Source organism: Wolffia australiana, chromosome 19 (assembly GCF_029677425.1).
Source record: "Wolffia australiana isolate 7733 chromosome 19, ASM2967742v1".
Lineage (NCBI taxonomy): Eukaryota > Viridiplantae > Streptophyta > Magnoliopsida > Alismatales > Araceae > Wolffia > Wolffia australiana.
Genome location: NC_135853.1, coordinates 2,849,706 through 2,921,794, shown reverse-complemented (window position 1 = coordinate 2,921,794; position 72,089 = coordinate 2,849,706). Strand labels below are relative to the sequence as shown.

The 72,089-nt window shown below is 40.9% G+C and overlaps 3 protein-coding genes and 1 long non-coding RNA gene across 6 annotated transcripts; 2 read left to right on the top strand and 2 right to left on the bottom strand.

Annotated features, from left to right (window-relative positions):
• Positions 1–117: 117 nt before the first annotated feature.
• LOC144715406 (U-box domain-containing protein 62-like) lies at positions 118–5,930 on the bottom strand. Of its 3 annotated transcripts, XM_078590312.1 has the most exons (10): positions 5,779–5,926; positions 5,644–5,697; positions 5,136–5,571; positions 3,319–3,595; positions 2,465–2,546; positions 1,898–1,955; positions 1,539–1,627; positions 1,186–1,284; positions 1,022–1,092; positions 118–428 (listed from the first exon to the last, which is right to left on the bottom strand). In XM_078590312.1, the coding sequence occupies exons 3-10, from the start codon at positions 5,560–5,562 to the stop codon at positions 338–340; spliced, it is 1,194 nt and encodes a 397-aa protein (XP_078446438.1). In that variant the 5' UTR covers positions 5,563–5,571; positions 5,644–5,697; positions 5,779–5,926; the 3' UTR covers positions 118–337. The 3 variants fall into 3 exon arrangements, with proteins under 3 accessions (XP_078446438.1, XP_078446439.1, XP_078446437.1); XM_078590313.1 differs by having other exon boundaries at positions 3,319–3,472; positions 5,644–5,930; XM_078590311.1 differs by having other exon boundaries at positions 5,644–5,916.
• A 3,439-nt stretch (positions 5,931–9,369) lies between these two features.
• On the bottom strand, positions 9,370–13,507 carry LOC144715407 (uncharacterized). The gene is made up of 2 exons (XR_013584628.1): positions 12,501–13,507; positions 9,370–9,836 (listed from the first exon to the last, which is right to left on the bottom strand). It is a non-coding gene; the product is annotated as an uncharacterized LOC144715407 (long non-coding RNA).
• A 25,315-nt stretch (positions 13,508–38,822) lies between these two features.
• On the top strand, positions 38,823–61,406 carry LOC144715553 (mitochondrial 28S ribosomal protein S29-like protein). Its single transcript, XM_078590483.1, has 7 exons — positions 38,823–39,301; positions 39,377–39,540; positions 41,075–41,286; positions 42,609–42,863; positions 42,956–43,042; positions 47,830–48,002; positions 61,155–61,406. The coding sequence occupies exons 1-7, from the start codon at positions 38,913–38,915 to the stop codon at positions 61,261–61,263; spliced, it is 1,389 nt and encodes a 462-aa protein (XP_078446609.1). The 5' UTR covers positions 38,823–38,912; the 3' UTR covers positions 61,264–61,406.
• LOC144715554 (uncharacterized) lies at positions 59,258–61,146 on the top strand. Its single transcript, XM_078590484.1, has 2 exons — positions 59,258–60,511; positions 60,592–61,146. Exon 1 carries the CDS (start codon positions 59,811–59,813, stop codon positions 60,426–60,428), a length of 618 nt encoding a protein of 205 aa, XP_078446610.1. The 5' UTR covers positions 59,258–59,810; the 3' UTR covers positions 60,429–60,511; positions 60,592–61,146.
• Positions 61,407–72,089: the final 10,683 nt, after the last annotated feature.

Below are 72,089 nucleotides of genomic sequence, written 5' to 3'. Positions count from 1 at the left end.
GACACATCAGATACCCCAGATATAGCGTTGAGACATATCCTTGGAGAGATATAAATTAGGCCACAAGAGTGGCCCCCTCGGTCCATTACGCCTGTACAGCCCCCCTAACACATATCATAACCAATTTTTGAAGAACATAAAAGACTGGAGATTGCAGTCATCCACAATCATCTAGAAGAACATATGAAATCACTACACTACCTAGAAACAAGTCAAGTGTATATCTTATAAACAGAAAACAGAGGTGAAGAGCTCATATCAGAAGCTCAAGAGGTGGCTCTGCAGCAGAAATTATGAATTCCGTTGCACATGCCTGCAGAAGGTTGATCCTCTTAAGCTAAGCTGAAGCTGGGCCATCACCCACTTTGGCCAACGAACGACACTGCAACTTGAAGCTCTCCATCGTATCCATGGTTTTGACAACATACCTAGCAGCGGCCAATGATTTGAGAATAAATTAAAAACTATTGAATATAAAATGAAGCATTCACCAAATAACATGACCCATCATCAATGAGAAAACTTAATAAAAATTGAGATCGACAATTATGAATTTTATGACGAGGTCTTCAAACCCATATTCAAGTAAAGACTAATAAACTAACACGACAAATCATTGGTGCCAGAGAACTATCAAATGAGGAATTTGATACTTCAAATTTTGAGGGATGCAAGTGAGAATAACCATGAATAACATCCACCCAAAAAAACTTTAAAAAATAGGAAGTCAAGAATAAAAAAATCTGATAAGGACTTAAAAGCCCTCTGTAAGCAAAGACCAACATAACCAATCATCGATACCCAATAGCGCTATCAAATGAGGAATTTGATAGTTTAAAAACTCATGGAAGATATAATAAAATTTTCACCAAATAGGAAGACCCGTCATCACTAAAAAAATGACAAGTCAACAATAGTGAATTACGTAATGAGGACATAAGGCAATTTGCAGGCAACGCCTATAGGCTCATAGTACCAATCATCGATGCATAAAACTATCAAAGGGGGAATGTGAACAAACCATCCATTTGAGCATTGTTCCGTTACAATCCCAATGCGACCAGTTAGATGCGGCGGCGTCCTTTTGTTTCCCTGTTGGCCGAGGCATTTCCCGAAAAATAGAATGATGAGATACCGAATGATAAACAAGAGAAGTCAAGTAGTGGCATGAAGCAGGCAGCATACTTTGATGATCACCGTGTCAGAGACAGCAACTGGTAACTGGTGGACCCGTTTACTCTTTGAAGGATCCGCCAAAAGAGGATACCCATAGTCGAACTTTGCCTAAAGGAGGAATAAAAGTTCAAGCCCCCTAAAAGTGATAACAGTTACTGTTTGTGGATGATGATGGAAATCATCATCATCATTTAAAACATATCTCCATCATCGTCATCATCATTGTCCTTCGATTGAGAGACGACAACAATTTCGTCATTGTCCTTATCATCCCGGCAAGGACGAATGATGATGACAACCCGTCGTCATTGGTGATGGCGACCACTATTGGCAAGGGACTAGGCATTAAAGTAAATAAACACCTGTCCAGATCTGTCCCACTTTCTTTTTGTCGGCTGCGGAGTCTGGAACTCTTGCTCTTGACGAAATGCTCTCACCGCTGCTCGAAGGACTGTGTTTCCATCAATAGTATTGAAAAAACCATCAAGCTTTTTTCATCAAAAATAGTAATAAATCATAGGAAATCAGAAAAGAAATTTAGAAAATTCAGAATATAATTGCTTCATTACATATATAATTTCTTCAGTTAATTATCTTACAATAACATAGAATATGAGTAATTAATGCATAAATATATGAATGAGGCGAGTTAGACTGGGGAGAACTTCCTCATTTAGAAAAAAATAAGGACAGGCAGAATGAAGTTCAAGAACGGGCTTACCCAAGTTAGGTAACATTTTATCCTCAGAAATTGGCTGCTGACATTTGTAACAGTGTTTCTGCACGGAAGCAGGAAAAAAGTGAGAATCTATTGGAAACGTGAATGAAAAGAATAACCAATGGTTTCCAACCTCACCCAAGTTCCGGAGATCCATACAAAATATTTTACTAAGAAATCGATAAGCGCTTGTCCGAAACATACAACATAATGAAGACCCAGCATACATATTTTCCTTTAGAAGCGAAGCAGTGGCAAGTATTTTATCAACTAAAAAATGAAAAGTGTAAACAGTGTACCTTGAGAAAGATTTTCCTATAAATATATATTAAGCGCTAACTAAAAATGGAAAAAACCCTGTAAAATTTGTAACTAATGTGAGATGGTAACCACAAAAATGTATAGAAAATTTGCATTGAGCCCGGAGAAGAGCTCTATACAGCTATGGCTCAATGCACCGAAAATAAATATGCCATACAGGATGCGCATATCTTGAAGCTACGCTTATAAGTAGAGTGAGATGGCTGGAAAAAGTGAGAGAAAGTTCAAATTTTAACCATGAGAACTAACCATTCTTAAAACATGCTGCATCCCAACGCTGCCATAGGAGTGCCCACATAGCAAGATCATTGCATCATCCATAAGCGTCCCCCTGGAAAAAAAAAAAACAAATTAAGGAGACCTGATAAAATATTAAAATTATTAAAATTTTAAAATTTAAAATTTTAAAGACCGTTACACGTGGGCTAGTTGGGAATCAGGACAATGCCATGGAGAAAGATGAGTCTACAACACTTGAAACCAGGGTAGACCCGGCACACAAGATGTTCCCATGAAGGGAAATGAACAGATTTTTAAAGGGAGAAAAAAGACCACAATGCTCTTAATGGACTAAAGAGACCAACATGACCACAAGTTTGGCAAAGAGAGTCGTGCATAAATCCATCGAGCCGTATGAGTTCTTTAGCAACGAATTTGAAGAACTCAGATGTAAGAATAAAATACAGTTCAAGTTAGTTCTCCACGTCCCAGGATGAGGTCGTCATCCTCACAAGTTGGTACGATGATTTCATCAATGTTATCCAAGTCATGAACAATTCACAATGCCATCAAGGATCTCATCATGGTTGTCATCATAGCTCACACTAATGATGAGGAAGAGATTCATCCCTCCATCTTGGTCATCGTTGTCCTCGTCACAGTCCACTGGACAAGTGAGGCGACGAGGACGGCTTCATCTTCACCTTGGTACAGACGAATGTCGAAGACAACAATAACTGATCATGATCGATGACGGCAAACACTAAGTTCTGTCTAGGGAGTTCCCAGAAATTTTAAAAAAAACTCAAATCATAAAACCCATGATAAAATTAAAACATAAGATCATTCGCAGCGCCCGAGGGCAGCAAGAATTGGCAACTCACGTAATGGGATCGGAGAGGTGGGCGCGGACGCACTCCTCAGAGTCAGTTGAAAACGAAATTCCTTTCCCTCTGCTGCGATCGAATCTCTTCTCCCTCTTGAATTGAGCTCTGTTCTTCGCCCTTTCCTCTCCCTGCGTGTTATAAGATTCTGTTCCTGAAAGAGAGTTTGGGTCGTCGTCATCATCAACCGAACAATCTTGTTTTCTCTGCTGGGCAACGAAATTCTCCACGCCAGTCTCGCATTTTCCATCACTCACAGAAACCTGTCCTCTGCGCCCTAATGAAAGGCATCAAATCTTCATCAGAAGAAGAATGAGGCATCAGATCAGTCATCATCATCCTCATCATCAGAAGAAAATGATGATGATGATGTTGATGATAACAATGATGATGATCAGTCGTCATCATCAACATCAGTATCTTTTAAAAAAATCATCATCATCCTTATCATCATCATCATCTTATGATGATGATGATGTTGATGATAACAATGATGATGATCAGTCGTCATCATCAACATCAGTATCTTTTAAAAAAATCATCATCATCCTTCTCATCATCCTTATCATCAACATTATCATCATCATTTTCTTATGATGATGATGATGATAAGGATGATGATGATTTTTTTAAAAGATATTGATGTTGATGATGACGATGATGTTGATGATAATCATGGCGATGATATTGATGATGATGATGGGGATGATGTTGATGATAATGATGACGATGATGTAGATGATAATGATGGTGATAATGGTAATGATAATGATGATTATGATGATAATGATGATGATAATGGTAATGATAATGATGATTATGATGATATTAATGATAACGATAATGATAATGATGATTATGATGATATTAATGATAACGATAATGATAATGATGATTATGATGATATTAATGATAACGATAATGATAATGATGATTATGATGATATTAATGATAATGATAATGATAATGATGATTATGATGATATTAAGGATAATGATAATGATAATCATAATCATAATGATAACGATAACGATAACGATAACAATAACGATAACGATAACGATAATCATAATCATAATCATAATCATAATCATAATCATCATGATCATGATAATGATCATGATAATGATCATGATCATGATAATGATAACGATAACGATAACGATAACGATAACGATAACGATAACGATAACGATAACGATAACGATAACGATAACGATAACGATAACGATAACGATAACGATAACGATAACGATAACGATAACGATAACGATAACGATAACGATAACGATAACGATAACGATAACGATAACGATAACGATAACGATAACGATAACGATAACGATAACGATAACGATAACGATAACGATAATGATAATGATAATGATAACGATAACGATAGCGATAGCGATAACGATAACGATAACGATAACGATAACGATTACGATAACGATAACGATAACGATAACGATAACGATAACGATAACGATAACGATAACGATAACGATAACGATAACGATAACGATAACGATAACGATAACGATAACGATAACGATAACGATAACGATAACGATAACGATAACGATAACGATAACAATAATGATAATGATAATGATAATGATAATGATAATGATAATGATAATGATAATGATCATGATAATGATCATGATAATGATGATAATAATGATAATGATGATTATGATTATAATAATGATAATGATGATTATGATTATATTGATGATGATGAAGATTACGATTATATTGATGATGATGATGAAGATTCGGACGACGAAGATGAAGGATCCTGACTGACTTACCGATGGAAGAATGAGAGGCAAGAAGATCAGGGGTTTTCTGACCCAGCACCTCCGATCTGCCATGGAGGCTACTGCCACCATTGCAGTGGTCATCATCGTTGGGATTTCTCTGAAACAATCGATCCTCAACCCCCTCCAGATCATCGCGTTCATCGTCGTCTTCATCTTCAACTCCATCGGAGGGATCTCTGATGGGTATCCCATTACTCGCATCAGCATTCCAGTCCCCATCATCCATTGCCCGAGCAGACAAATCCTGAGCTCGACGCGCCATCTCTCCTTCTTTCTGAAACAATCGCGCCCCACCACCCGCAGAGAACATCATCTCCTTCTCTGAGACCACTGAACCAGGCGTCATCTTCAAGCTATTTGAACCCCCGGCATCCCCTCCAGCGGAGAACTGAGGAGACTCGCTGTACAGAGACATACTAGAAAACTGCGGGAAACCCACAGAAAGAAGCAATTTTATCGCCTGAAACACGATCTTAAGCGATAATCAGCACAATACCTCAGCGGGCAGTGATCCAAACCCTCGAAGATGAAACTTTGACGCGCATCTGATCTGGGTGCAGGTAATTTCGATCTGGGTGATCAATTAAAGAAGCGATTTGACTAATCAAAGCTTGGATTGAAGGAATTTAACCGCAGAAGATGAAGAACCCCCTTCGCAATCCCCCTCTCCGGAGGTTTATCTCGCCCTCGAAAATGCTTAAGACTGCAGTTCCTCTTGCAGACTTCCCATCAATATCCCTCTCTGTTTTTTTTCCAGAGACCCTTAAATTATAGTAAATTGGCCAAATACTCCTCTTCTGTCCCTAGTTGGAGTTTTCTCATGGTACCTACCAATTTGTCAAAAGTCAGCTTATCTGAACACTGTTTTACATTTGAACCCTTTGCCAAATGAGAGAGGCCCAAAGTATTTAGAGGAATGTTCTTTAAAATAGCCCTCCATTATTAACAACAAGAGAAGTTCATGTCTAGTGTAAGAATCCAGATAGGGCAGTCTACATTTAGGTCAAGCTCAATCGGTAACGCATCATGCAAGAGATCTAATGGGAGATCATGCTGCTCCATTGGCTATCTATTTTTCCCCGTCGATTAGGATTTTTATCGTAATTCTATCAATTTCTTAAATTTTTTATCGTGAAGGGAGATCAGTCCTTTTGTCAGCTTACCTTAACATTATTTTACATTTAAAACCTATGTCACCTATACACATTTGAAAAGAAATGATGACATATAGATTTAGACAACCTTTTAATATATTAATTAAATATAAGTTGTGGATTCATAAATTTAGCCCAAAAGTTTTAAAGGCAAACTGAGTCAGCTTTACAACAAAAACCAATCATAGATTTCTGTTTTCTCTTGTGTACTTTCCGCAAATCTTTCTTGAACTATTTTCCAGAAAAAATCATCACACGAGTAAATTTTGGCAGAAAGTTGGTCAATCCAACCAACTTCAGTATTTTATTTTTTACCTTTTATTCTAAGAAATAATCATCATCCAATGCCAATGCCCATTTAAAGATTATTACATGAAACTTTTCTTTGAATAAGAAGTAAAATACATGTCATTGTGCATTTATTAAGCACAATGTTTAAAATATCCTCATCATGTATCTTCTCTTTTACCGAGGCCCTTTTTAAAAATAAATATCAATAACACACTTAAGGATTTTCTTTAAAATCAGTGATCAAGCCAGTCTGACTATAACACAAGATAGTCAAGCACAAAATATAATCAAGTAATCTGGATGTGATAAGGACAAAATAAAACAACCATATTGACTCTACGGCCAAACACCTGAGAAGTCAGCATAAATTTAATTCAGCCTCATGAGTTTAACTCCAGCAAAAACAAAATTAAATCTCTTAAAGATACAAATTAGAATATACCTATTGGGCAATGTATTTATAATACAATAATGATAAATAATGATCATATTTTGCTGGGATCTTTTGAATCTTATATTAGTTCTTTAAATGTGGATCATACTCAAAATCAAATACAAACTACTGAGTCATTGCACCATGCTAAAAGCAATTTTGCTACAAATGTGTATACTACTTTTATACTGAACATCCATATCGCAAAATATATAAATTTATAAACATCGTACATGGAGCTTAATTAAAAATAAAGGGTTCCAATATGAGTTAGCATATCTGGATAAAATAGGTTCTGAGATCACTTGACTTCACAACTTGTAAGGACTTAAGAAAGGAAGAGCTTTATTATATCATACGGTTGATAGGTGATACCTATTTTCTCTTATTTCTAGACCTTGCCATTATGCCTAGTAATTCTTTATCAGCTACACCGATCATTCTAACCTAACTCAACCTCACTTTCCTCTCTCTCCATACAATATGCTTCCTTCATATATTATTTATTAATGAAATAGTTCGATGCCCACACCCTTGTTCTGCTTGCATTTTACACTGGCACTCACCAGAGATATTGCCAGATGGCTGGGAAAAAATGGTTATTTCTATATTCAGAACCAATTTCAGATTTAACATTTTTAGGCGGGTATCTTCCCAAAATTGTGGTGGTAGAGAAGGCATGGACTCCACGACTTCTATACCTCAAAGGGAGGAAAGTCATCAACTATAATAATAACTATGTATGATAAATAGATAAAAGGTGCAAGGGTAAAATTTAGAATCATATGATGAGTAGGTTTTGAACTTTAAGAAATGTAGTGCATGACTCTAGGAGCATTTACAAGTTGGAGAAAAAGACGAGCAAAAGGACCGACTTTAATATCAATTAAAGAATTAAATCAAGTAAAAAACAAGTGAACCTGAATTTGTGTCTCAGCCTCTAATATCCAAACAAAAGTTATGCTGCTTCTTTATTTAATAACCTCATTCATTAGTCACATACTCAATGCATGCATTGGTGTGGTAGTGCTATCATGAGCCACTCATTCATACATCGCCAGCTATGAGCTGAACATCATCTTATTTCCTTAGGATGTTTAATAAATGTAGTATTATGTTAAAATAACATTATCATAATCAATGCTCTAATTTCATAGAAGCATTTCCCATCCAACATGAGAAAGCTTCAAGGAAGGCCATTGCGTATCATACAAATTTCCGACATCAGTTTGAAAATCATAGGTGACCCACTTCTTATTATTTTTTAAATAGTATTATGTTCTCTTCTCTTCTTGTAGCTTATTTGGTGCTCATGCACTCAACTCACGACCTAATCCACTCCTTACAACCAAATGACGAATCCAAGCATGGAAAGAGGGACTTTAACCCTCAACCTTGACCTTGGTAAGGATATACTCTACCATTAAGATACTGATTGCAACTTTTTTATGAACAAATGCAATATGAAGAAATTTACATGTCACTTGATAGGGAAAGCTTATCTGGTGGATGACAACAATCTCTGATCAAAATGCAGGCGTGAGTAGCCAGTCAGCTGTTGAGGGGATGACATGGATAGGAAGGTGATGATGATATTTTGAAATTCATGTCAAATAATAAAAATATATTATTTCAGATTTTTTTGTGTATTATCACAGTGATAAAAAGGGGTAGGAAAATTGTTTCAAATAATGTTTAGCTTCTTTTCATATTTCTTTTTTCTCCAAATCAGATCTGAGTTTTAACTTCTCAATAACATTTGAGTAACCTGATCTACCTTTGAATGATCTGAGCTTTAAGGAAGGAATAAAATAACTTCATTTGTTATTATAACTGGGCTGAGTGCATTCTATGATAAAAAAGTTGTCTTCATCACCTTGAAGTAGTTGATTTAATCTTTTAATTTGTTTTAAAATATGTTTTTATTCTATAAATATGTTGACATTCTATAAATAGTAGGAGTAGCACATGAGTTCACTCAAAACCAATTTATGCTTGACATGCTCCCCTTAACTTCTTTCTTTCAAACAATAAGAAGAGGGTTACTCTGAATTTGTCACATTGTTGCATGTAATTAATTTTTTTTAACTTAATAGAAACTGACTTCATTTTAATCTTTTAAATTGACTTATTGTAAAAAAAATTTAAAATTCTTCTTCATATTCCTTATACATGAATATACTCCTAAAGTTATACGTGATGTTCATATGAATCTTAATTGGCTTTGTAAAATCCTTTTCTATGTTACCTTTTCTCAAAGCTTTTGCATCTTTAATTTATGATTTACCTTCATTGACTCTGAAACCTTAGGATATGGATGAATAGAATTGATAACATAAAGATGGATATTCTTTGACTTTGTAACATTCATCTGAATCTAATATAGAAAAAAGACAGAAGGTGAACAAAGAACAATACATAATAAAGACAACATGGTCTGCACAAATGCCCAACCTCTAAATGCATTATTAAGGGCATTTATGGGTAAGGAAGAATAAGAGGGCACCTAAGGAGATATTTCGATAGTTATCTTGCAATGAGGGCTTACTTTTCATATATACTTATCAAAGTTTTTACATAAGTCATTACACTAAACAATATCCTATACCATCTAGTCACACTTATGTGTGTAAGCCTACAGGTCTATTTACCCATCTTTTATGGGGAAAATTTTGAGCCTTGTTGGTCCCTTCCCTGGTTGCCTCCCCCAGGATTATCATATACAATAAAGAAAAGCTAGTGCATGTGGTGTGAGGTCCACATATATATAGATAAGATTTATAGCCTTAAATGAGTAAATTGTCAGGTTCCCTGCAATGTGAGAAAGGGAAGGGATGAAAAGGTGTATAGGCTATGTATGAAAGAGACAAACTAGGGATATAGTTGAATGGGTAACCACCCCTATCTTAGGCATCACTGCCTCATGACCCAGTCCTAGGCGGAACCATTAATCACTCACGGTCTAAGATTGACCATCATCTAATGACCTTGAGCGAGCGGAACTGGTATAATACCCCAATTTGGGATGAAACAGGATAACATTCTGGTGGAAGATGAGAGGCCATATACAATTTTGGGAGGTTATGCATTCTCTGTCACACAATAGTAGTATTTCATTATGCATCATGTGTGAATGCTCAAGATGGCATTGACAACATGGATCTGAATGAAATAGTGTGTATACATACCACATAATTGGAAAATAATTTATGGAGGAATATAACCATATATTGCAATAATACCCAAGAGATGGTGAATGTGGGTGAGACACATTTTATTTGTTAGTGATTGTCTCATTTGGCATTTGATGATCATCAATTAAGTATCCTTCTTCCTCAAGTGACTTTTGTGGTTTCCTTAGTTGTTTCTTGAATGCATAAGTACCACATACTGTAGGTCCCTAGTTTGTGGTCTACATTTGAGCTAAGCTCAATCAATAGATCATCGTGTAAGAGATCTAAAAGGATATCACATTTCTCTGAGAGCAGTCTAGTGTTTAGCATTAGTAGTTGTTCCATTTTTAGATGGTGATAATCTGGAATAAAAATGTCAGATCAGTTGAGGAGAATATTTGCAAGCTAAGTATCATCCTAGGCACTAATATTGTGTCATAACACTTACTAGTGTATAATCATTAATTTATCCAACCAATGTCTCCACCATGTGCACCATCTATTAGATCATTCACGTTATCTATTTTGCAAGTCCAATCACCATATTTGGATGACATGACGGAGCTTTGGGGAGCTCAAAGTTTGTACCGGCATATAATTTTTTCCTAATGTATATTTTGGACATAATTGGAATACCCACATCTAATCATTGAAATCTCATTGTACATGAAATCCAATGGTGGCATTAAGGGTTATCGAGTTGGTCAGTGTAAAGGAAAACTCCTAATATATTGTAGAATAGCTTGATATATCATGTTCATCGCTAAGATGTGCATCACTAACACGAGGATATGACATTGCAATTAGATGTACCTCTTAAGAATGATATCTGGAGTTTCTATCCCCCTAGTTTTTTTAAACTTCTCGAGTAGGGCATCAAAATAATGGTGCCAAGTGGGCCGGAGAAAGATATTGCATCCACGGTAGCCAAAAGGTAGGTTTCCTAGAGTGTACTATTGTCGTTGAAGGCCCATCATAAAATTACTCCTTAAGGCATTATAGAGATGATTAGAGGCCCCCCTTGTACATAAAAATAATAAGCATCATTCCATCAATGATTTTGGAGTATGTAATCATCATCAAAAAGGGAGTTTGAGATAACCATAAAAACTCTCTAATGTGGTATGATTAAATGAGGTCTTGGGTGATTTTTCATGAGAAGGATCACTTAGAAAACCTCTTTAACCAAGATGAATAGAGAATGTGATAGAAGGTTACCTTGCCCTAGACCTCGTGCGATTGTGAAGAAATATGTAGAGTTTTCATTTACAAAAATATGAAGAAGTAATTATCCCTCTTATAAGCACGGTATGAGATTTCTGGCCTCATTGGTGAAGGATGTGAAATTTCCATACCAAGTTTTAAATAATCTGGTAAGGAAATCCATTATATGCAGTCAAAAGCATTCTTCATGTAGAACTTGACGATGACATTGGAGCCTGGTATGTAGTAATCAAAGGGATGGGCTAGCTCATACATTAGTAAGATGATATCGTGAGTTTTCCTATACTTAATAGAAAACCATGTTGTTCTATTGAGATAAGCCCATCAAGAGAAGTCATCAGTCTGTTTTTAATGAGCTTAGCCGTCATATTTTAGTATACATCATAAATATTGATGAGTCAAACATTTTAAAAATTAGTAGGATTAGATATTTTCTTGATGAGTGCAATAAAAGTTGGTTTCCAACTCCTAGAAAAGATATTTCAGGCATGTATTTCCTTGATAGCTTGTAGGAGATCTATTCTGATGATGTCCCAGCACACATCAAAGAAGTCAGGAAAGGAGCAATCAGCCCTTGGTGCCTAGTTCCTACTAAAAGAAGATACATTGTCCTTGATCACTACTGTATGATGCAGGACGTCGTCAAGGACGTTGTCTGGTCGTCACCGAGTATGATGGCTCGGCGACGATAAATGATGGAGTATCGGATAACGGTGGTGTTGTCGTCCGACGGTACCTTAACGGGTATGTAACTATGTGAAGATGAATGCCCTACGTGTCGTACGTGCAGGCTCCGACTCGAGGGAGGCGCCGAGCTCCAAGCTTGGACGGGAGTCGCCGGGTGACGGCGACGGGGGCCTCTCAAACCTCGTCGGAGTGACGAGGACATCTACGGCCGAACGGAATCTATCCGTTGGGCTCGCACATAACGGATGTACTCGTCCATATCGGTAAGACACTCAAAATCGTAGTTTTCTCTCGTTTAACCTCACTCACCTACCTAGCCCGAGCGCGGTGGGGTCGGGACGAAAATACACTGCAAGGAGTAAATAAACGAGTGACGGGGAGTACGGCGTACCTCGTCGGCGTGGCTCATAGTACCGGTTGGCGGTCGGAGCGGGTTCGATGAAGAGCGCCGGAGAGATCACGGCAGCTCGACGAGCACTGCAGTGTTGGAGCGGATGTAAAGGATGAAGTAGATGAGACGAGGAGCTACACACGATGGTGTCCCAGCTCGAGCAACTCTGCCGGCCCGTCCCGGCGAACTGAGGATAGCCGGTCCGGGCAGTCGTCAAAAGGTGCGAGCATTAACGACCATTGGTAATCTCGGACGTGCAGTTGAACCGTTGGCGAGTCTGGCTATCTGGAATCCGCAGCTCGCGATTCGCAATTCCCGGGCCTGTGGAGTCACAATCGTGTTGATTTGTAGAACAATGGGGGGTCCGAAAAATCCCAAATCTTTACTCCCCTGACGATTGGTTCACCGTCAACGTCCACGACCGATGGAGTCTCACGGTCAGGTCGGGACCCTGAATTGGTGAACTTCCGGGCCGGCTGATCCTGACCAGAAGGGGTCGGCGGTTGAGTTCCGGCCAAGGGGAAAGAGTCTGCGATGGATGGGTTCTCGTTCAGAGGTATCCGCGTTGCCAAGCTCCCGTTCAGCAAAGAAAACGACGTTCAGCCAAATTTCCAATCGATGGCGTTACCAAGCAACAATCAGAATTCCTGGCGCGTTGCCAACCTGGAGTTTCAATCCAGGAGAATCCTCAAGCCAGGGGTAGGAACCCTAATTCGGGTCAGCAGTAATCAGACGACGCCAATCGGGCGGTGGATTGCCCGTAGACCGATGGAGGTCGCGAGGCGACCAAAATTACCGATCGCGGCCGAATTTACGGCGGTCGATCGAGGACATTTTCCCACCAGAGGGACCCCTGGTAGGAGGCCGGTGAGGAGGAGACGGGGTAGGGGAACGGAGTCCTTTCTTCCTTACCCCCGTCGGCAGATCATCCCTCCTGACGCCTTCAACCAAGTCTCCTTTCTTCCTCCTTGTGTTCTTCTCTCGATACTTGTCTTGAAATTCCTTTCTGGTCTGAGCATTTGGGTGCCCACCCCTCTTCCATTATAACTGGGAAGGGGAATGGGCCCCCAATGTGGGCCTAAAAAGGAGCCCATTAGGGGAGCCCTTGTAAATGGGCTCCCCTATTACAATCAAAGAAAACATAAGGAAATAGAGAGGAAATCAAGGAAATGGGGGAAAGAAAAGGAGAGGGAGACATGGGGGGAAGGGTCAACGGACGGTCCGCTCCCCGTTGACGAAAAAACGTGGACGAACGAAGACGTCGCGTGCACAACAAAACATGACGAAAACGAGACAAACGAGAATGGAAAAGACAAAAACGCGAGAGAGATAGACGAGAAACGAAAGGGTAACTCGAGCAGCTTCGCTCGGTCTTCAACGTCGAGGACGCGCGCGGCGCGGATGACGTTGATGATGACTCTTGATGGCGTGCGCCATCACTGTAGCAAGGATGGACGTGATGGCTATGTTTTACTAAGTTATTACTAGGAGAAGTTAGCATAATAATCCTCTGATTGCATGGTCTACTGAGACATGATAAGAGTAAATTAGTATTCAATTACTATATCCTACAACTTATGATGGCCACAAATATACACATCTCATAGAGGTGTATATCTGAATGTGAGCAATGTGAGATCTAGACATGAAAGAAACCCATGTTTTCTCATCCCCATACAACCAGTTGATAAGGGATTTCTGGAGATAATAAATATCCAATCATCATACGGTTGCACTGAACTACCCAATCATGCTAACCCACCACTCCCAAGTTACCTTTTCCCATTGATCATATAGAAGTCACTTGACATTGTCTAGATATAACTTGAGGCCTTCAACATGGATGTGAACATTATTGAGAGTTGGGCAAATGACTGCAAGCATGTAAGGCTGGTTGGGGCTTGGTACTGTTATCATGATGTGTTGGGAGTCCTTAACAAGTAACTCTTGGGTCCAGTACAACCAGGTTTGATGTCTGGAGGTATAACATACATTATACATCGCAAACTTACATAGGGAATGTCAAGCATAATCATAGATATGATAAGCCCAACTAGACCAAGTCAATGCTTATTTAATGAGAAAATAAGGTGGGACTATGTGTGAGAGTTTCCCAATAGGTACAATGATAAGCCTAAAAATGTGTGTAAATATGTCATTGATTTGACGTTTAGACTTATACAATAAAATTTATAAATACCCTTAATCACTAATTATAGAATATAGAGCAAGCAAGGGGTCAAACGACACGGAGGCAGCAAGAAAGAATTTTTATCCAATTTTTAATGAATTAATTCAAGGATGAATTAATTTTGCAATTAATAAACCTTAATTATACTAAATAATGTTTTTAATTAATCAAAATCAAGTAAAAACTTAATTTTGATTTTAAATATTTTGGTCAAAAAGCTCAAGATAGAATGATTTCAATTATAAGATCAGATTGATTTGGATTATTAATTTTCAAATTATTATTAAATTTTAAGACAATTTTTATGAATTAAAATTGGGAATTTAATAATCAAGAAAGGATTTTGAAATTAGAGTTCAAGATGGACGAATTTATGGATGAAATTTTATACTTAGGGTTTTTATATATTGAGTTAAATTTCCAAACAATAAAATTTAAAATATAGAGAGAGAAACTAGGCGAATTAACCTAGAGAGAGAAAGTGAAGAATTTGGGGAAAATGTGAAATCCGACTCTAAATTAAAAATCTAAAATTTCAGAATTGTTTCAAATCTATTTAAAACTAAAGATTAACAATCAGATCTTGAATCAGACTCAAAATGCAATGCTTATTTCCTTCAAAACAACTTCTAGGGCATGTACATTTCACCCATGCCTTGGCATTTTAGAATCGTTCAAGAAGAAGTTCAAAATACAAATAAAAAACTTACAACTTTGAATGCAGGATCAAGATCTGTCGACTTCCAAAGCAACTCCTGTGTCCTTCCTGGCCAAATCCTTGGGGAGAGCTTCAAAAAGTGAATTTTCCCCTTTTCCAGACCTCTATTTAAAGATCCAACCATAGGGAATGTAGAGGGGGGAAAAGACAAACATGCCCTCAAAATTTCAGCTCAATCTGACATCTAGATCTCAAGATATCGTCATTTTACTGGCGCTTAATCCACCGTTGGATTTCTTTTATCTTCATTAAAAAATGGCATTTTTCTATTGGCTGGAATTTTTTTCTCGTTTTTTAATAAAGATAAAAATGGCATTTTTTTCCGCCTTCTCGTATCACGTTCTGACACGTCGTTGTCCGCATCCGCAGCGTGCAATCATTGCTGAATCAATGCTCTTTTTGAATGGTTTAAAATGAGCCACGTCGCCTTGTTTTAATAGAAAAAAAAATAAAAAAGACAAAAGAGAACTTTACTTTTAGTTATATTTAATTATATGCAGTCGATTTCCGCATGCATTTAATGCACACAGCGAATCGACTGCGGCTTTCATGATTAAAAGCTCGCTGCAATATTTGATTTATATTCAACGCACGTGTGTCGGTTGCCGCGTGCATTAAATGCACACGGTTAACCGACTGCACTACGAGGAATATTCATGTTTAATAAATGCACGCGGAGATCAATTCTCCGCATGCATTTATTGCATGAAAAAATATAAAAGTAAAAAAACGTACCTTCTCTCGCCGTCCGCGCCACGTAGCTCCATATGATTAATAATTTGCTCATTATGGTATCGCGATTTGCAATGCCATAATAAGTCAATAATGCTCTCTCTCTCTCTTAATAATATTTTAATAATATTTATCCACTTATTTGCCCAAATTTTGGGTGAATGACGTGAATTCCCCTTGATATATATATATATAAATATATTATAAAATGCCAAATAAATAGCACATGTATTATTTAAATAAGAAAAAATTATTTCTTGGCTAAATATTGGTCAGAAAATTATATAAAAATGTGGAAAAATTCCAGAAAAATTGGGAAAGCCCTTACCAACCTTTACCCAAGTATTTAAGGCCCTTTAAAAAATATTTCTTCAATGAAATGAGGTTAAATACCATATAAAAAATGATAAAAATTAGAAATAATAGTAAAATCGAAGTGTAAGTCATGTATCTTCATTTTTATATGATAACATGCAAATATGGTCATTAAAGCACATAAATATAATCTAAAATTCATCAATTAGTCATGTTATTTTGCAAGTTATCGTACAACTCCAAACAAAACTTAGAATAAGAGGACTTAGTGACATGATCTATAGGCCATTAATTGAGTACAATATGCATGTAGGGACATTGTTGAGTGGTATAATATATCAAGGGATGTATGATCTTTAGAATAACCTAGTTGAGAGTCCTGTCAAAGGTGTATCATGTGAGGCCCTACAACATAACGTTCTAGCTGTATAAAATTCCTATGAAAGGTCAACAAATTGAAGCTGTCATATAATAGGAATGGGATTAAATGGTGAGATAGAACTAGTCTGATGAGAAAGTTCGAAGGGGACTTGTCATACTAATGGAGTTGGGAAAAGAAATGGGAGGTGTGTTAGATGGATTATGAGGGGTGAAGGGGATGTTCAAAGGTGAGAAGGATTGATGCAGGATGATAAGGACATATTGTGATGGGATGACTGATGGTTACCTAGGGTTGGATAAAATATAAAACAAATCAACACCATCTTTTGAGTCTTCAAATTCAGAGAAAATGATACTGGTTCAGCCCTTTCCACATCCGAGAGCAGGATTGTTGTCTTAGAACCACCGCATTATAACAGTACTCCAAATCCTAAATCCTGAAAAAGCTTCTATGAAAAAACACAATCTATTCCACTAATATTATCTGCTACGTCCGATGGCTGGGGAGAAACACACAATAAAACATTGAAATGAGTAATGTGATTCACCAATAGAGGGAAGAGTGGACCTCTAGTGCTAACATAATGCGGTGAGGAGATGCGGAGCCTTCATTGCTGACTAGCGGTGTGGATGAGTGGCTCTTTGAGTGCGCTGGACATGGATAATGATGTGGTGAGTCTAGGTGCAGTAGGTGCGAGCGATGGTGGTGCAATCACAACCTGATTCTAGTTAGTGCGGTTGACAACATTGCAACGATGGCAAGTGAGTTTACAAGCGAGAACAGAAGACAAGCAAAAGGCGCGAGTTTATGAGCGGGCACGTTAGCAAATGTGAGTTTACGATCAGGCTCTAGGAGCAGAAGTGGGATGGGGGTGACGGTGGCGTGGGGTGATGGCAGCACTGGGCAATGGCGGTAGATAATGGTGGTGCATGATGGCGTGGGGTGACAATGGGGGTGACGGTGGTGCACGATGGCATGGGGTGGTGGCGGCTTGCAAAAGCATGACTGATGGTGGCTCACGACATCATGGGATAATGATAATGATGATGACGGTGGTGTACGGTAACCCTCCTCTCTTGGTAGGGACAGTAGAGAGGGAACCAAGGCAGTTATTGAGAAGATAATTTCATAAAAAAACAACCCCTTGTTCTTTACACCAATTGCTCATCTAGAGGCCTTCAACGAGTGAGAAAATAACCCTAATTTTAGAAATTTTGGATCCTTGACCTGAGGTTGATGATGATGATGTGTCATAACTCGGGTTGTCTCCTCTTGGGGTGGCATTGTCGCATCAAATGGTGGAGCATGGTCATGTGCTTTAATCACTAGGGAGTAACCTATTTTGGGAGAGGACAAAGTCATGGGTGAATGTCAGGCTCAGCTATCATCACCCATGGTACATATCCCCTTATCCTGGTTGACTATTGTTTATAGTAACCTAAACATATTTTGAGGTGCAGACAACCTTTCCCTCATATGAAGCCGAGGGTGATAAGTCAAAATTTAGAGGTTTAATGTCATTGTTTCGACTCAGACTTAACCAAAAATACTTATGAAAATTTTCCAGTTCAATACTCTATAATTAATTAGGGCAAGTAAGGGGTCGATCCACAGAGGGGCAGAAATTTAATTTTGGAATTTTCTTAGGCTTGAAATGAAGGAAATGAGTTTAAAAATGAAAAATATAATTTCCGGATTTTTGGTTAATTTGTATAATTTTGTATTATTTAAATCTAAACATAAATACAAATAAAAACACTAAAAAATATTTAATGATAATTTTCCTAATTTTAATTAACACCTGAAATAAAAAATAAATATTTTTTAGAATTTTCTGGAATTAAATTCACAATTGAAACCACTAGAAATAAAAAATGAGAGTTAAAGGTTTTAAAGAATTTTTTAAAATGTTAAAATCACTAGAAATGAATTATAATAATTTAAGAGGAATTTTCTGATTTTTTAAAGATTTTTAATATATATATATATATATATATATATATATATATTAAGGCCGGTTCGACCCGGCCGGACCGGTTTGAACCGGTTGACTCCCTCCTGGACTTAGCTGAAAATTAGCTAAGTCCTCAGGGCTGCGTCGACCCCTCTTTCCTCTGGGTGCGCTGCTGCAGGCATGCACAATCGACAGGCAAAGGTGATGGCGCGTCACCACCGGACGTCATCGAGCCAGCAGCAGAGGAGCAGCAGGACTTCCCCGACCCAGCACCCGAGGAGCCGGCACTACCCAGCTCGCCACCGAGACGAGTCCAGCCACCACGGCGAGCCGCCGCAGCAACACGGGATTCCGCATTCCGTTACTCGGCATGACGCGGACGCCGACCACCGGAGCACACCGACACCTTCGGTTACCTTATTCTATAGCTTTTCGGTTTTATCGTGTTGTCGTGTAGCGGGAAGGATCCATATGAGGAACTCTTTCACCCCCTTTTATGTTGGGCCTGACAAGCCCGTTTTCATTATTTCCTTTCCTTTCCTTGTTTGTTTTGTTGTTTTTGGACTTAAGGAAGGGCCTATCTTCACCCATATATAAGGGGAAGAGGTGGGCGCTTCCCCTTACTTGACCTAAATTTTGAAGAATGGTATTTTGAGAAGAAGGGTCAGGTCGTGGAGAAGAATAGAAGAAAGAAGAAGAAGAGGAGAAGGAAGAAGAAGAGGGGAGGAAGAGGAGAAGGGGGAGAGGGAAAGAGGAAGGCAGCCGCCGCCGCCGCGCGCCGCCGCACTGCGCCGCGCCATGCGCGCCCGCCTGCCGCCGCGCCCGCCCGCCCGCGCGCGCGCGCCGCCCACAAGCGCCGCCGCGCGCTCGCCGCCGCGCGCCACCGCGCCGGCCGCGCGCCCGATCGCGCCGGCCTCGTGCCGCCGCGCGCCGCCCGCCGCTGCGCGCCGTCGCGCGCGCACCGCCGCGCGCCACCGCGCGCCAGCGCCGCTGCGCGCCAGCGCCGCGCTTATCGCCGCGCGCGCCACCGCCGCGCGCCGCCGCGCGCCGCCGCGCCGCCGCGCGCCGCGCTGCTGCCCGCGCCGCCGCGCGCCATGCGCCGCCGACGCCGCGCCGCGCTGACCGGCGCCGCCGCGCCGACCGCGCGCCCACCGCCGTCGACCACGCCTCCCCGCATCGCTCCGCGCTGACTGCGCACAACCGCCCCTCCGCACCAGTCAACCTCCGGCGCACCCGACAACTCCCTCCTCCGGAACCAGTTGGTGCGAAAATCCCGTCGCCAGCGCGACGAAGGTACTCTGCTTTCCCTAGCCTCTTTACGTCATTTATTTCCGTCAGTATTCTTTCGTATTGCCTCCACCGCGCTCGGGTTAGATAGGTGAGTGGGACAGATTGAGAGAACGACGAAACAAAGACGAGCGTCTTACCTGTCGTGCAGTGGGCGCGACGCGTGTGAGCATTCCAGTGGGAGTTACCCCATTCGACGGCGTGCGCGCCCTCGACCCACCTCGGACGACTTGGAGGGCTGGACCGACCCAGCTTGGCGACCCCGTCCCCGCTCCGGGTTGGCTCTCGTAGCTTGTCGGCGCATTGCACGTACCGTTGTAGAACCTTCGTCCTCGTCATCGTCATACATATATTTCTGTTCTCCGCATATCCATCGGTTGACGTCGTGGACGTAACCCGATTAGTTAGCGATACGACACCGAGTTCCTTCCTTCGGTGACGGTCGGACGCCGTTGAGACGACGTCCGGCATCAAAAGGGCTGCAGGGTTGCGTCAACGCACGTGCATTGCCGTGCGGCACACATGCGCTGCCGTGTAGCGCACACCAGCGCACAGCAGCGGCGGTGATGGAAAAGAAGGCCTTCAAGTTGTAAAAAATGATATTTTTGGATTCCAAGAGGGACGAAGGGGAGAGATGATGGAAGTTCTAGAGAGAGTCAGGAACGAGTCTAGAGAGAGAAAATGAAGAAGGGGTGTAAAAGGAGTTTGAGAGGGAATTTGAAGGTGCGAGTGCTGGAGATTTTTTATGAAATTTTAAGGGAACAAATTAGGGATGTGGATGAAGGTCTATAGAGAGAAAGAGTTGATTCTTGAGAAAGAAAGTAGGGAAAACAAGTGTTTAGGGTGAGAAAGCGATGGATTTTAAGGGGAAATGGATAGGTAATGATGGGAAAATGGAAATCTAGGTTCCTAAAACCTCTACGCAAGTCTGGAAAGCCTTCAATGCTTCCTATCAAGTCTGTATCCTTCTATTTTTCCAGGATAAGGTGTTTTTCAATGCAAAAAAGAGAAGAGATTGAATGAAAACTTCAACAAACGTACATCAAGCAAGTAGAACAACATGGATCCTGAAAATGCCTTGTCATGTTGGACCAAGAATTGCTTGAGCACATCCAGAATGAAGGAAAATGAGGGTAAAAAAGAGTATTTATACATAGAAATAATTACTAAAATACCCCTATGGGCATTTTCTATTCTCTTTTCTTGCCATTTTGCCTCCTTTTCTCCATGGGTTGAGAGATTCCCCTTGTGATTTTCAGCTTGTTTCTTTGAAAGGCTTTTGAGAGCCCAATGGGCAGGTCAGGTCATGGCCCATCTCCCTATGATTTCTCTTTTCAAGGCCCACAACACCATTTGATCTATTCAAGCCCCTTTTGAGAATCACTAATCTCCCAAAAATTATCCAACTCCTTAAGAATTGTATCTTCTCATTCCTGTAAATTTGTGCACTTTTGGAAATATAGAATACTCATTAGTAATCAAACTGTTTGACTTCATAGAAGTCAAGGAGGTTTGTTAAAAATAACCATAATGTGCAAAATTGGAATTTATAGCTAATGCATAAATATTTAGTTAATTCAAATAATATCATGATAAATTCGGAATTAATAATACCAAAATCATCTAAAATGTATGTAAATATACATGCATTTATCATGTTATCAGAGGGCCCACTTTGGTGCTACCTCTTTGTTCACCACTATTGCGGTGAGGTGGGCACTACTAAAGTAGCACATGGTGCCAATGGATGTGAAAATTATTATCATCAAACTATGAGGTGTCATCAACATGGCCTTTGGATCTGGGTTCATTGATGATTATCAGGTTTTTTTAAACTCATTTTAGGGTAAGGGTCTAAGGAAGGCATGATTATACACTTGTAGTGTGTAAGTCACCATTTGGACATATTTGTGATAGTATGACTTACTAGTGTGCACTAGTGGTAAGTTATCATACATAATAGGCTAGTATATCATCCCATCGCCATTATGCATGAAGATCAAGCTCTGTAAAGGTGCTAATATATCAACCTGAGACATAGACAGAAGCACATATGGGGCATTTTAACATGTTCACATTTTGTCAAAATGTATAAATATTCCAACCACTTTGTCCAATGACTTCAAGACTAAAAGAGTGCACATGTGTACGCTTAGTCTGAATGGGGACATAGAGGGGTAGTCTATCTCTTGTGTCGAGTGATGAGTATGTATGTTCAAGTCTATTATTTCCCAAGTTGTATGGTTTCGGTGCATCCTAAAATCCTCCTCTAAAGTAAAAGGGTAATTAAGTGTTGTGGTGATTGGGAGCTCTAATCACCACTCAAATTTTAATGTTTCTTGGGCTAAGTACATTTTCAAAATTTCTTTGATGAGTGGGCATTTGGAGGCAAACTGTCTCGCTAAGGAGAAATGGAAGGGCACAAGTAGTTGTGACATTACATCTTTGGAAAACGAGATTGGTCTTACTCCATCGATTTAAGTATACCTGTATAATACGGTATTGTCTTTATAAGCAAGAGATAGGTTAGCTCTTAGTGTCACATCAACATGAGTAGGGCTTTAGTGTTGTATAACTTGCTGGGCCCAATACATCATAGGGATCCCACACAAAGATCCACTTGGATCCTTAGGCAAAGAGGAGGCAGTGTATGGGCCAACTGCTCCACCATGTGAATAATCTAATTGGCTAACCTGGTCACCTTTGATAAACCATTATGAGGGCTCAACTAGGTTCAAGATGACAACAATCAATGAGTTGAAGACATTAGTGATATTTGAATGTTGAGTTTTGTGCGCTTGATTGACTGTCCAAATATGATTTTTGCGAGGAAAATCATTGAAATAACATTAAATTAAAACAAAAATGTGGGATGATACTGATAAGCCGAAAATAGGGGTGAAAATTATGGATTTTTAGCCCTTGTCGTTGTGAATTCTAGCTTATGCAATAAAATTTATAAAACTCTACTTATCATGTATAGTGATAAGTGTGAGTGTCGTCCAAGGGAAGCAAGTAGGAAGTTCAATGTGATTATCTTTTTGGTGTTTTAATCCTAATTAGAGTGAATTTGATCTTCAACGAGGATCAAGTCACCCTAATTAGATGAGAATTGAGAAAGGGGGGTAGAAGAGGTGAGAAGAATGGAAGAAATGTGGGCTCTAGATTGAATTAATTGATCCAATTGGATGGATCAAAGAATTCAATTAGAGAGGTTGGTAGGAATTTTTAATTTGGTTTTGGTTGATTTTTGCAAGTTGATAATTCAGAACTAAATGGGGTAATTGAGTATCCTAAGAATTAAAACTAAATTTTTTAGAGTTTTCTTTTGGAATGCAATTGAATGCCCAGGTGAATTCCTCAATTTATCCTCTCAATCCTAATCAGGGCTTGTACATGCCGCTCAAGCCAAGCGATTTAGAAGTTCAGATCAGAATAGAGATGAAGAAACAAACAACTTAACCTATTTCATTCAAAATGCATAAAAGTTTAAATACAATGAAAGGAAAAAGTACCAAAACTTTTGATCCAGGCTGGGGCTCCTCTCTGTCTTGCAGCTGTGATAGAGAACCATCAAGAATGAGCTCTCCCTCTCGAAATTCAGCTTTTATACTTAGGTTACATGGTGAAAATCACCATTTTACCCCCGTATAGTAATTAATGTTTGTCTATCAATGTAGGCTGAATCTAAATAGTACAGATAGAAAGAGGGGATCAAGACGAACAGATCCATAAAAAAAATCATCTCAATCGGACTTCAGGATCAAAAGTTATTAATAAATCAATTTTAAACCAATTTAATCCATTGGATTAAAAATTGATTTATTTATTAATACACGCAATGACGTGTCGACGTCTCATTGGCGACAGCATTTCAAATCTCTTTGGCGGGCACCCTCCCGTCGCGCCACGTACCCCTGGCGAGAAAAAAAAGAAAACAATTAGAATTCACAAGTGCGGGTTTTGCATACATAACGCTACGCACGTAAACGTGCGTTTTTTACTAATTTCTTCCACTCCGTTTTTGCCACGTCACCGCCCGTGCGTGCGCGTTGTACGCGCAGCGCGGGTGGTGAACTTACCTCTTGCAGCTGACGTGCACGTGACGCCATTGGATTCTCATCCAACGGCTCTCGTTGCGCCACGTCGGCACGTGGAATGGACTTGGGCGGTTTTTTTTAGCGACGTCCCTGACAACATAATCTCTTGCAATCCGACGCCGCCCAAAGAATATTTAGAAATATACCCCTTCTAGCATTCTCTCTCCTCTGCTTTTCTCTAAAATATTAAAACAATTAATAATACAATTGCAATTAAACCCTGAACTCTTTTAAATTAGATCTTTACGCCTGCAATGGCGACCGAAAGCTGTTTTCATGGTCTTTTTGCAACGAAACGTTGCAAAAAGAGCCCGAAAAGTTCAGAAATTGTAAAAATACATTTTTTTCTATTATAAATATGCATTTTTTTCTTAGAATAAATGCATTTCCTCTTGAAATAAATCCCAGAAAAATCCTAAAAATTCGTAAAAAATTCTAGAAAATTCTAGAAAATTCCCTGATTCATTCCCATGCTGATAAATGTCGAAATAAAATATTAAATATGTCATTTTCATTCAAAAATAATTATTTCGAGCTTCAATAAATCCTTAAAAATTCATATAATTAACCAAAAATTATGGAAAAATCAGAAATCACTTGAAAACACTATTTTCATGTAAATATATGATAACAACCCCATTTTAAACTCTTTAAATGCATAAAATTGTGCTAATAACATGAAATAAAGACAGAAATTAGGGTGTTATCAGATACAAACAATTTTTTTTTGCGACTTGATTCCATCTAAAATTTTCCCTAGGAAAGTATCTTCAGGCTGTTAGTCTTCTCACCATCCCACATCATTGGGAAGGGATTCTAAGAAGGGGAGAAGATGCGGGGACCCACATATTTTTCGAATGAGCATAGAAACCCTTGAAACTTTAATATATCGATCGAGATCCATAGATATTGGTAGTATGACCCTGAAGGTCCATGTGTTAATCTAGCAAATAACTTGAATGCCCCAATAATATTTATTAGCTAACCATATTAATTAACTATATCAACATTTAAATTAACTAATTAAGGAAAGACTTAACCCAATCTTTTGGAGAAGTTCACAACCCTTGCAATGCCCAGTGATACCTCATGATCTAAAAGATATATAATAATTATATGTCTCTTCTACATCCAGTATTTAGTAAGTAATACGAGAGTAAAATTTGGTCAATCTATATTTAAAAATATTTTTAGACGTGTTTTGAAATTTTTGTATTTTTCAATTATTTTAAGGTATTTTTAAGGAATAAATTCAGTAAAATGAAAGAAAATTACTTAAATCTATTTTTAAATAAGTGATTTTTTAGATTTTATTTTTAGTATATATGTATAATCTACACAACTTTTAGCAATTTTAGGTGTCTTTTAAAGAAGAAAATCATTTCAAATTAATCAAAATATACTTGGTCACCACCCTTGTGATAATACTTATGGATCATTGTGGTAGACGGGATGGAATTTGCAGGCGGTGGTGTGCCAATGAGGTAGTAGAAAAAAAATGTTTTAAAATTTGCTGCATGAGAAATTTTTAAGCATGGTTTGATACATTAGAAAGCTTGTCATCTAGGCTACCTATTGAAATGTTTACCTAGGAAAACATATGAGACAATTCAAGGCATTCTTACTAGACATCACACGAACCTTGTTGTCAATACCCCCAAAGGCCGAGTGGTGCTTTTTCTACAAGACTCTTGATAAAAAGTTATCTCTCTCTCTATCCCACACACACTAATAAATGTCATGCATCAAATAAGTCTAATGCACTAGGATGGTAACAACAAGTTGGGATCATAATTCTAATATCGGATACAAAGAGGGGAGAGTACTTTAAATTTGAGTGCCCTATCTCTCTGAGCCTTTAGATCTTATTCCTGGGGTTTGGATGGATAGGATAATCAATGTCTTTTGTAGTTGTACATTCCTTCATTCCCATGTTTAAATGTGAACTTCTTAAATTCAAATTATGGTTTAGCTCCACTATTATAGCATTTATTTGGCATGGTTCTTAAAAGGGGCTTAATTAAGCTTGAAAAATGAATTAGTTATGTATTGGGCCGCTTTTTATAATCTATACCATGTCTTGGGATCTTGTTCTGATCCATGACATGGCTTGGCTTCTTTTTTCTCTCACACATATCCAAAATTCACTATTTTATTCACCTAAGTCTTTTATTTCAAACAAAGCTCCAAGAAGATGTGAGAAAATTCCCTTGACTCTTAAAAGTAAAGTGACCTTAGTCTCAAAAATAAATAAACATAGAACTTAAGAAAATATATGACAATTTTCTCATTTTAACTTTAGTGATGAATAATTCAAGTGAAAACCTAAGATAAGTGGTAAAAATGATATACATAAGCGTATTTCCATTGACCAAATTTGATGTTATTAATTATCATATATGAATAATCCTTGAAATGTGTAAGACTTAAATGGATAAGAGAATGGTTAAACATGAATCTTGAATACATCATTCAAGTTAGAAATAATGCATTATAGAGATCAAAGAAATTTTTTTCCCCAATTTCTTCACTATCATTGAAAGGGAATTAAATGCATCCCTTTCCTCTATACAATATCCTCTTATGAAAAGGGAGGTCGATCCCATCTTGATCTATCAATCAAATTTTCATACTTCTTTTTATATTTGAGATAAGACTTATTTGAAACCCACGGTTAAAGACTTGTAGCTTGTAGTGAAAAATGTGGTCATCAATGCACAATATGACTTTGGTGGCCGCCTTGATTCATCTTCCAAAAAAAATGCACAATATGTCTTTCATCTCCTATATCTTAGGACCATTTACATAGTTATAATATGAATCATCACAATTGACGTTTAAGTATAAAATGAATCAGGGATTAAGCATATCAATTCAATGAAGTATTTCCCTAAAGATTATGCATCATTCATCCAGAATGTCATTACAATAATGCGTACAATATCAACCATACTTACCATATAAGTAGGATGAAATAATGAAACTCTTTTTATGATATTTCGATGTCTGTCTTGAGGATCCATTGAATAGGAACATTTGAAATACACATTTAAACACTAGAGATCACTATCTTATGATTTTATCATTATTCACTTAGTCATTACTTGTATTCAAGGACTTCATTTAAAAATTACACCATAATAATAATAAATAAACATTTATTTCAATGAACTTAAATATGCCATAGAAATGTGACTGGGTTGGCAGCCACATAATGTCTATCAATGAGTTCATTGTTGACCATGATCAATGGGCTGATCATGGTTAGTGGGCTTATTCTGGTTAATGGGTTGCCATGGTCAAATGTCTGCCTATGGCCAATGAGCTAGGCTGATTAGAGTTGAGAACTATTAGTTAGTTGACAAAGGATACACTAAGTATGGTGTTGTAAATATAAGTCAGAAGATGCTTACATCCATGTTAACCTCATAAGTGTTGGTCCTATTAGTGTTGACTATTAGCCCATGATTGATTGAACTATAATTGAGAAAATAAGATGTAATAATGTGTGGTTTGATTAATCCAATCATCACTGAGATAAAAAGGTTGGTTGGTTTAAATTGGTAGAGATCAGATTGACCAAAATGATATGACTACTATCAGTAAGGACAAACCAATCAATATTGATCGAGGGGCAGTCATATCAATCCAACTAGGCACAATTGGATAGATCAAGTCGATCAAATCTACGCCAATTAGGTCAAGTGAGTCGACCATGATAATGTGCCATGATGTGTTACCAGGGAATTATTAGAGCTATATAGTTGAATTGATTCCTATAAGATAATTTGAGGGGCCACGTGAAAATTTTCAGTCATCTGTTTAGTGATCCTTCTTAGATCGGAAGATCATATTAGAGGGGTTAATGAAAAGATTGATCACATCACATGGTCAAATTTTGGATCAGAGAATGATCCAATGGTGTATATCAAGGAGGAAAATAAAAAAGGTGGGATTGTGAGAGTTGGTAGATTTCTAACACCAACCATGGATTTCATGTATAGCGCATAAATGTGGCAAGATGGACAACCAAGATGAAGTCATGGCTAGGATCAAATTTAATTTCAGCCATTTTAGGATGTACTAAATGGAAAAATTATTTTCACAGAAGTGTTATCTAAAGTGCTAGATGTGGCAGCATTCAGATTGTCCATCGATGCAGGCATGGATAATGCACTCGCATAAGCAATGTTCCTCATTACATTACATGCTATCTAGAGCTTGGGTTTTGAGATATGTAATAGGTAATTTAAGAATTTTTATTTCTAATTTTCACTATTTTTTCTATGCCATTCAAGGATATACTTAGGCTTAAACCATTCATCTTGACAAGAAGGTTCTATTTAAAATTTAAAGATATGAAAACAAAAATTTTAATTTTCTATTTTTAAAAACTTACCTTTGATCCAAAAATTCCAAAGATGATATAATTCATTTATATGTAATTTGTGGTCAATTTCTTCAAAATTTAAATGGAATCAATAAACAATATTCTAATTTTAGGAGGAATGACAAACAAGCTGACTAAAAAAGGTTACATCTATTTCACGTCAATGAAAACAAGGAGTACCTATGTGTAGCAGTAAAAGAAAGACATGTAGGCATATCAAATAATCTAGCTAACAAATGAGTATACAAATGTATTGATAAAGAAACTCCTTTGTAATATCACCATGATTCTCAAAGTCATACTTGTTAGCCATACCAAACTAAATGTGATGAGTTGTGGGGTTTTGAACTAAATCTTGATTAAACCTTGACAATCTAACTGTTGAGCTGGGATAGTGGAGTCCATTGCTAGTCACTATTGAAAATTTCATTTCCGTAGCCATTAGTGTGGAGACACTAAAGATAGATAGTGGGCGCTCTTTAGTGGCAATAGTTCACTGAATTGATTCGTATGAATCCCTAAATGGTATTAAACCTAACTTTCAATCAGGTTAATTCAAAGGCGAGCGGCGCCGCCATGGAGAGGGGGAGGAATTCACCGATACAAGGCCCGCGGCCGGTGCCGCTGCGAGTCAGCAAGGAGTCCTACAAGATTGGAAAGCCGCCGGCGCCGCCGCAGCCGCCGCAGCCGCCGGCGCAACCGGCAGCGCCGCCAAGAAGGCCAGTGATAATCTACACCGTCTCGCCCAAGGTCCACCACATCGATGCCAGCGACTTCATGGCCATGGTTCAACGCCTCACCGGCCCCTCCCCGGCGGCGCCGCCGCAGTCCACCGGTGGCGGCGGCGGTGAAGTGTCGCCCGCGGCGCACCTCGCCGATGTCGAGATGGTGACTCAGTGCACCGCAACGGCGGCGGCGGCGTGGACGCGGCAACCCGCCGCCGACGACATGATGACGCAGTGGATCGGCGCGCCGCCAGTGGATTGCGGCGGCGCCGCCGGTGGCCTCCCCGGGATTCTCTCTCCTCTCCCCTCCTCCCTCCCCCCCTTATCGCCGTCCATCTTTGATCCCACGGTCGATCCCACCCTCATGTCCTTCTTGAATGAGATGAGCCCCCTCTTCTGTCCCACCCACGCCGCCGCCGCTGCCGCCGCCGCCGCCGCCAATATCTTTGGCACCACCGCCAATATCTTTGGCGGCGCCGCCAGTATCTACGGTGGCGACGGCGACGGCGACGGCGCCGCCAATACCTTCAGCGGTGCCGCCAGTATCTACGGCGGCGACGGCGATGGCGCTGCCTTTCTAGCGAGCCTCAGAAGTCTCTTCTCTAACCCTTTCTTCTCTCTCCTCAATGGGATTTCTTCAGCCCTTTGTAAATCCCTCCGCCGCCGCCGCCGGGGAACGGGTCAAAGCTTGAAGGCCCGGCCTTTAATGCGACAGTCGGCGGGGGATTAAGATTTAAGACTGTAAATTTAATTTTTAATGTTTGGAGATTTTTTTTTATAAAAAAAAATCAGGTTAACTCAGGTCACGGTTGTGTAAATGCTCATTAGACTTGAGATACCAAAGATGTCTTGTGGACAAACAATTGCACTTTGATTATGTCGTAAGAGCTTCTAATCATGGGATTCTAAATAATCTTAGTTTGGGTGCATCAAGAAGTTCACGAAGACAATTGAGTGGTCAATAGGTGACAACTCAAGGAAGGCAATGTGATGAAGTCATTGGCTAAGGCAGTGGATTGTCAGAGAAGAGTTATCCGATGATTTTCAAATGCATTAGTACTAACTTGGATGTCTGATTAGGGTTTGACAATTGGCCAAACCTTAAGTCGTCCTAAGTGCATCAAGTGGATGAGGGACTATACACTCCATCATATCTTCTAGAGCACGAGGTGTAGCTTGGCACCCCACGTGTTAGAGACTCAACCTATCGATTGGGTTGAATCTATCGGACATTAATTAATCTATATGATGATAGAGTTAATTAATTTGGAAGGATAATAAAGGTTATTGGGCCATTAGAGTCATTAATTGGACTAATACATGGGTTTAGAGGGTCACACGCAAATGGTCGTTTGGACATCGGAAGATATACTTAAATTTTGGGGGGTTATAAAAAATACCCACTTAATATAAATAAGGGAAGACCCTCAAAATATTTATCCAAGAGAGAATCATTCAGGGGCCTTCCCCTTCTTCCCACACCTCCTCTCCACTTCCTATGCAATCGAGATGGCATAATGCCGATGCCGAAGGGTGAACAGAGCTCGTCAAGTTGAAGGAGGAGATTCGACATGCCATGGACTGCGTGGATACATCTGGAGGTTGGACACTTGAGCAGCTCATCTCGCTCCGGGCTCCAAGGAATCACAAATGCAATCTGTGCTCTGGTTTTTTGTTTCATGTTTTTATTGATGTCGTTATGATTCCGTTATGCGTCTTCGACTGCGTGAATCCTCGTCTTCATCTAGATCAAGGCCTCTAGAATCCAACACATGGAACAGTAATTAAAGATTTAATATTCTTGAAACAGGGAATAATGAGATGAGGGGAGATACATATAAAATATGGAATAGTGAGATGAGGAAGATGTGAGGCAAAGAGGTGATAATATTAAAATTATTAATCAATATTAAAGTAGATAAGATAAAGTGATGTGAGCTAGAAAATAAGAATGAGTGAGATAGAGAATGAAGCAATGATAATAAGGTATATATGGATAAATCGGTAGTATGTAATGATTGAACAATCTACATAAGCAGGATGGTGGTAAGATGACGAGGACATGGTGATGTGTAAGGTGTAATAAAAATATTGGAAGATGTGATGTGGCGGTGATGCTAAGATGGGTGTAAGCTAACAATGATACGAATGAGCTTGATGGATCTCAGAAACTCCCTCTTTTTTAATCAGCCCACAAATGTATGAGGCGAGTTCAAAGATGGATTTTATAAATATACATAGGTCAGAGGACATGGAAGGAAAGAGGGGAAGAAGCTACTAAAAAAAAATTAGCTCAATAAACCTTTTAGGTTGTTAGATATCAACCTTTGGGGTCGTTATTATTGCTTCACTATTTTATATTCACAGTTTTTTATCATCGTGATATTCCTTCTTTAATGATTAATTTTTTTTCCTCATCACTCACAATCATGTCTCTGAAAGTGACACATGTCCTACATGGAATAAGAGAAAAAAATTGAAATTAAATAATTATAATATGATGTGGCAACACATCAATTAATGACAGATGTAACACGATGAGCGCCCAGATCAGTCGGCTCATGTTACAACACAAGTGAGACGGGAAAATGAATGAGATGAATGTGTTGATGCAATGTTTCGAGTAAATCCAATGAGAAACAATGCGGCAATGCTAACTAGATCGGCGATCGTTTAAAGACTCGGGAGTGGACTGATCACGGGCAGACTCCCAATGACCCGCCTGACTAATTAGACGTCTTGGTAGTGAGGGGCACGAAGTGTCTAATGGCGTCCCAGCCTCCAAGGCTAGTGACCCTAAGAGCTATCTCAAGAAGAATCCTAAACTCGTGTGTTTGTGGCTATTCATATGATTGATATATCACTTGGAAGCGGAACAATTTAATATGGCACTAGAAGAAGTAATGATACTACAAATGAAGAGGGGAACACTGGTACCTGAAGAGTCAAAATCCGATAGTACGTGGGGTAGATGTCCTGAAGTTGTTGTTAAAGAGGCTACGAACACGTTCAAGTCTTGGACGAAGCTGAAGACCACGCGAACTCAACTCAGACTGGCTATAGTGCTAAGCGCTAGATCGAACGGGTGGCGCCGGCGAGGTGCGCCTCAGAACGCTGGCATGCACGGGGTTGGGGCACCCATGTGTGGGCTTGGTGCTCAAGTAGGGGCGGGAAACGTGCGGGGTTGAGCGCCGGTGTGTGGGCTTGGCACCCAATGTAGACGCAATGCGCGCACGATGCTTGGTGTTCCTAGCGGGCACGCCTTGGGCGTTTTTACGCACGTAGTTAGGCGCGGGGCCAGTGGTGTCCAATCGGGAGGGGCGAAGCGCTGGCACTGTCAGGTGCTGGGTGAGCGAGACAAGCACGTGCAGCGCTGGGGCGCTGGGGAGTGTGGACTGCGTGCCTAGGGGTGGCACGGGAAGTAGGGAACTGGTCGTGAAGGTGTATCGGTCTGTTTGCAAGAGGGGGTTTCAAGAAAGTGAATCTTGAAGCTTTGCTTGAACAAGAACCTTGTTCTTGGTGATGCAAAAATGGAGCTTCGAACGTTCGAGAAGATGGTCGTGGAGATGATGGCACGATGGCACCGGGACACGAGCATTCTTGCAACAAGGCAACCAAGATGACCGTTCTTGGATTCGCTCCAGGAATGATACAGAGATGGATAGCAGTGACGTCCAGCGATTCCCCACGGAGTGATCTCGACGTGGCGGATGAACAACGTGTCGGTGATGGCTCCCAAAATCTGCACTATTAAAGTGGTAAAGAAAACTCCCTTAGGGAGGAGGGAGGGAGACCAAGATGAAAAGATTTCAACTCAAATTTTCAAATGAACTCCGAGGGCTTCCTTGGGCATGTCTCCCTTTATATAGAGTAGGGAGGATGTCCAATTGGGCCGAATGAGAGGAAACTGTCTCGTGGCGAGAGATTTCCCCATAAACGTACATCAAAGTAGATAAACAAAAAGCAACAATGGATGAGGCCCAAAATACATGCAAATAAAAACAAACGCTCACGACCAGTTGCTAGGCTGTGTACTTGAAGCTGGGGTCACAGACGTCAGCTCGAGCTGCACAACAAGGTTGTTGTTGGCGTCCCGTGGCCAGGCTGGTGCGATGGTCCCCAGTCAATGACACATCAAGACTTTTTACTTTTTATTTAGTGGCATAATGATGTTTGTCATTCTTGCCAAAATAAAATAAAATGGTGTAATCATTTTGCGGCATGACCAAACAAATTGCGACACCACATCACTGTTTTTTTTCAACTTCTAAAAACACAATCACATGACACCACATCACCATACTGCTTTTTTTTTGAATTTTTTCAACTTCTAAAAACACAAAGATAAGAACTTTCCGTACCCTTCACACATGCATTTATTGTTATTTTAATCACATCTTTTTCTATTTTAATCAACACCCCCCTACAGATTTTCGAAAAAAAGACATCAGGTAATCATTAGCCTTTATGACATTAGTGATTTACAATGACATAATGGGATCTTTTCATAATGATTACCTATGCTGATGATTTCCAAAAACCATGATTTTCCATTTCATCAAATCAAATGGCAGCACATGGCGGGCATGAGTTTAATACCAGAAATAATGAATCAAGTTGTTTAAATAAAATACATTCATGAAAATATATAACAATTTTCTGAAAGTAATGCAAAAAAATATACAAAATATGTTTTGACTTGGAAAATATATTATTTATGAATATGATGTTGGAAAAATCTTTTAAAATGCCAATAAATCCAAAAACTAGAATACTTGTTCAATAATATATTTAATCATTTTAGGCTTGAAAAAACATGTATTATAATTTGATGCAGGAAACTGTAAATTTTATAATACTAACCTAACAATTCACGTGTTATCATATGTTTTCTATGGTCTTCACTACTCTAATCCTTCAGTTGTCATGGTCAATCAGGAATAAGTTCCCTTATCATAGTTGTTCAAATGAATGAATTTCCTTTTGAGAAAGTGTAGAATAATAAACCTAACAAAATGATAGCAATGGGCACTTATCATAGGTGGACAAATTGAACTGAAATAATATTACAGACTGGCATTTTAATTTATGTTCATAAGTATTTTTTTCATGTGATAAGTTGAGGTCAATCCATAGAAATGATGGCCAACTCTCGTACCATTTTAATGCAATTTTTAGATGGGAAGATACATAATTGTGTTTGAGATGGAATCTCATTTTTCAGATTCATTGATTTTATGAATCACCAAAAATAATGAAACTTTAATTCAAATACCAATCTTTTATAAATTCATTTAGATTCTGATTGGTCGTGGTAACTGTCGGTCACATCCCCTAGATCTCTTTAAATATGGCTTGACAAAGTTTTTCTGAGTCAACCTTGGTTTTCTCACACCTGATGGTCCATTAAGCTGATATTGTGACCCATTCTCTTGACAGACACAGGAATTTTATTCTGGTCTTTCAACCTGATAGTCTGCTCCATGGAAAAACTTGATATGTAGAACTAGCATGCTTAAATTTTATGAAACGAATAGAGAAAAAGCATTCAAAAGTAAATTTTAACTTAAATAAACCATAACCATAATTTAGATAAACCATAATGACTTAAGGAATTTTTCATAAATGACAATCATTTATATGCATAAAGGATGACAAATGCTATGTAAATTCGTGTTGCCTCCTAGCCAAGGGAGATAGGCAGTGCAAACATGCATGATGATATTTTTGAAACTAACAAAAATCATCAAAACGTATCAAAATAATTTTATCACTCCTGTAGTTCATGCATAAGGTTAACTCATATACAGTAAAATATACAGTGAAATAAATATGAACCTTTTGAATGCCATCCGAGTCAAGGTTTTCATACATTGAGATTAAAATAACTGGAATTTTGAATATCATATTCGTACTTAAACTTTAAATTTTATTGCTTTGTTTTTTGATTTGTACATTTTGTTTAAGTGATTATTGAAAGAATCAGCTAAAATATTTATGTATAGAGAATGGCCCAAAAAATCTGAAAATTATGTCTTATACGTTCAATTTTGGTCTTTTGTAGGAATCTCATAGGATCTAAGGTTGATACATTGTTGGGGTGAATCGAATGTTTGAACTTGGAAATGTTGGAGAGTAAATCAAGGGATTTATGGCTTGGTTCAAATGAGGTTATTCAATGAACTAATTTTCTCCATTCCAAAAGGAAGAATATGAGTGAAATGGTTTCCACTTAGTGCTGTCGGAGTCTAAATTAGGTGGTTCAATATGATTGTGAAATATCTTCGTATTATAAATACAATACGTTAATTTGGCTATGTGCCAACTGAAGAACCATAAAATCTCAAAAGATGGTTTGGGGTTTAAGTTTATGTTAAATAGGGAAAGGAGATGGAACATGACTAGATCCCTATAAAGTGGTGAATCAAACCTTATACAGTTTTTCATATTTCTTTGGACTGATAATGCGTGCTGATTCTTTAATTCTTTTATCATCTAGTAGTCAAGATACCCATATTGACAGCGGTTGCGTATCACTGTCTATTAATTTTTTGGATGCCTCAATTGATATCTATTATGTCTTAAATAAATAAAAAATTATAGAAAACTGAGATTCACCGCTGTAAATAAGGTCACTCCCATTGCATCAAACCCTTCAGATTTGGCATGAAAAATTTGCTTACAAAATCAACACTAAGTAGTACTGATCCCTTTCCACATTATTTATTATTAAATATTTTAGGTGAAAATGTGCAAGAGCTCTTAGTCACACTTGGTAAGGAAATTGTAGTCACTGTGATTCGCATTTTATTTTTCTTATACTTTTCGTCTAAAATCAATTATTATAACGTGGAGGATTATTCAATTTAATAATTAGTTAGTAAAATAATAAATAATTTAATTATTAAATTCCTAATACTTTTTAAATTAACACATGTATTTTAAAATATCAAAATACATTAACAAATAATTGTTTTATTTGTGAATATAAATTGGGAATATAATGAGAGCCTGGATGACAATGTTTGATGACAATGTGTGAACCTCTTTTTTATGAATTTAATTCTTCATACATTTATTACCTGTCAACACAAATGATCATATCTTCGAGGTAAATTTTAGAGAGGAGAACTATTTTCTTCATGAACAATCGATTTTACCATAAATGATGCATGACACTAGGGATTTTTTCATATGATATTAGATATTATTAACGTTGAATCTTTATGGGCATGCTCTTTGTATCTATAATTGCTTCCAGATTAGAACTAAAAAAATTAAGTGAAGAGAAATGTCTATGATTTAGTAAGGCATCTTGGCAGGTAACAATGATAAAAGAGAAAATTTCTATGAAGTGTCGTGAAGGATGTTAAGTTGGAAACTGTGAAAAGTGATAAAACCCCGGAAATATAACATATTAATGGCCTATTTTGTGCATCGGTTCTTCATCATATGGTGTGTCTGAAAAAATAAAATAATAAAATTTAACTGCCATCCAAGTTAATGTTTTCACATGTGGTGATGAAAAAAATTTAAATTAAAAGCATCTCCTCCCCTTCATTTTGTCATAAGTTTTATTTTTTTGTGTTATTGACATACTTCTTGATTTGGCGAGTCCCCAATCAATTTGCTTAACTTTTCACCTAAACCAAATGGCCCTTCTAAGTCATAAACCTTGTGTCGTCTATGTCTAATTTGGTCCTTTGAAGAGATCTCTTAGGAATATAACAAAGAATCAAGATGTCCAGTTTTGGTTGAGTTTTGTTTGAACTAGGGGATATTAGAAGGCATCAAGGGATAGATGTGTTGGTCCAATGAGATTCAAAATGAACTTAGTTTCTGAGTTTCAAAGTGAATGATATGATTTCAATGATCTCGACTCTGAGATGTGGACATATAGATCATGCGATACAAAATGATACTAAAACGCATTTGCATTAGAAACACATGAGGAAAATTTGGATTCATGCAAAGTGAAGAAACACTTTTTCTCTACATAACAAATGGTTTACGGATTAATTCTAAAACACAAAATTGAAAGTAGATCATTCTTTCAATTTCTCCACATAAAGTGAGCAACTCAAACCACATAATTTGATCATTCTTGATCTGGACAGATAATGCATCCCTATTATAAAATCCCTTAATTATTAATAGACAGACACATTGATAGTGGTTCGGAGTTAATATCTCATACTGTGCTTGATTTTTTATCTGAGTTTCACAATATTTGAACATAATAAATAGATAAATATTGTAATGTACCGTCATAGCTAAATAAAAATACAAATAAAAAAACCCATCATATTTGGCATGATAATGTCTCCTCAAACGTCACCGTATAAACTGCCCAAATTCCCCACCATCTTTGGACATCTTCCATATCAAATAAAAATATAAACAAGAGGAAATGACATCCATGGCCCTAGAGCATAAAGATAATACTTGAATCACAACAAATATTTGGGTGAGCAAGAGTTGACACGTATGCTGACTATATTGCATGTTGTTTAATTTTTTCAACAGCAGTACCCATTCTCCTAACTTACATGACTACTATTTTGGTACTAAGACTGGAATGGAATGAACAAGCAAAATAACTAATTTTTGGTAGTTAGAAGATACGGTTAGAAAACTAACAGTTTTAATACCTTTAAGTAGAGCATGAGGACCATGATTATTAAATCATCCAAAATATTCAGGTGAACAAGAGTTGACACATATGCCGATTATATTGCATATATTTAAATTTATTCACGAGCAATACCCATTGTCCCAACTATAGTGCAGGGACGCGGACGGGAAGTCTTTTTCGTCCCATGACGAAAAAATCGTCCTGTCCGCGAGGTTGGACGAAAATCGGAACGTAAATTTGTCTCGGGAAGAACTGATGGGCGGGTTTTCGTTCGCTCGGACGAAAAAACCGTCCCGTCCAGAGGTCTTGGACGATGGACGGTAAGGGATGGATGAAAATTCGTCAGATTTGCTTCAGATGGTTGAGATCTTGCCATGTGGCATCGCTACAATCGATTCCTTGACATTTTGCATCAATGTCCCTGCTTTTTTTTGGGAACCCAAACTGACGCCGCCCAAAAGTAATTGTTCATACGTCCCTCCGCTTTCTCTCTCCTCCATATTTTCCTAAAAAACTAAGAAAAATCACTCATATTAATTCAATCAGACCTTGGAACTATTTTTATTGTATATTCCATCCGGTACGAGGGACGGGACGGGTTTTCTCTGGACGGGACGAAACTGGCAAAGTCGGGACGCGGACGGGACAATTTTTTCATCCTGGGACGAAAAACCATCCCGTCCGCATCCCTGCACTGATTCTGGACGTTCCATCCATCCTCCATGTCCCGGACGATCCGGAACTATAGTCCCAACTTACATGACTACTATTTTGGTACAAAATGATCAAACGTATTTTAATTAATTTTTTGCAGTTAGAATATATAGGTAGAAAATTAATAGTTTATAATATTTAATATATAAGTAGAGCAAGCTTGTTCTTGGAGAAGCAGAAGTAAATCAAAGAGCAACCGACACTTCAAAACCCTTCACTGTCCCTTCAATCTCCTTCCGATCGTGGTTCGTGTACCTGCAGAAGTCGAAATGTGGCGAGGAATTCTTCTTCGAGCTGCTTCGATCGGTTCTTCAACGGGAAATTTAGGTCAGAACTCGTTTTTCTTGGCGCCGACGACGAATTTCGCCTACTACTCGTCCAAATCGAAGGGAACTGCCGTGGTTGCGAAGAAACCAGGCGCCACGGGAGGAGGCAAGTTCAAAGATCGCAAAGCGCCGACCTACGCCAAAGTCGACGACATGGCCGCGGCCGCTCCCGGTGCCGAGGACGTGGAGTTTGAGATTCCGACTGATCCGCTTCCCATTCCGCCGTTTGATCCGGATCTTGATGTGCGTCCCAATGGCCGCCCTCTTTTTTGCGGCAAATCTTCCCTCGCTGAGCTCGGCCACAAGGACATATGCTCTTATTTTGATTTCAGGTCTTTCCTTTTAACCGTCTCTTGGATTTTGTTGTCGGAATTTGCTGAGTTTTGATGTTAATTTTGGGATTTCAGTGTAGAAGACTTGAAGGGGAAGTTGCCCGAGGGATTGCCGGCAGGGATGACGCAGGAATTTGGGGAGACTAGGCGGTGGGCTCTTCTGGTTAGAGAGAGCTTCATCGACTTGCGGGATAATTTCCGTCGTATTGTTGATCCTCCTGCCCGGGTTAGCAGTAAAAGTAAGTTCTCTCTCTGAAAAAAAAAAGGGTTTAATTTTATTGCTCGCTGCAGCTTCGGTTCAATGAGGTTTTCTGGTGGATTATCTCTGTTTCTTGAAGGACGGAGTCGACTTCTTTTTTTAGAACTCATGTTGATGGAAAGAAGAATGAAAACAACCATCGCCCTCTTGATATCCTAATTTGATTCTTCATTTACAATCATAATTGAGGAGGAAAATGAGAAAAACGTCTTAGATTACCCTTCTAAGATTTCTGTTCTCTCCGAACTCCTCTCCGCGCGCCCCCCCTTCCCCAACCCTCCCCCCCCACGAATCAACACCATATTTACATTTCTTTTCCATATTAAAATAAAATAGGTATGTTTACGAACTTCAATCCACATTTCTTAATGGTGCGGATATCCATCTCCATCTTACATTCCAGGACTTAAGTTTCTTTTGGATCCTTTATCTATCTACTACAGTGAAACTATTCAGTTCATTTTTTCAATCATGCTTTCACTGAGGGTTAATTCGGAATTTTTAATTATTTTAAAAAAAACTCGGAATTTTTAATTCCCAAATAGAATCTTCTGCTTACTGTATCACCCATATGGTTCTCTTACTTATGCTGTGCCCAGCTCCTAAAGTCACCCCACTTCTGCTTTTATCTGCCAACAAGCAACACCCTTTCTTTCGTAACAAGGGCAGTCCCCTTCATTGTATGCTGACCCTGGCCAGGAATATTCCTCTGTCAGATGTACATTTGTTTATTCTGCATTCATAAGACACATGTGTATACATAGTATTCGTAAATGAAAAATTATTCTTGTGCATTATCAGTATTTTAATAAGTTAAAGACTAGAATAAAATTAAACAGTGCTTAGAATCATAATAGTAGTATTATTGTCTTGACATCATGTGTTGTCGTTGATTATAGCGGGTAATGATGCCCGCTTTTCATTTTTTCAGTGGGAATAATGTCCGCTTATCACATTTTTTGAAAGGAATGATGTCGCTTACCTTTTAAAGGAAACGCTTGGCTTCTCTGCTAGCTTCTGTTTAATCGCAGGAGACAGACCAATTGCCACTGCTTGACTGTTTCCATTCCCGCCTACTGTTCTGCACGTTCTGACATTGATATATAACATTCATGTTGACGCTGGTTGAAGGTTTGCTGATTACGTCATCGATGTTAATTGGCGGCAACATTGTCTGTCTATACTTGTAAAAATTCTGTCATAGTCAGCATCAAGCTGGTTGATGTTGACATTGATGAGGTTGTCAATTTTTTGGCTAGAATTTTATTAAGTTGGCCATAGATGCTGATGGGCACTGTCAACTGTTCGTGATACCTTGACATCGTCTATGTCAAGCATTACCTTGTCAACCACCTTAAATTTTGACTATGTTTATTTTGTTGTCAACCTCAACGAGGGTAGATGACGTCAAGGATGACCTTGACGTTGAGGATGACCTTGTTGCATGTATTTCACACCAACGCATAGTTGTTGCTGGAGTCTGCCGTTTTTCTCACGTTGACAAGTTTTAACAGGTTCACCAATTCGAAAACAAGTCATATTGGATGGCCTAGTTAGCTGTGGAAAAAGTATCCTGCTTGCTATGCTTGTTCATTGGGCACGTAGTGAAGGTTGGTTAGTCTTCTACGTGCCAAATGCTAGCGAATGGACTCGTGGAGGTTTCTTCTACAAAAACCCACAGACAGACTTATGGGATACTCCTGTACAGGCGACTCAAATTCTGAAGGTACTGGTACCGATGGATCCAACTTTGCTGTTCCCTTTTTGAGTGCTTCTGTTTTCACTGACCATTTGGGTCTTGTCTGACTTTAAAATTTACAATATTTGTTAGGAGAGTATTTCCCTCCTCAAAAGGCCTATGCACCTTCGAAATAGCGTAGTTTATGTCATGGAAAACCTTGAACATTTGTTCTGTCATCATCAATTATAGCTTTACGTAGCATTTTCAGGCATGTTTCTCTTGAAAAACGTGAATAGCCTTTTATATTTCTGAGAGAGTCAAGTACCCATTCTGTAAATTTCATTTCAAGAAGATCCTGAAATGAACGTCTTATCTAGGGCATAGGTTTCTCATAATGTGGTCGATAGCTGCAGTTTTGGAAACCGGAATAAAGTTAAATGACTGTCGAGGGTTCGTGCCCTCTCTATTTTTCTTACTGAAACTTTTTTTGTAGGCTTTACATAATGTTATAAATTATTCTTAGCTTTGTATCAAGGCCTACCGTGAATTACTTTCTTTTGCATGCACAGGCTTCCTGAAAAAGGTTGAAAGAACGTCTGTATAGAAGCACTTTCACTCTATCCATCTCAGCTCAGTATTAAATCTAAAAGTTATAATATATATTTTTTTGTTTTATGAGGAAACAAAGTTTTAAATTAGTTTATCATTTATATACCATCTGCAGCATTTTATCAAACCACAGCTTTTATATTTACCCTTATTTTTTTGATAAATAATTTATATTTACTATTATTACTAAATGAATAGTTTCGTTATTGACTTCAATCCCTCTTTGATATTTGTGTATCTTTGATTTGGAAAATGAACAAGAGGTTTGTGCTTACATTATTTTAAACTATCACCGGTCTTCTGCTTTAAAACGATAATAGTTTCCGATAATGGAATGAGACTTATTCTCAGAATCAATTTTTTTTTAAAAGTCTTATTCTCAGAATCATGGCATACTCTCCCTCAGCCTCTCTCTGCCGCCACTCTGGCAGTCTAGGGTTTTGCTAAAAGATACATCTCTAACTGACAAATGAGCAATATGAATGCTTTTTTTTTGAAAAAGAGCTATATGAATGCGGGTGGCAAAACTATTGGTCTCAGCCCAACCCGAAGGACGATCCCTTTAAGATAATCTTGAGGACATATTGACTAATTTTAGATGATCGAGGTTTTAAGGAATCAGAAAGAGGGTCCGGTTCTAAATAAAACATAAAGACATAACTCCTTCCAACTCGTTTGGTGAACTTATTCATTTTTTTTCTGCTTGAATCGATATCTTAATGCATTTTACATAGAACTTGTATAGTTTTCTTCTTCAGGACTTCCTGAAGTTCAACGAGTCTCATTTGCAAAATTTGCCTCTACAAATACAAGATCCGATTCCATTGGGGGAAGGAGCTGGGGTTCGGATGAGAAAGGATGCTGATAGTATGATAATGCCCGAGGATTCCAAGTTGCTGGACCTAGTTCGCATTGGGATTGAAGAGCAGCACGCATCAGTTGGTGTGGTAGTTCGTTTGAGAAAAGAGCTATCAATGGTTAAAGACATCCCTGTACTATTTGCGATAGATCAGGTGCATATTTAAAATTTATGGTTGTGGCTGCTGACTGCATTTTTTTTTATATAGATTGTGACTTAGTGCCGTGGTCTCTACTTTGATTTCAGTACAACAGTTGGTTTACGTTTAGTGAATATGAGGAGCCTGTCTCTCCTCGTTCTTGCCATCCAATTCATGCGAGGGAACTGTCAACGGTTAGTTCTTAGATTCAACTATCTACTGCCTTCTGTTACTATTATTTGGTCTTACTTTTAGTTTGTTTCCAATATGCCATGATGATGCTTACTTTTAGTTTGTTTCTATTTCTTCCTGTTTAACGTGAAATCTCTGCAACAGTGCAACACCTGTAAACCCTAGCAAACGAATAGGGTTTGGATGGAAGAACATAACTTCTCAGAAAAAGTTCCCCACGATTTTGTAGGGTTACAGGATGGGTCACGCATAATAAGTGGGCCCATAATATGACATAACGTATGGCCTTATAAGGGCACTTACACAAATACACAAACATAAAGAATAAAGAAATAAAAAATTGAAAAATAGTTTCCACGGCTGACACATTCCATTGTCTATTTTGTGTTAGTGGGCTTCATGTTGTAAGTGATAAGTGGCCCACATGTATTATGTTGGTCCTCATCCAGCTGATATTTAACCAGTTGGTTCATGATTGAGAGTTAAGGGTTTCTTTCTTTTTCTTTGGTCTCTTTCATTTCTCCAACCTTCTAAGGACAAGTGGCAGCAGCGAACCTGGTGAACATTGACAAAATACGCGCTTTATAACATCAATTATGATTTACTTATACCTTTGTCTTTTTTAACACTCGTTTCCTAATCTTAGTGTTTAAAGATTTTTAGTATTCCTCTACTTGTCTCAAATTCTTGCTGTCATTGACTTCTCTGTTGGAATAAAGAACTCACTCATGAATTTCCGTTCTATGACCTAGAAATATGAAAACTCCTGTTAATCATGATTATTTTCAGTTGTTATTTTTAATTTTAATTCATTTCTACTGACTTGCATCGAATTGAATCTTCAGTTTTTCTGTAGAAATTGGCCGCATAAATATTCCTTAATAATAATGTTATCGAGAGAATCCAAATATGAATTCAACTTAACTGCTGACATCTTCCAACCATGTCAAATCTTCCCTAAAACCTTCATCAGCAGTCTTCTCATCCTGTTGATTAACATCCATTTTCTCCAGTCTGTAGGTAGTGTATCATTTTTTTTCAACTGATCCCTCCATTAGAGTATCATTTTTTTTCAACTGATCCCTCCATTAAGGTGAAAGAAATGTAGCCTATGATGGGGACGTTGATTGTAGGCATGTTTCTAGGATAAATGAATGAAAACAAACATTTTATAAATACATCTAATTTTTTTGAAAACATTATAAATACATCTAATAAATTCAGATTCCCGCCATTCACCTGCTGTTAGAGGATAGAGATAAAACTCAACATCTATATTTCATGGAAAAGATCGGGCCTGTAATGAGTGATAAGTCAGGTGACAAGTTCATCATTCGTGGATACATAGTTGGTAGAAGTGAGAACTAGACGCTGAATAAATATCGGTACAGTCCAGGAAAATCATGTAAATGATTTGGAAGTTTAAGTTTCCGGAATCTTGGATTCATTAAAGTCAAAAAAAGTTTGACCAGGAGGGCAAAGGAGGTTCGTGTGTGAACAAAGGGTGTTAAATTTGATGAAGTGGACATAGGATTGTATGTAGCCCTGGGTGTTTTCTCCAGCTTCCCTTGAACTCGCATTGACTAAACGCGAATTTTACTTTTCACTCATTGTTAGTATGCCATAGACTACTGATACAATTGATGATCCCCTCAGGAGTATTCCATCATCTGCAAAGTTAATTTTCTTGTATATAGTTATAGGCCTCCACTAGTGAGGGGAAAAGAAGATGTAACTGCTGCCACCGATTTGACAGAAAGTGGGGATGTCTGGTGTCGGCACATTGCAGAAGAGTGTCGGCAGAATGTACGTTGCTGGAGCGTTTGCCTGCTGCCTTGCACAGGAATGGGATGTCTGGTGCAAGGGGAAGAGAGTTAGAGAGACAGATACAAAAAAACTCGATAATGGAAAAAATTCACAGACTGTCAAGCTGCCGTGAAAGGTTGATTCACCTTCCTATTTATGGGGCCAACTTCATTCTTAAAGGGCCTGCTCTTTTGATGGGCCGATGCAGGGCTGGCGCTTCATCTGGTCCAGTATCGTGTCACAGTAGAATGAATTCTTTCAGGAAGTCATGCTTGAGTACCTGGGAGTTGTGATCTCGAATTGTAACTGTCGACTTGACTCTTTGCTCAGTGAGGATGTAGAGATAATAGTCAGAGAGAAGGGAGAAGAGACAAGGAAGAAAATCAATCTATTTCACCATAAAAGGTTACCCACAACATGCCTAGGTTCCTCTCCTTTTATAGGAGAATTAACTAGCCGTTAATAACGGCTAGTGTTATAATGGCTATAAAATTAGCCGTTATAACTTACCCGAATCCGATAAGGATTCGGGTAATGGGTCTACCCGGACCCGTTACTGGATCTGCCTGGATCCGATAAGAAAAATAAAAATAAGCATTCTTGGGCTTATAGATCCGCCTTTACATTTAACAGTAACAGTATAAAGAATGTCGGAGAACCAGGAAAAAGAAAGACAGGAAGTCAGGAAAAAGAGGAGAGATTCAAGAATATAGAAGATACCTTCATGACCAAGAAGCACTTCCATTGGAGAATTTTTCTCTCTTCCTGCCTTGATATAGACTAATTTGATGGAGGCCACAGCCCCCCAAGCTTAAAAAACCATAAAACCTGTGAACCTATAGCTTATTATTTACGTTATTTTTAATTTGTTTTTTTGTAACCCTATGATTGTCAGAATATAAGTCCTCATTGGGACTTCCAGGTTTAAGTACTAGTGGGGCCATTAGGCTCCGTAACAATACGTATAAGGGGGATCCATTCCAATCAAGTAATCAACAACCTCTTTTGGTTTTACCCTAATCTCCTTGCAGTCCTTGCACTTCCCGATAATCGCAACTGGTGAGCTCCAACTTCACAATGTCCGTTTCCCACTCTAAGGCTTTTAGCACAAAGAAAATGGAACCCTGCAGAAGGAGTAAGTGCTGATTCAGGGAACCAAATGGCTTTTGATGTACTCAAGATTTTGTCGGTAGTTTTCATGTATCATCTTTCACTTAGAAGATAGCTAAAAAGTAACATTTACGAATTGATTGATGAAAAGCATAAGGGATTCAACTGTTTGCATTTAGCTCTCTCTATTAGCTCACTGCTATCTCTTCCAGATCATTTACTTCTCTATACAATTGAAATGGATGACTCATGGCATTGTGCGGGCCCATTTAGGCGAAGAAATTTGTATGTTCTCTTCAAGAAAGTGTAGCAAGAGGAATAAGCGGAAGGTCGCCAGTTAGACACACATGCAGATAAACTCGGACCTGTGGGAGAATCTTTAAATAAAGCACTGGCAGATGAAGGAATGAAGAATACTTTAACAAGAAGTCAGTGGCAGTCAGTCTGGAGCAACTGAAAGAGAGATCCTCATTCTATCTTTCTTTACTTGTCTACGATTGTGGGTTTGAACTCATCTTGTCATATTGGGTAATCTTTCTCAAGATTAAACTCTCCCTAGATTCTTTCATATGAACTGGAGGTATCAGAAATCAGCCTGTAGCACACTCCATCCAGTCACATCATGATGGGTATTAGCTTAAATGAACTTACTAAGATGAGGTCATAGTTCCGTTCTCGTTCATTACAGAAATGGCCACATTTTCTTGTTCACTAATCATTAGTTGGCAAGCTTGATTTGGTCAATTTTAACTATCTTCTGAAAACATATGTCAAGCACACCTAGATTACCAACGTTGTGTCGTCGACTTGAATTTTCAAAATTTAATTGGACTGTGACTGAGGATGAAGATGGATCTCCCAGAATGTAGAGCGTTCTATAAAGGGGATTCTCCATTTCTCGAAGGTGGTTTATTGGGAAGTGGAACTCATATTTGGCTATTTAACTCAGATATAATGAGAGCCATTTTGAGCCCATCATTTTGTCCCTGCTGCCCTACCTTCTTTCTTATATTTTCCACTTCCCCAAAAGCTACAAAATTGCAAAAATATTTTATCGTAGAGGCAGAGGTATCATCAGTTGCAACGGTATTACGCAAAAGATTGTGCACCAGGTCGAACACGACTTCAGTGATGAAACCTTGCCCTCAGAGAAGTTCTTGTTGAAGTATGTGAAGAAGAAAAAAGGGATACGTCCCCATTGGGATGTTCACTTCTTTCTGGAGAATGAAGAAGTTGGTTCGAGATGATGATGCTCTCATAGCCCTTGGTTGTCAGCAAGGAGGGAAAGAGACTGAAACAATTGCACCCACTTCCTGTGCCAGCAGACCCCGCAGAACCCTAAAATCAGCGCAAAGCTGTGCACGCTGGTTGAGTAAGCTGGACCTACTGCCACTGAGCATGCTGTGGCGTCTCTCAACGACCAGAAGAACTGGCACAACGACTAGAAGATTCTTTCTTTTTTCCCCTTATTTTTTCTCCTACTGTACGCTTGTAACCCTGGTGATGACAAAATATATTTGCTTCAAAAAACACTTCTATTTTTCCTTATCTGGGCCCTCTTATGTCCTATTCATAACTGGCCTATTCTACGGTTACAGTTATTTATATTAGCTCTTAACAGTTAATCTAAAACGGGATATTGTCCCCTTAAATTATTGCATAGAAAATAAATGATTCAGTTCCCTGATTTTAATGGAACTTTAATATAATCAAAACAGGGAACTCAAAGATCTTTACTTGAAATGAATGTATTTTCTAATAAAAAACTCTGTGGTTTATATCTTAAAGGAGATTTAACCGGATTTTCTAATCGGTTGAGCCATTGAAGCTGGTTAATTGATCCAGTGTCCAAAATCAATCTTCCATTATGTAGGTTAGTGGGTACAGATCTATGATGCATAACGACATGATGGTGGGAGCATTTTCTCATTCAACAGCTGTCGGCAAGCTGAGGAAGGAGTTGCCCGACGTTCCATCAGATGCCCGGATACTTTTACCTCGGTACAATACTGCTGAGGCCGAAAGTGTTTCTCATTACTATCTCAGGTTTGATTTCCCCCTTTTCAATTTAGTTCATTTTACTTTTGTTCTATTTAATATCACTTTTCTTTTCTAACATATTTCAATGTGGCATTACTTTCTGGCCGTGATCATCCTATTTTATGGTCGGCTTTTTGTTCCTCACATAACCAATTGAATGTCTAGGTGAGGAAATATTTTCATTTTTTGTCTTCAATCGTTTTTACTTGTGTATGTGGGAAAAACTTGGAAATTAACTCGAATAAACTCATTTTCTAGACCTATTCGCTGTCCATTGACCCTGGTCCTAGACGTCTGTGTTTTATAACAATTTGCTATCTGAGTAGAGTTCATAAATAACGTTATCTTGCTCTGGTGTTTTCTTTTTAGCGTATTCAACCGATGAAGGTTTTTGTGATTACAGCTTCCCTTCAGTGCCGCTGACCTCCCTCCTTGATCAGTGTTTGGAAGTACCCTTCATTAAGATAATGTGCCAATGACCCTCATACCTTTTCTTATTTCCTCGGTCCACTTTACTTTACATTTTTATTCCTAAGCGAGGAATGAGTAATGTAACCATTTGATGTGGGCCACTTATCACGAGTGGTCCACATCCAACGTAAAGGAAAAATAAAAAAAGGGTCCGTGTGGTTACAAAAATAGACACAAGTAAAGAAAGAAAGAGGCCGATTAATATTTTTAAATGGCAAACAAGTGGTTCATATCTTCTCGAGCCTCCAAACATTTTTACACTGTCTAATTATTGTGGGCGTAGTATTTAGTGAAAATCACAGAATAATCTAAGGAATAGAATTCTCGGCATGGTCCCAAAGTCAACCTATTCGGATTTAGGACTTTTCAGTATCTCCTCATTGGTCCAATCGACAGTATTTGATTGTAGTATGGCTCTATCAGTTGATATTAAGGATGAGTGGAGAACCAGGTGCTGGTGGAACTTCTGTTAACCCCTTGGATCCAGGGTTTGGCTTGATATTGATCAGTGTAGAAGGTCGAGTTTGGATGATTGATCAATATGTCGAAAATTTGGTCCAATCTTAGATCAGCTATTTTGGTGCGTATAAACGTAGTTGACTCATTGTCGACTCCAATTTGATATTTGAATAAGCTCTTTGGCCGATCTCTTTTCATGACTTGGCTTCAAACCAGCTGGTCTGGGTCCATCTCCTTACCCTACTACCATATTATTCATTTTTTATTTAATAGGCTGAAGGTGTTAATAAACAAATAAATTCAAAATCGATGGGCACAATGGGCTGATTGGATTGATTAGGCTGAAGCAATCGATCATGCTACGCAGTTCGATTTGCAATCGATTTTGCCAAGTGGACAATGTCGTCAACTTGGATGACCCTGTCAATCCATACTTTGGAAAAGCTCCTCTGCCAAACTGGTTGACCTGGGTTGGTCACTGAACCCCGTTTTCTTCATAAACCTCTCCCTCGTGAATCCCTTCTTCTTCAGAAATCTTTTAACCCATGTTAACAGATGTTATGAGAACCTGTTAAGACCCCAACCTGGAAGTACCAACGACAGCAGGGGGCCAAACGACCCCCTGTATTTTCGGCCCACAAGCCTGAACCCACTAAGGGTTTTGACTCACGGAGTCCCGTGAGACATAAGAGAAGACGGAGGAGAAAGGGGAAGGCAGCAAAGAACCCTAGTAAGCTTCCTTCTCCCCTTTTCTCTACCCTTCTTCTTTGCCGATCACCCTAACCCTTCTCGGTCCTCGTTCGATCTCAGGCGGATCTCAGGCGCACCAGCAAGGGAGGGGGGGATTCACCGCTCTGCACTTTCCTTGGCGATTCTCTCCCTCTAGCTCACCACCCTCTACCCAATCCCCTTCCTATCTTCGAACCTCAGTTTCTTCTATTGTTCATTGAGGACATTGCTAAATCCTTTGAATCTTTCTGAGTCCGTGGCAAGCCCCTCGAGGGTCTTATCATTTTGGTATCAGAGCCATGTCCTGCGCATGCCGAAGGGCCTCACCGTGGGTCGCATGGAAGAATTGGAGGGGAGAATGGAACCGCTGACGGTGTCCCACCAAGGCACCGCAGAGGCACTGTCTGCGTTAGCTGCACGAATGGACGAGAACCAGAAGTCGACTGCCGAGATTCTGGATCGAATTCTTCGTACATTGGCAAACAAGGACAAGAGTAACGAGCTTGACCCGGGAGCATCCCCGAGCAGTCACTCGCCCCTGCCGCCCCAAGGATTGGACAGTGCGGGAGGAAATCCCACCCAGGCCACAGAGGTTCCGGCGGCCCCAGCTCTCTCACCGGCTGTGGACCGCGGCCCTCCGAGCTTGCAAAAGACACCGCAGCTAGCCCCGCTGCCGCCCCACCCGCGATTACGCACCCGATGGCATCCAGACCAATCGAACAGGCAACTGATCCACGGAGCACAGGGGCACCCGCAATCCTATCCAGAACATGTTGACCATGATGAACCGAATCGGAGCCTTCCTGCGTGGGATCCTGGATTACCCCGAGCGCGGTTCGACCGATGAGAGGAGTATGATGAACACGGAGATAGAGCACCCATCGGCCACGAGCGGCAACCCAATCGCCACTTGGGTCGACCTCCACCAATTCTGCCAGCACATCGGGAGTTACCGAGGGCCTTCTCACCTGAAGGGGACCCGCTGGGTGACAACAATCAGGCGGGCTTTGGGCGTCACGGTGACCGCTTCCGGGTTTACAGAAAGGGAGAATTGCCGGTATTCGCGGGAGACAACCCCGAGGGGTGGTTACGTCAGGTGGACCAATATTTCCGCCTGCATCCGGCAGCAACCCATGAACGCCTTCAACTGGTCGCCATGCACCTGGAAGGGATGGCCCTGGATTGGTTCTGCTACCGGGACGACGACTTTGGATTTACGGATTGGGATGATTTTTGGAAACGGCTCTCCAAGCGATTTGGCTCTTCGTCTGATGAAGCGTACCACCATATATTAAAGCTTCAGCAACAGGGCACCGTGGAAAAGCTCATCGCTGAATTTGAACAACTCGCTGGATATGCCTTCTCTATTCCATCAGATATTTTGGCGAAGGCTTTCCTTTTCGACCCTACAACCAGATATTCGCGCCGAAGTCAGGCGGAATAGACCACGATCATTGGATGAGTTACAAGAATATGCTCTAGAAGCCAAGAATCAGCTATCCCAAGTGCTGCAGGGAGTCCAGACGAAGATCGCCACGCCGCAATCCTTTAGAGAAAGGGCGCCCAAGGCCCCAACCAGTTCACAATCCCCAGCATCACCCAGGGTGAGTCATCTTGCGGCGGGTTCTGGTCGGAAAGGTGGATGCACTTATATAGGGCTGACGGAGGAAGAATGGCGGTCACGGAAGGCGAAGGGCCTATCCTTTCATTGTGATGAAAAATTCACCCCTGGGCATCGTTGTAAGTGCGAGCTACGGCTCTACTTAGTCCAAGGCGACATGGAATACGGCTACTCATCAGACGAAGAAGGGGACTGTCTGCTACTGCCCGAGGACGAGACCCCGGACACCGCTCAAGTAACTCTGCATACAATGCTGGGTCTCACTTTGTAGGGAACTCTGAAGATGACGGGCGAGCTCCGGGGATGCCAGATCTCCATCCTCATTGACAGCGGGGCAACACAATTTTATCTGCAGACGCTTGTTGGGTGATCTGGAAATTCCGTTGGTTGACATTACTCCCTATGACATTACACTGGGGATGGTCATGTCCTGCAGGGCCACCAGCTATGTCGTAACCTGGAGTTATCTGTACAAGGTCTCACCATTTTTCAAGATTTCCTACCGTTGGAGAGGATTGGCATTGAGGTGATTCTCAGGGTGCAGTGGTTGCGAAGCCTGGGATGGGTCAAGACCAATTATGACCTGTTAATGCTCAGTTTCATTGTGAACGGAGTGCCTCACACTCTCAGGGGTGACCCTTCGACTCATCGACCAAATCGGAGGGAACACTGCCGGCGGGATGAACAATATCAAAGCTCAGAGCTCCATTACATCTCAGGAGTGTCACAGATAATATCAGCTTCAGGGGCGGAGGTCTTTCGGCGCAACTGCAGGAGACTTTTCCCCTAGCATTTGAGAGCCCCTAAGGACTTCCTCCGATACGCAGGGTTGACCACCGCATACGGCTTCGCCCCGGAGCACTTCCAGTCAGCGTGCGCCCCTACCGTTACTCACCAGCCCAGAAGGATGAGTTGGAGCGCGTGGTGCAGGAACAATTAACCCAGGGAATTATTCGCCGCTCGACCAGTCCCTACTCGAGCCCAGCTCTGCTTGTGCCCAAGAAAGATTGTACTTGGCGCTGTTGCGTCGACTAAAGGGCCCTCAACCGCATTACTGTACCCAACAAGTTTCCCATTCCAGTGGTGGATGAGCTGTTGGAAGAGCTGAATGGTATGACCGTTTTTTCTAAGTTAGACCTCAAGTCGGGATATCATCAAATTCGGATGCATGCAGAGGATATCTCAAAAACAGCGTTCCGAACTCATCATGGCCATTATGAATTCTTGGTAATGCCGTTTGGCTTGACTAATGTGCCGGCCACCTTCCAGGCATTGATGAATCAGATCTTTCAACCTTTTCTGCGAAAATTTGTGCTAGTTTTTTTTGATGATATATTAATATACAGCTGCGACCAGGAAGCCCATGTGCATCATCTTCACCATGTGGTTCAAATTCTGTCAGACCATCAGCTATGTGTGAATGTGAAGAAGTGTGTGTTCCTGCAAGGGCAGTTGGAATACTTGGGACACGTGATCTCGAGTGAAGGGGTGGTGACGGACAAAGGGAAGATTGCTGATATGGTGGGATGGCCTGTTCCCCGCACAGTGAGACACCTGCGCGGATTCCTGGGCCTAACAGGTTATTACCGCAGATTCGTGGCTCATTATTCGGCCATAGCTTGGCCCCTTACTCAGCTGTTAAAGAAGGATGCGTTCAGGTGGACAGAGGAAGCTCAACTCGCATTTGAGAGGTTGAAGGTTGCGATGTCCACTGCACCAGTGCTGCGCCTTCCAGATTTTTCCCAGGAATTCTGCATAGAAACGGATGCCTTGGGTCTGGGAGTGGGCGCTGTTTTGATGCAAGAGGGGCGACCTGTGGCCTACTTCAGCCGTGCTTTTCCGCCCACCGCGAAGGTGCGTTCTACCTATGAAAGAGAACTCATCGCCATTGTGTGGGCAGTCCAAAGATGGAGACACTACCTCCTGTTCAGACGTTTTGTAATTCGCACAGATCAATATAGTCTGAAATACCTCTTCGAGCAACGAGAGGTGCAAGGCCCGTACCACAAGTGGGTCTCCACGCTGATGGGCTTTTCGTTTGATATCCACTACAAGGAAGGTCGCACCAATTGGGTGGCGGACGCACTCTCGCGTTCACCCAAGCTAGAGGAGGCTGCTTTATGCTCTATGTCCTTGCAGGTATGGCAAGATGTGGAGACCGTGCGCCGGGAACTCGAGGCCGACCCCAAATGGCACAAGGTGATGACAGATATCTGCCAAGGTACCAATCGAGACAAAAGATTTACTATTCGAGGGGATTTACTGCTGTACAAGAAGCGGATTGTCCTCCCCAGCCAATCAAAGATCATTCCGATAATCCTCACGGAATTTAAGGACAAGGCGGTTGGGGGACATATGGGATTTCTGAAGACGTATCACCGAATCAAGGAACAGTTTTATTGGGTGGGCATGAAGAGCGACATAAAAAGGCATGTCAATCACTGCCAGGTATGTCTACAGTTCAAGTCGTCTCACTTGGCACCCGCTGGGCTCCTGCAACCCCTTCCGATTCCATCGAATTGGGGAAGATATATCTTTGGATTTCGTGGAGGGCTTGCCCCGCTCGGGCGGATTTGACACAATCATGGTGGTGGTGGATCGCCTCAGCAAATACAGGCATTACGTGGCAGTCAAACATCCGTTCTCTGCTAAGGACATCGCCGGTATTTTCATCAAGGAAATTGTTTGTCTGCATGGGGTTCCCACGACCATGGTGTCCGACGGGCAGAGTTTTCACCAGTCTGTTCTGGCGTGAGCTGCATAGACAGCAAGGGACTGAACTGCGGATGAGTTCCGCGTATCACCCAGAATCGGACGGGCAAACGGAAATTGTGAATCAAGGATTGGAGGCTTATTTGCACTGCTTCGCAGGGAACAAGCCACACTCATGGCATAAATGGCTACCATGGGCAGAATATAGTTACAATACAGCATATCATACCGCGATCAAGACATCCCCTTTCAAGATTGTCAAGAGAGGAAGGAAGAAGATAATGACATAACTCAATAGAGTACATGGTTGGGTATACATATACCCTAGGAGGGAGAGAATGATAAGAGGGCTAATGGGCTTATAGAATAGGGCCATTAGCCCATAAGGCTGACTATCTCACTAACACCCCCCCGCAAGCGAAGTATGGATGTCATCCATGCCGAGCTTGGACACTGCACATTGCAGGAGAGGTCGAGATAGTCCTTTGGTAAGGACATCAGCAGCTTGATCAGCGGATGGAACAAATTCCAAGTCAAAGATGCCCTCGTCCATGCGCTCCTTGAAGAAGTAGCGGTGGAGTTCCATATGCTTGATCCGTCCCTGTTGGCCAGGGTTCTTTGCCAAGGCGATTGCCGACTTGTTGTCGCAGTAGAAATGGATCGGGCCGGAATACTCCACACGAAGGTCATGGAGAATTCCGTATATCCACTGGCCTTCAGAGGCCCCATCAGCAAGTGCCCGGTATTCGGCTTCAGCACTGGAGCGGGACACTTTGTCCTGCTTGCTGCTCTTCCAACTGACAAGACTGCCGAAGACAAAAGTGCAGTACCCCGTGGTGGAACGACAGTCCACAACTGAGCCGGCAAAGTCCGCATCAGTGTACACCTTCACGGTCCGCTCCATACTCCGAGGAAAGAACAAGCCCTTCCCGGGGCAGCCCTTTAGGTACACAAGTACCCGGTTGGCCGCCTGACGATGGATCTCCCGCGGAGAGTGCATGAACTGACTGAGGAGGTTGACGGCGAAACTGATGTCGGGGCGGGTGTGGGTCAAGTACAGGAGTTTCCCCACCACCTGCTGGTACTGATATGCGTTCACCGGTGCTGAGTCCTCCCCCTTACCCAACTTGACGTTAGGGTTGATGGGAGTAGTAACCGGTGCACACTCAGTCATTCCGGTCAAGGCCAGTAGGTCAACGGCATACTTCTGCTGTGACACAAAGATCCCCCGGGGGGAGTAGGGCACCTCAAGGCCAAGGAAGTAGCGAAGAGGCCCGAGGGCCTTGATTTCGAACTCCTTGGCCAACGCAGAGCTGAGGCGGCCGGCCTCTGCAGAATCGGACCCCGTGATGAGGATGTCGTCGACGTACACGGCCAAGATGGAGACACCCGCGGAACTGTGACGGAAGAATAGGGAGGCATCCCCATTGCTCTGAGTGTAGCCCTCGGTCTTCATGACCGAAGAGAACCGACTGAACCACATCCGCGGTGACTGTTTCAGTCCATAGAGAGACTTCCGCAGCCGGCAAACGGTGCCCGGAGGGCCAAGGGTATACCCGGGAGGTGGCTGCATGTACACCTCCTCCGTCAAGTCACCGTGGAGGAAAGCATTCTTCACATCAAACTGTCGTATCGGCCAGTCGGAATGAGCCGCAAGCGCCAAGAGGAGACAGACTGTTTCCATCTTCGCCACAGGAGAGAAGGTCTCGAAGTAGTCCACGCCATACGACTGAGTAAACCCCCGAGCCACAAGTGGAGACTTGAGGCGCTCGAGAGTACCATCAGCATGATGCTTCTTGGCATGAATCCACTTGCAATCCACCGCCCTCTTGCCAGGAGGAAGTGGGACGACTTCCCAAGTGTGGTTCTTGAGCAAGGACTGCATCTCCTCATCCATCGCCGCTTTCCAATGAGGAGAAGCAAGAGCATCGGATAGGCGATGAGGGAGGGGATGCGACTCGATGTGAGAAAGAAAGGACCGGTAGGAAGGGCTTAGCCGATCAAAAGAGAGATAGTGAGATAAGGGGTAGAGAGGTGTGCGAGTGCACTGACGAACCCCTTTCCGAAGGGCGATAGGCCATCCCAACTGAGCATCATCATCAGTAGACGAGGGTGACGATCGTCCGGACGGAGGAGCGGAAGCAAAGGAGGAGAAGAAGATAGCTCCCGGGGTAGGGGAGGCTCCCCGGGGGCAGGTGGTGCACTAGGAGAAGGATACGGTGCACCAAGAGTAGGAGGTAGCTCCCCGGGGTGAGAGATGGACTTCCCGGGGTTAGGAGGTGCACTAGGGGGAGGATACGGTGCACCAGGAGGTGAGACGGTAGGAGGCAAGGGAGAGAAGGTGGCTGGGGACGGCGACGATGGAGGAATGGGTCCCACAAACGGAAAGGGTTCCAAGGAAGGAGTCGAAGACGCCTCAACCAGCGGAAGGCGTGGCGAGGTAGAATCACCGGCGAAGACTCATGCTCGGCAAAGGTGACGCGTTGCGAGATGAAAAATCTCCGAGACGGAGGGTGGTAGCAACGGTAACCTTTCTGGAGAGAAGCGTACCCGACGAAGACGCACCGGAGAGCTCAAGCATCGAGCTTCGTGCGAGAGGGAGCCGTATCGTGGACGTACGCCGTGCACCCGAAGATGCGAGGGAGGAGTCCAGTCCGCAATGAGAGATGGGGGAACGCCGTGGAGAGACGATCCAGTGGGCTGACAAACCCGAGGGGCTGGGAGGAGACGGTTTTACGAGATGGGTACTGCGTTAAGACCGCCTCACCCCAATACGCCACGGAACAGAATAGTTCAGCAGAAGGGCACGGGCGGTCGACGTGACATACCCGATCCGGCGTTCTGCCATACGGTTCTGTTCCGGGTGGCCACACAAGAGGACTCGTGGAGAATCCATGGTCAGCAAAGCACGTGGCCAGCTCGGTGTTGTGAAGTCCGGGCGTTATCGGAGCAGAAGCGCTGAATACCTCGGCCAAACTGAGTACGAACCATGGTGCAAAAGTGACGGACCGTCGGAGCAACCTCAGATTTGGCGGTCAACAAGTAGACCCATGTGTAGCGGGTGGCCTCGTCAACAAAGATCTGAAAGTATCGGTGGCCCTTTAGGCTAGCCTGCGGGGCGGGTCCCCAAACATCACTATGGATGCGAAATAATGGAGTGGAGGAGTTCGAGGTGGACGGAGAGAAAGATGAACGACGGTGCTTCGCCAGTTGACAGGCATCACACACGATAGTCTGAAGGTCCAATCCAGTACACATCGAAGGAAAGAGACGCTGTAAAACTGAAAATGGCGGGTGACCCAGCCGTTGGTGAGCCAACTGGAGACGTCCCATACGCTGCACATCCGCCGGTCGGAGTTGGCGGTGAAGCAGGAAGCACCGAGCGCCCCATCGCCCAACAACAGCAACCCGTTCTCCCGCCTAATCGGTGTAGTCCGACCCACCTTGTCAGATAGAAACATCCCGTCAGGCTGGAGGTGAAAAGAACAGGACAAACTGTCAACCAAACGCTGAGGAGACATAAGTATAGCTCGCAGGGCGGGGACATGAAGAACATTGCTGACCACTCCGAGGCCGTCTACAAACACTGCCCCAATTCCAGCAACACGCAACCGTCCACCACCGGCTGTAAGAACTGTACGGTCCCCACTATGCCTTTCGTAGGATACAAACCGGTCATTGAACGGGGTCATGTGTTCGGTTGCCCCCGAATCAAGAACCCAGCTCGTATCCGATACGAGAGGCGAGTAAGAAGCCGTACCACAATACCACTGTTCAGACTGAGGGAGAGAGAACGCACCAAATCCACCAAAATGTGCCGTCGACTGAGTCGGAGTCTGCATAGTAGCCACTTGGTCACGGAGACGGGCCAAGTCGGCTTGGAGCTGCTCAATAGTCGCCGGGCTGGTAGAAGAGGTAGAGGAGGAGGCAACCATAGCTTTCCCTTCGGTAGCCTCCTTCTTTTTCCGGTTGTCGTACTGACGCTTCTTGCACCACTTGCGGAGATGTCCAGGCTTGCTGCAGTAGGAGCAAATCAGCCCGGAGGGGGCCGCCTCCGCGGGGGGAGCAGGAGCGGGCGAGGGAGGCCGGGCGAGGAGGGCAGTCGAGTCACGAGCTGCCTCCGAGGAGAGAGTGCCAATGACATGAAAATGACTCTCCTCTTCCTGGAGTTCCTTCACCAAGTCATCAATGGAAGGAAGGCCTTCCTTGCGATGGAGGGCACGGCGCCGAGTGTCGTCATACTCCTTGTTTAGGCCATAAAGAAACCCCAAGAGGCGTAGGCGAAGAGTGTTCTGGAATGACTTGCACGTCGGATCATCCGTCGGCAAGTAGTAGTCCACCTCGTCCCACAGCTTCTTGTGTTCCAGCGCATAGTCCGAGATGGACAGTGCGCCTTGGCGAAAGTTGCTGGCTTTGGCAATGAGCATAAAGAGGCGCCAATTGTCCCCTTCGCGGCCGCAAAATTTGTTGGCCTGGTCCCAAAAACCCTTCACGGTGGAGCAGCGAGGGAACCTTTCACGGAACGAGGGTGCCAGGGAGGTCGTGTAGAGCCATCCAAGGACGAAGTGTTCCTCGGCTTCCCACGCCGCATAATGTGGATGGGTCGATGGAAGCGGGGCTTGTGTGCAATACTTGAACAGTTGGCGAGCCTTGAGAGTAGTCTCGACAAAGTGACGCCACTGTAACAAATTCGGGCCCTGGAGACAAGTCGTGTCGGGAACCGCCGGCAGAGAATGAGTAACCTTGTGTGACAAGGGTTCTCGTTGAAAGTCTGCATCGGTGAAGCCATCATCTGGGACGGCCGGTTGACGCGTCTGGCCCGTGGAGTAAAGTTCCTCCGACATCAGAGCCGTGGTCTCTACGGAGACGGCTGTTGTGACTGAGGTTGCGGCCCGTGCTGCGGCTGCGGCGGCGGCTGCGGTTGCTGGCAGTGGCTGCAGCTGCTGCTTCGGCGGCGGCTGCGGCTTTTGGCTGTGGCTGCTGCTTCGGCGGCGGCTGCGGCTGCTGGCTGCGGCTGCGGCGGCTGCTTCGGCAGCTGCTGCGCCTTCGGCGGCGGCTGAGGCAGCTGGCTGCGGCTGCGCGGCCGGCTGGCGCGCGGCTGCGGCTGTGCGCGGCTGCGGCTGGCGCGCGGCTGCGGGTGGTGCGCGGCTGCGGCTATGGCTGTGCGCGGCTGTGGCTGGCGCGGCTGCGGCTGTGCGCGGCTGCGGCTGCGGCTGCGGCTGTGCGCGGCTGCGGCTGCGGCTGTGCGCGGCTGCGGCTGCGGCTGTGCGCGGCTGCGGCTGGCGCGAGGTTGCGGCTGCGGCTGTGCGCAGCTGTGGCTGGCACGTGGCTGCAGCTGGCGAGCGGCTGCGGCTGTGGCTGTGTGCGGCTGCGGCTGGCACTCGGCTGCGGTTCCGGCTAGGGCTGCGGCTGTGGCTGGCGCTCGGCTGCGGCTGCGGCTGGTTCTCCGGAAGCTCCGCGGGCTGGCTACAGCTCGCGCTGTGGCTGATCCGTCGGTCACGCTCCGGGTTCGCTAGACAGGGAGAGGGTGATGTCAAACCCTAGATGGAAGAGCTCTGGAGCTCTGATACCATGTCAAGAGAGGAAGGAAGAAGATAATGACATAACTCAATAGAGTACATGGCTGGGTATACATATACCCTAGGAGGGAGAGAATGATAAGAGGGCTAATGGGCTTATAGAATAGGGCCCATTAGCCCATAAGGCTGACTATCTCACTAACAAAGATCGTTTACGGTCGGGATCCTCCGCCGTTGGTACGTTATGGATCCTCGCCATCGCCTGTGGCTGACGTCGATCAACTATTGGCAGCTCGAGACCAGATGTTGGATGTGCTGAAACACCACCTCCAGAATTCGCAGGCCCAGATGAAGAGATCGGCGGACAAGCATCGGCACGAGGTCACCTTCAAGGCCGGAGACATGGTTTACATCAAGCTACGGCCATACCGCGTGCAGTCTCTGGCGCGGCGCCCAAATGAGAAACTAGGTCCCCGGTATTTTGGACCATACCGCATCTGCCAGCGCATTGGTCCCGTGGCTTACAAGCTGGAATTGCCCACCCACTGTCTCCTGCACCCTGTCTTTCACGTGTCCCAGCTGCGACAGGCCGTTGGGCTTGACGTGGCATCTTCGGAGATTCCCCCGGTATTGACGAAGGACCTGGTTTGGAATGTCTCACTGCAGGCTCTCAAAGACTACAGGTACACCGGTGATGGAACACAGGTATTGATTGAATTTCAACAATTACCAGACTTCGAAGCCACTTGGGAGGATGCAGCCAGAATTGCTGATCGTTTCCCAGAATTTCAACTTGAGGACAAGTTGATCCTTCAAGGGGGGAGAATTGTTAAGACCCCAACCCAGAAGTACCAACGACAGCAGGGGGCCAAACGACCCCCTGTATTTTCGGCCCACAAGAAGGGGCCCGAACAAGCCTGAACCCACTAAGGGTTTTGACTCACTGAGTCCCGTGAGACATAAGAGAAGACGGAGGAGAAAGGGGAAGGCAGCAAAGAACCCTAGTAAGCTTCCTTCTCCCCTTTTCTCTACCCTTCCTCTTTGCCGATCACCCTAACCCTTCTCGGTCCTCGTTCGATCTCAGGCGGATCTCAGGCGCACCAGCAAGGGAGGGGGGGGATTCACCGCTCTGCACTTTCCTTGGCGATTCTCTCCCTCTAGCTCACCACCCTCTACCCAATCCCCTTCCTATCTTCGAACCTCAGTTTCTTCTATTGTTCATTGAGGACATTGCTAAATCCTTTGAATCTTTCTGAGTCCGAGGCAAGCCCCTCGAGGGTCTTATCAGAACCTCTACTCTCTCATAAATCATCCTTACCCGGATAATTTCAAATTCTTTGGTCGTTCTGGTATTTTCTCGAAACATGTACTATTTTGGTAGTTTCCTTGAATTCAAGAAGAGATCGTTGTTATCTTTCTACTCTTTCCGTGATCAATTCTATATCTCTCCGAGGGAGATCATATCAGAACACTATTTGGATGTGAATACTGAGAAAGGAAGGCAAAAAAAAGTTTGGTTCTTCATGCTGTTTTACTGTTGAGGTTTTCTTTCGTCTGGCGTTTTGTCACCAACTAGAGTTGGGCACTCTATTTTTGAGCCCCTTTTTTGTTTTTTGGCACCTGTCAATTTCCATTGCAATATGACAGGCAAAGGCTCATCAGGCGCGATGGGTTTTCCGAGGAAAAGTGGAAGAAAGTTTATTATCTATCCAACGGAAATGGAAAAGAGATGCGGTGGTTGGTTCCTTTCATTTAATCTCTCGAAAATGCAAGGCAATTGTACACATCGGTTGTGTACGGCTACATTATGAGGTTAGCAACTAGTGGAGAAGATCCAATTATAAATTTAAGCTTCTAAATCTTTGTACGTTCTCATTTTCTCGTTATCTTTTCGCTCTATGCTACTATCTTCATCATCTATCATTTGGCTACAATCTTAGATAATATCTTTTAACCCATGTTGTGAGGTTCTTCATAACGTGGGTTGGATTGAGTTCAGTCTGTTGGTATATTGAGTATGATTCATTGTAACCTGAAGCGACTTATGCAGTAGCTTGAGTGTTTTATCTTAACATTCCTCTAATTTTTTTGAGACCAATGATTAAAGTTAAAAGTTTTTCATTATATGTTAATTTGTACTGAAAGTCTTTGATTTTTCCTTTTTCATTTTTATCAAAGTTTCATTTTAAGTAGGTAACGGAATGATTTATCTTTTTATTAAATTATTAAAGAAAAAACTCATGCATTATTATTTATCTCCATCTAGCATTTCATGGACACTTTCCCTGGTGCATGAGAAGTACATTAACGTCAAGTAATCAGTGGGAACTAGAACTCTTTTTTACAATCTTCCATCATAATAAATTAATATCTGGCTCTTCTTGCTGTCGTCAAGTAATCGTGGTGTCTAGATATCAAATTTCATCATAAGGCCATTCTAGACTATACACAACTATAGTGCATTAATTTCCATTTTGACAATGGTTTGTCAGAAATTACCGAGGTGAGTTTTCTTGGATTTTAACATCTAACATTGAATATTGAAAATGATTGAAGTTTTTTGGCGTTTCAGTCATCAAAACTTATTTCAACGTCCTCTAACATTCATGTAATAAAATAATATTTGGCTTTTCCCAAACCATGGTAACACCTATTATATATATCCTCCACTTGACATTTGTGCTATTCCCAAAGTATGTTAAAAATTCTACGCTCCGTTGTGCAAATGCAAGTTCTTGTTAGTGTTATCCCTGGGGGTGCAGTATACATCAAATAACTACAAATTCTTTTAAAAAAATTCGGTAAAAGTTCAAAATGTTTGGGTCGCCCAATACCATCTAGACTAATGCAGCAACCTTCTCATATTCCTTACATTTTATTACAATTTTACATATTAATTTTGAAAATATTGTTAAGTCCTATGTCTCGGAGCCCTAACAACTGTGAATATTTACGGATTAAAAAATTAAATATTAGTATTCGGGCAATGGCATTCAAATGATTACACGGATACCAGCAACTCCAAGTACGTAAATCATAAAAATGTTATTTTTAGATGTAAATGTGTATTTTCACTTCCTTTCAGGAAAAAAAACTCTGAACCGCATGCCATTTTTTGCTGATTCAGGAATTTAAGGATCCAGATAGGGATAGAGATAGAGAAATAATTATTTCGAAACCCTTTTGATTTATAATTATGTGATTTGAGTTATAGTTTTGTGTCTTTAAAATGTAAACATAGTTAGAGCTCAAAATAAACGTATCAGTGCATTTAATTCATAACTAAATATGAAGAGTTAAATAGATTTTTGAACCATATTTTAAAGTATTGTTATAATATTATTGGATTTGGGTTTAATTGTTGATTCTCGATCAAGCAAAGGCAACATAATTTCCTGAAATATATAATGTATCTTTTCCGGGACAATCGACAAGTGCATAAATTCCTGAATATAGGGGAGGCCTAGTATTATAAAAGACCTTCTAGTTATTTAATTCCAGTAATTTTAGAGCATAGCATGAACTGCAATAAGGGGTCTCAACACCAGAGAATGTAATACGATGCTATGTGCTACTTGGCCCAATATCTTGGATGAATGCCTTTCTCAACATTTTGGTTCACTGGAGATTAAGATTAAGTGTTGATGTGTCAGCATCATGTTAGCATGGTATATTTTGGAAATAACTGTTTGAATAAGCACAAATCATGATCATTGACCTGACTTCTAGGACCATTGGGCGGCTCACGAGCATTTTCCAATTGGCACACATGTCATGTGCCATGTTGCATACCCTCATGGAAGGTGAATGTTTGATTCAGTAATTATGTTGATGTAGTTTGAATTTAGAAACCATCATAATTTTCAACCATGAATTTAGTACAAAATGTGATTTTCAGTAAAAGTTATGGCCAAGGCCAATCCACAAGTGGAGATGCCCCCAAATGATTTTAAAAGGCAAGGAACCCATCTGATCTGAATCATTCTTATTTCTATTTTTCATGTTGTATGCCTCTTGGTTGGGAACCCATAACGCTGATGAAACACTAATTATCATACTAATAACATGGATTTTGTATATTTATTAGAATAAAGTAGCTACATATGTGTAATCAAGCTAAACATGATTGATTATATTTTTATTATCATTCTTATTTCTATTTTTCATGTGCGTTAGATTGACATAGGACCTGGTTATCAACATGTATTAACATCTTGAACCCTAACTCAATGATTTTCCCCACTGATCAGATGCTTAAAAATCACATATTTATATAATATGAAGGTAGTCATCTAACGCACATATGAGTTGCATCGTTTGAAACATATTAATTATATGTTTTTATATGCATAATCCTGATACAAATAAACATGTCTGAACTAATAAAAGCCTGTAAACTGTATCAACAAGGATGTTTTGGCACCATTGACTGCGGTGAATGTTTCAAATGACTATGCATTTTTTTAGTTCAACCATTTTGAAAATAATTGATGAAAATAGTGGTTTAAAATAATTTCAGAGACTATTTATTTATTCCCGAACAGAGCCTAAAATCTAAAGAAACGGAGGATATATATTTTACATTTTTAATAGCATGTCTCTAGATATTTAAGGTATATCCTTTTATAGTTCGGAATATAAATTTCTTGCAAATATTAGCGTTACTATGGGTAAAAATTATTTACAATTTTTGGTTGAACCTCAAACTATTTATTTTTAACGGGGTGGCTTAATGTGAATTAAAGACGTAATTATATTTTTAAACATCCATTTGGGTATTTAGACTAAGTAGAGAATAAGAAATACGTTGTTCCATATGGAAGCATTTATAAAAAAATGTGTATTAAATTTTCAGTTGAATATATAAAAGAATGTGAAATGAGAAATATCCTATTCTTATGATTTTTTTAAAGTTGATAAATTATTTATTAAGTTTATACATAAATTTTTTTTCAGAAAAAAGAAGTTTATATTCATGTAACTTTTACATATATATTTATATTAGTTTTTGGGCCAATTTTGGCATTGGTTTGTGTGCTACTAGGCACAAAACAGCTGCTCTTGTGCGTGGAGTTGGGCCCCTAAGCAGCCATCAGAGAGAGGGATTCCATATTTGACTACATTTCGACTTCCTTAGGAGAAATCATACAAATAAAAATTCATAATTATAAAGGAGATGAATAAATTGTGAATGAAAAAAAATAATAATTCAAAATTAGAGGTGAAAATGAATGAATTTTATTCATATTTTTTTAGCATGTCTCTAGATATTTAAGGCTTTCAACTTTGTCTTCATAGAGAAAGTGTAAATAGAAAACTGATATTTGGAGTGAAATAACAAATTTAGAAATAAAAAAATATATTGCGGCAGAAAGAGAAATTAGAGCAATAGTCGGAGGAAATTGATCTTCAAGACAAAGTTGAAACAAATTTGAGAATCTAAGGATGCCAATTAAGAACATCCTAGGCTAAATTTTATGAATTTTAATCATGATCTTTGTAGCCATATATATGTTGGCTTCTAAGGGCCTTGATATGGATGAAAACCCAAAACAATATGTAGCGTAGGACTTCAACTGAATCTAACGACATCAACAAAAACATGAAATGAATCACCTGGGAAGTGGTTGCATCCGTGATTCATTTGATCCTCGAACGAGAAGTGGGAATTGCTCATGTGTGCAACATCTAAAAGTATCCACGTGACCCTCAACATGTCGAATCTCCTCCTATGTCTTTGCGAGCTCCATTCACCCTCCATCGTCGTTGTTACATCATCCTGATTGCATTGGGAATGGAGAGGAGATATGGGGAGAAGGCCCCTGAACAAGGAAAAGGCCCTTGAACAATTCTCGCCTAGATAAATTTTGTTTAGGGCCTTCCTTTATATATGCGTAGTGGGTATTTCTAATAACCCCCAAACTTTAAGTATATCTTCTGACATCCAAAAGGCCATTTGTGTGTGACCTTCTAGGCTCTCATATCAGTCTAGTTAATGATCCATTGATACAATAATCTTTATTGAAATTAAAAATTAATTGATTATATCATCATATAGATTAGTTAATGTCGGGTTGATTTAACCTAATCGATAGGTCAAGTTTCTGACCTGTGGGTAGTCAAGCTACACCTTATGCTCTAGAAGATACAAAGGAATGTGTATCGGCACACTCATGGAACCAGTTTGCCATCAGTTATCATGCACATATAATACCTTATTGATAAGCCTAAAATTGGTGTGTAAAATATGTCGATGTTTGGGTTTTTAGACTTATGCAATAAAATTTATAATATCCCTTAATCACAAAATACAATGTATAGAGCAAGCAAGGGTTCAAACCACAGGGAGGCACTCTGCAAGAATTTCTATCCTAATTCAAATGACTTAATTCAAGAATGAATTAATTTTGCATTTAATGGGCCTTAATTATTTTTAATTTTGTTTGTGATGAAATCAAAATTAAGCAAAAGCGTAATTTTGATATTAATATTTTCGGTCAAGACACTCTAGATAGGATAATTTTGATTATTATATCAGATTAATTCAGATTACCAATATTCCAATCAAGATGATTTATTCCAATCAAATTAGGAATTATTAATCAAGAAAGGGATTTTTAAAATTGGACTTGAAGATGGATGAATTTTTGGATTTATATTTTTTTTATATTGAATTGAATTTTCAAAAAGTCAATTTTAGTTCTAGAGAGAGAAAGTGGACGGATTAACCTAGAGAGAGAAAGTAGAAGAATTTTCAAAAATCAATTTAAAATGAAATTCGACTCTAATCTAAAGATCTAAGATGCAAAGTCAGATGAAAATCAATGTAGAACTAAGGATTAAGAGTCAAAGCTTGAATCAAAATCAAATTGCAATGCTAATCACCATTCAAATCAACTTCAAGGGCATGAACATTTCGCCCGTGCCTTGGCATTTTAGATTCGTTCAAGAAGAAGTTCAAACAATGAAGAAGAAACTTTCAACTTTGAAGATTGAACCAAGATCTTTCGACTTCAAAAGCAGCATCTTTCGCACAACGGGAAATTTTCGCACCGCACCGACCCTTGTGCCGTGGGCAGTGCAGTGTGCGAAAGTGGTGTGCGAAAATTCGCACAACTGCTTCGCACATGTGCCCAACCGCACGGTTTGGCGCATGTCTACCAGGAAGGAGAAAAAGATCATTTTTCAATCTTGGTCTCACTTTAGAAAAGACAAAAAAGGGAGAAAGGAAGAAAAGAAGGGAAAAAAAGGAGGAGAGAGAGTGGGCGGAACGGATCGGGGTCGGAATCGCGCCCGTTCCGTCCCACCCACGCGCCCGTTCTAGGGCTCCTTTTGGCGGAGCCCGGCCGTTGGAGCCCTAGGCAACCACCACCACGGGCACGCCGCCACTGCGCTGCCCCGCGGTCGTTGTCGGGTTGCCCCAAGGCCGTCGCCGTGCTCCTTGAAGCCGTCGCCACTGTCAGAGCCCGATTGGCGGCCGTCTGACCTCCCCTATTGCCGGCCCCCTTGTTCGCGGCCTCGCGCCGCCGCCGTGCCACAGCTGGGCGTCGATCGCCGCCCGTAGAGCCGCCGCAGCAACTAAGCTGCAACGGCAAGATGCCAGGGCGGCCTAGTCGCCAAAGGGAGGCCGCAGCCTCCCCGAGCAGGCCGCAGCCGCCCTGAGCAGGCTGCACCTGCTAGAGCGGCCATAGCCGCTGAAGCGCCTGCAGCCGCCAGACTGGCCGCAGCTGCCGGAGCCGCCGCATCCGCCGGAGTGGCCGTAGCCGCCCAGCTGACCGTAGTCGTCGGAGTGGTTGCCACCGCCAGAGCAGCCGCAACCACTAGGGCGGCTGCAACCGTCGACACTGGTCGCAGCCACTGGACATCGCCATTGCCCCCTGCACCGCCACCACACTGGACGCCACCGCCGGGCACCTCCACAACACCTTGTGCCTCAGCCGAGCGTCGCCAATCCGTGACGCCTCCACAGACGTCGCCCCAGGGTGCCATTCCTTGCCGCCCGAAGGGGTCATCGCCTCGAGCACTGAACGTCCTCAACGATTCTTCCCCCCCTTAGATTGCTCCTGCGCTGAGCCGCCAGTCGAGCCGCCGTGTCTTCTCTGGTGTCTCTCCGCTTCACACGCTCCGACGCCCATGAAACCCTGGACCACGAGCCACACCAACCAGGTAAGCCGCCCTCTCTCTTGGCCCGTTTAATTATCACTTGCAGTATAATTTTGATTCGACTCCCCCGCGCTCGGCTAGGTAGGTGAGATATAAATTGAGAGAAAACTATGACTTTTGAGTGTCTTACTGGTAAGGACGAGTACGCCGTTACTTGCGAGCCCTACGGATAGATTTTGTTCGGCTGTAGATGCTTTCGTCATTCTGACAAGGTTCGAGAGGCCACAGCTGCCACCACCCTGCGACCATCCAAGCTTGGAGCTCAGCGCCTCCCTTGAGTCAGAGCCTGCACGAACGACACGTAGGAAATTCCTCCCATCGTAGTTACATGGACCCGTAAGTGTTTTAGATCCGTCGAACGACGACACTGTCGAGGTTTGATACATCATCACTTATCGGCACTGAGCCATCATACTCGGTGTCGACCAGACAACGTCCCCGACGACGTCTGACATCACACGTGGTAATAAAATGCCCTTTTCTGATTAGCTGATGTATTTTCCTTGTTTTCTACGCCCTCGGATCGTGTGCTGCCACATTTTTGCGTGCTTCCAAAGGCCGCAATAATTTCAAAAAGGTGATGCCTTTTCAGCGGCTAAGAATGTGCCACATCGCCCGCATCGACTCCTGTTATTTTAAAATAAAATATGACAGAATCTTCACGTTAAAAATCATTACACGTGGTTATCAATTTCCGCGTGCAATCAGTACACGGGGCGAATAGATTCCACGTGTACGAGGAATATCATTCTTGCATAAATGCACGCGGAGATCGATTCTTTGCGTGCATTTATTTCACGAAAAAGCCAAAAGAAAAAGTACCTTTTTCCTCGCCGCCTGCACAAATTAATCTTTATTCAATTTATCATTATTCTGCGCCATGATTTGCTCATTATGGCATCGCGCATTGCGATGCCATAACGAGCCAATAATAAAGTACTCGTTTAACACATCCAATCATTTGCCCAAATCTTGGGTGAATGATGTGGATGCCACGTGATTTTTTTTGAAAAATTCTTTTTAAGATGCCAAAAAAAAAATTCTTTAAATTTTAAAAATAATTTCTTGGCTATATAATCGTTATAAAATTATAAAAAAATATGGAACCATCCCAGAAAAATTAGTAAAACCCTTACCAATCTCTAGCCAAGTATTTTATGTCGTGAAAAAAATAACTCTTCAATGCACTGAGGTTAAATATCATGTAAAAAATACTAAAAAATTAAAAACAATCATAAAACTAGAGTGCAAGTCATTTATGTCTATTAAATTATGATAACATGCAAATATGGCTAGTAAAAAATACATATATGTATGTAATATTTATCAATTTAACATTATAATTTGCAAGTTATCACTTATCCATTTGATACTTCAAAGATGACTTAGGGTATGGTTAACTATCAAACCCTAATCAGTCATTTTAGTAAGAACTGATGCGTTTGGAAATCATCGTAGAAATATTCTATGATATTTCACTGCCTTGGACAAGGACTTCATTGCATCATCTTCCTAAAGCTCTCTCCTCTTATACCGATGGCAGATAATTCCATCTTAACCACTCAATCATTTTCATGAACTTCTTGATGCACCCAAACTAAAACTACTTAGAACACTATAAATAGAAACTCATAGATTATAGTCAAAGTACAATCATCCATCCACCTTATATCGTTAGTGTCTCAGGACTAAGGACCACTTACAAAAATGTGACGTGAATCAACCTGACTGACAGTTTGGTATAATACCATTCAGAGATTCGTAGAAATCAATTTAATGAACTCTTTCCTCAAAGGATAACCCACCATATATCCTTATTGTTTCCACACCAATGGCTATGAGACTGGCCATACTCATCATATGAGTGAGTCTAGAAAATCATATTTTATTCGAATACTTCAGTGTCATTCTTAAGTATCCTTGAAATAGGAGTATGTAGATTTCATGGTTAAAAGTCTTGTGATCTCCGTATTACAATCTCATCATAATTCACCAAGTCCGATGATGTATTTGTGCACTTCGTCATAAATTCCCATGTGGAGTATAATAGATAAATTGCATTAATGAATGTGGAACAAAATATGAAATGTGTGATTTGTTTGTCGGCCACATATATTTTGATCAATATGAGCACAATATTTTTGGAATGAATAAACATTTATGTGTTGAATGAATCCAATAAATGTATATTATTATCTAAGGGAACATTTCACAATATTTGTGGGTTTAAAATTTCATGCATAATATTTCACAAATAATTATTTATGTAATAATAAATATAGTATTTATAAAATAAATTTAAAAACATGCACTATTTGAATCTGTATAATGCATATAATGATGATAAATGACTTAAAGCCACAGTATGTATGCATTTTATCAGAAAGGCTAACCAAGGATGGAATAGTGACGTGGAAAAAGATATACAAAAGTTTTTGAGAAAAACGCAAGGGAAAAGAGCCATCCCTTTCCTAAAAAATACATATCTTAAGTGGTTTCAAAAATTCTTATGTGATGTATATAACAAAATAAATGTTGTAAGGCAATAGAGAACTCCCCTATCTTTCTTAAGAAAATTCAAATACCTATCAGAGAGAACTTAGGGCTGAGAAAGTAGCTCCACAAACCGTGGGAGTTTCACTTACTAAACTTCAAGGGTTAAATATCCTGGAGCTCCATTCGTTACTTAAAATTTCAAAGGCACTGTTTATGAATACCCTTTGAATTTAAAGCATAAGGTCAATGGGACAAACCAAATAATTTTGAAATTAAATTTCAACCATTGGAATGTCAATATCTAAAACATGTGGAAAAATAAACATAAACTTGATACACATAAATTGACCTGAAAAAATCCTAGTCAATGCACACATATATATTATTCTACATTGAGTGAGTGATTGAACAATTTTTTTTAAAGGATAAGTACTTGAGAAAAAATATTATTTCTTACCATCACGTAACATTGCCCACAAATTTGATAAATCAATAGCCTCTTCTGCATCTTGGAGATTGTAAACTTGGATGTTGAGAAGAAATGATAATGAAGACTAATTTGGGAGAAAATAAAACAAATCATTTCTAGTTCTTTTAGCTCTTCTGAGACTTATTTGGGATTCAATTTGAGAGGTTCTTGAACTTACATGCATATTTTTATAAAAAATGAAAGGTCTACCGATTTTTTCATGAAAATAAATACTTATGTACATAATATTAGCTATTTTGATGCATATTAATACTGTTAACTGCCTGTTTTTTTAGCTTCAGTTTCCTCATTCAGCTATGTGAAGATGTCTTGTAATAAATAGATGTAAATACCAAACGTATCTCAACAAACAGTATGAGATCCTGGAGAATCACCATTTATGCCACGTGATGCATGCAGATTTGAGGATAAATTTTATAGATGGATTGAATATTCATTATTCTCTAAAGATCCCTGAGTTTATTGTTCTCTCTCAAAGTTTTATTTTTGGTAAATAACTTGATCTAGAATTGTTTTAACAACTGTTGTGGAATAGGAATTCACTTCTCATTCTAATTAACAATTCTAGGGAGACCATAATCATTATTTTTAAGACCATGATAACTGGGAAAGTTTCTATGCGGTAGAGTCAATGGTGTTGACTAGATAGATATGTTGTTCACTCGAATATAGTCCATCCTTCAACTATTACACCTTATCCTAGAACAACTATAAATGTCTGAAGGTACGTTTGATTATGGATATTCTTAAAATATGTATGGTTTGCATAAAAAAATTGAAATCATGGTGTGAAAGCATATTGGACTCACACAATATCCAGAATACTGATTTTTTATATGTAATCCAGACATCTGTCATATTTAGGAGAACAGGTCAAAGCAGACATTGACTTGAAGCATAATGAATTGAGAAATGAAAAGAAATGACTTACACTATGAGAGATAAAAAATACATATTTCACTGAATCATTTATCCGAAAGATTCTACAACATACACATTATTTCAGTTTAGGCTCACTTGTTTTGTTTAATGTTCTCCTGTAGAGAAGCCAATGTTACAGGGAAAGAGACTCAAAAGGGGCGGTAGTGACATTTATGTGGTTTGTAAGCATCACCCGTTATGTTTGCTAATTTCAAGTTAAAAAACTGCCAACCCTGTGATTGTCAAGCAGCGACATAATCTGGTGTCGAGGATGAATATGATAAATGTTCCAATAATTTTTTAACCTGTTACTTGCTAATCAATTATTATATCTAATATTTGAATCATCCCAATTCATCAAATATTTCCTCCAAGTAATCATTTCCATGAAGCATTAGTGTATGCCCATGCATTTGTTTCTCCAAAGGGCAACTATTTTCATTCTAAAAGGATTCATTAAACATATTATTCATTATACATTTTAAAATTATTGATGATGACAAAAATGCTTT

Coding starts and splice junctions, on each gene's coding strand:
- LOC144715406 (XM_078590312.1), bottom strand. CDS start 5,562: ATGTCTCTGTACAGCGAGTCTCCTCAGTTCTCCGCTGGAGGGGATGCC. Junction 3,596..5,135: donor TGCCTCTCATTCTTCCATCG/GTAAGTCAGTCA, acceptor GCCTTTCATTAG/GGCGCAGAGGACAGGTTTCT. Junction 429..1,021: donor GAACAATGCTCAAATGGATG/GTTTGTTCACAT, acceptor GGCCGCTGCTAG/GTATGTTGTCAAAACCATGG.
- LOC144715553 (XM_078590483.1), top strand. CDS start 38,913: ATGTGGCGAGGAATTCTTCTTCGAGCTGCTTCGATCGGTTCTTCAACG. Junction 39,541..41,074: donor TGCCCGGGTTAGCAGTAAAA/GTAAGTTCTCTC, acceptor AAGTTTTAACAG/GTTCACCAATTCGAAAACAA. Junction 43,043..47,829: donor ATGCGAGGGAACTGTCAACG/GTTAGTTCTTAG, acceptor TCCATTATGTAG/GTTAGTGGGTACAGATCTAT.
- LOC144715554 (XM_078590484.1), top strand. CDS start 59,811: ATGTTGGATGTGCTGAAACACCACCTCCAGAATTCGCAGGCCCAGATG.